The sequence below is a fragment of the Callospermophilus lateralis genome, unplaced genomic scaffold (assembly GCF_048772815.1).
Source record: "Callospermophilus lateralis isolate mCalLat2 unplaced genomic scaffold, mCalLat2.hap1 Scaffold_2713, whole genome shotgun sequence".
Classification (NCBI taxonomy): Eukaryota; Metazoa; Chordata; class Mammalia; order Rodentia; family Sciuridae; genus Callospermophilus; species Callospermophilus lateralis.
In genome coordinates, this window is record NW_027513448.1 from 21,750 (window position 1) to 93,838 (window position 72,089).

At 37.8% G+C, this 72,089-nt stretch overlaps 1 pseudogene; it reads right to left on the reverse strand.

Moving 5' to 3' along the window:
• Window positions 1–48,081: 48,081 nt before the first annotated feature.
• Window positions 48,082–48,674, reverse strand: LOC143387358 (biorientation of chromosomes in cell division protein 1 pseudogene; annotated as a pseudogene).
• Window positions 48,675–72,089: the final 23,415 nt, after the last annotated feature.

Sequence of the window (72,089 nt, forward strand, 5' to 3'; positions counted from 1 at the left end):
CAAGAAGGGACTCCTTTGGTCCTATGCCTGGATAAATTTCACTGTTACAGAAAGACTGGTTAGTTCTGTATGTCGGATTAAGAGATCATCTTTCCAGTGAGCGTACCAATGCAGTTTGAAATGTTCTATCTCAGACCTTGTTATGAAGACTTTTGGAAGCCCACATATGAATTTGTATAGTCTTTTTACTTATTTACTTACTTATTTACTTATTTCAGTGTTGGGGATTGAACCCAGTGTCTGCCAGGCAGCCATGCTACTACTGAGCTACATCCCCAGCCCTGATTTTGTATGGTCTTTATCTTCAATCTACCCTTTTGACTCATTACCCTAAACCCTGCATTTATTACCATCCCATATTTATTTGTAATTTTTCCCTTTACCACCAAAATAACTCTTTATTTTTTTAATCTACCCATCTAAATGGGAACCACATTTTAAAAGCTTCTTGATATCATATAATATACCAAACTGTCCCATCTCTGCTTACTTGGTCCACAACTGTGACACTATAAGCCATTTTATTTATTTATTTATTTTTATTAGCATAAGCCATTTTAATAATATTCATGGAAGTTTTTGTTTTCTTATCTATTTCCCATTATTATTACTAACCAATATAGTATCCAAAGCAATATACATACTCCTTACATCTGGGCCCACTACTGTGCATTCCTTGTATACTTAAGGTTACAGTGCTATTTGTTGCTATAATGAACTTAATTCTCTCCTCGACTTTACAACAACTCCATAGACTGTCACATTTTTCCAGACACTGATTTCTTAATTCTTAATTCTCCAACTTAAGTGTATTTCAATGTTGTCTAGATTGTTGGGGGGTGGGCAGGGGATAAATGTGTGTATGTATATATATATATATATTCCTCCCCCCCCCAATCCATTCATAAGGATTCAATTTATATAGGTATACACACACACACACACACACACACACACACACACACACAAATGCTTGGTGGCCTGAGAGAAATCAAAATTAAAAATTTGAACTATTGTTTCTACTAAATGCATACTGCTTTTGTAACCATCATTAAGGTGAAATTAAGTCAAATTGTTTGTTAGCAGCAATTATTTATTTGTAAGTACATGCCAATACTGAGTATTGCATAGGACTAATCTACATTCCAAGTTTTAAAAAATGCATGCCAGATGGGCTGGGGTTGTAGCACAGTGCTAGAGCACTTACCAGCATTCGTGAGGAACTGGGTTTGATCTTTAGAACCACATAAAAAATAAATAGAGGTATTGTGTTCATCTACAACTAAAAAAATTTTTAAAAATGCACACAAGAGAGGCAAGGTAAAATTAAATGCATTCAATATATAGACAGGTAATTTGGAACATAATTTGGTGTCCATGTGGGTAGGCAACATGTAGCTCCAGTCCTGTTATTCTTTGGGAATGAAGATATAAAATTGTAAGATCCTTCAATGTTTCCCCCTCCCTGGAGAAGTATGTGAAATCTTTCACTCCTAAATATCAGTGCAAAAAATGTATATAATAAATAGAAAAACAAGTTTGCTTGCTGCTAGCCTGAGTTCTATGCTTTATTTAATGTAGTTCTATTTAAATAGGTAGTCTTTGTATTAATAGATAAGATGAGACCACTTCATCCTCCAAGGTCTCTGATATCTTACCCCTAAAATGTATCTAAGATTATACCATATGATTTTTTAATTCATTCAATCCTACCAAGTTCTGAATCTCTTGATTCTCATATGAAATATCATAGTATTTTTATTTGTTCTTTTTTTAAAAAATTCAAAAACTACTTATTGAGCTATTCTTGAGCTAGATGTTATGGATAAGAAGAAGATGAAACAGATGACTCTTATGAGTCTTTCATCTAGTGAAATAAATGATAATACACCTCAACTAAAATGAAAAATCAAAGTCTTGATGTTGAGCAATTTATAGTATGATTAAGGACATGAAAACCACATAGATAGGAAAAAGACCTGAGATTCTTTTTCAAAAGCTCACAGACATGAACATATTGCCCATTAGAGGAAGGAGTAATTGGAATAAGGCATTATTTTTTTTTAATGAAAGAAAAGCCTTTAAACCATTAAAATAGGGCAATTGTCAGAGAACTATGAGGATCAGGCAGCTTGAACTCCAGCAGTGGGAAAGCATTTGGCTAAATTTAGTAAACACAAAGCTGGGACATTGGGACCAAGGCTTTGTCAGAATGCATCAGCATTCGTGAAAAACTGGGTTTGATCTTTAGAAAAGGTCATCTGAGAGAAAAGATGTAAGACGATAAGTCTTTTCATATACTGTATGTTTTTCAAATGGGAAAATGGGTTACATTTGTTCTTATTGCCCCAAGGGGTAGAATTAGCTTTAATAAATAGAAGATTCTGAGGATAGCTTTCGGGTGTGTAGAAGCAAGTGAGTCTCCCATCTGTCACACGTGGACAGGTCAGTTCCAAGAGACAGTTTCTCTCACAGAAGATACTAGAGGAGAAGACAGAGAAAGAATAGTGGGGCTGTGAAGAGAGGATCTGAGCATTAGAAGGTGAGGTGGATGGTGTGCTGGTCCACAAGTCTTACTGCTCATCAGAACCACCTGGGAAGATTTTTAAACATGAAAATATGAAAAGAGTCTGATTTACTTGGTCTAGGGGGAGCCAGAGAACTTCTGTTTGGGGCAAGTAATTCCCAGTTCTTCTTTTGCAGCCATCTGCCAGTGAAACCACTGGACTTAGTTCTGCAGAGTGCCCCTTTCACATTTAGGATTCTCTAAAATGGCTTTTAAAGCAGTCACCTGGTTTTGATCATGCATATTGTGTGATCAGCTGTGCTGTTTGCATTTTATTCTTTACCTTTTTTAATGCTTCTCTCTTCCATGGGGCTGGTTCTCATATAGATGAGTAAAATGATGCTTTGTGAGGTTCTATAACAATGGAGTCAAAACACCACTATCCATAGTGCTCAGTCTGTGTTTCTTTGTGCTTACGGAGAGTTGTTCCTGGAATCAGGAGGTATAGGAAAGCAGAAAGGAGGTGTCCTCAGGAATGTGGCAATAACTGAGCTAGTCTTGTGATCCTTCAATCAAGTAAAGTCTTCTACTACAAATATCAATTAATTACATTTCCCAACAAACCACTGGGTACTAATGTGCCTTTTATTATATATGGATAAAAATAATTCAAGAGATGGAGATAACGGGGAAGATAAAGTAAAAGGGAAAAGCTTGAGGGGAAAACACTTTTCAGATGGAATGATATTTATCTGATTAATGTATTGACTTCCTCCTCATATTTAATGAATAACTGCATTTAGAGCCACACAGAACTTTCTCAAAAGGAACTGTTGAAGCAAGAGAATGTAGCAACTATGTAAAGCAAACCCAATAATGCAAACATGCAATCAGTGTAACTGGTTCCAGAGAAAAAGCAAAGCCTGTGGTGTTGAAAAATTCAATTCCTGATTCCCCCTCAGCCACTGAAAGGCAGTGTGGGCACTCTGTAATGATCTTGCAACTCTATTCAACTTTTTAGTTTATTTTCCCCTCCAGGATAGGACAATAGAAATAACAAAGTCAATGTTTTCCCATGCAAAGAAGACCACATTTTTCTAAATTAAAATGATCTCTGTGTAAGCAAAGGTCAGTCGAGTCTGTAGTTTTCTTTCTTAATTAACAAATCATGGGCCTCTGTTACTTCCAGTTTTATTTTAATCAAAGAGAGGGCTGCAGATGCTATCAGCAAGGCCAGTGAGGCATGCATTACATTACCAGAATCAGAAACAGCTAGGAGGAGAGCCAGTTATTACCATATGTCTGTACGTGAGCTCACATAGAGATGTTGATAAAGATCTAGATACTCAGAGCATATGAAATAGCACTGTCAGTGTATTTTTTGATTTTAAAATAATACTATTCATCCTAGTGGTAAAGAACTTTCCAGAAATAATAATGGGGCCCTTATATTGTATAACATTTTCTGCCCACTCAGGTGTTTTATGTTCTTCTGCAGAAACACTAAGGTCAGTCAGATGGCCTCTGAGATACATACAGTAGTCATTATCTCTCTACCTATAAAAAGGTATCTGCAAGCTATCAGAAGAGAATAACTGAAAATATTGTCAGTAAAAATAATCTGAATGTGTAGAAATTAGTTAGATGGAAGAACTAGAAAAATCTCTTTATAATGGGACAGTAGGAGTAGATATCTATGAAACTTGCCTCAGAGACAAGTTTTACGCTTTTAACCACGCCAACAACAGCACATACTCAGTAAATGTCTGTTGAACTCATGGATTTGGCATTTGATTAGTCACAGAAGTTAAAATGATTACTGGATATAGAATCTTCATCGGGGTGCGCTACCTGCTTTTGTAAATAAAGTTTTGCTGAAATACAGCCTATCCTCTTGGTTTGCATTTGGCCAATGGCTACTTTCCTGCTAAGATGGCAAAGGCTGAGACCAGATGACCTTCAAGCTCATAACCTGGAATACTTTCTCATTGAACCCTTATAAAATGCTCACCGGTTGGACATGCTACATGAATGGAATGGTATTGGTACAAACAGAAGAGAAGGTATAGTTTAGGATATAGGTAGAAGGCAGTAGTTTGATTTGACAAGTTGGTTTGTAAATGGCTATTATTGCTATAGGAAAAAATAAAAAAAAGAAATAAGAAAATTATAAATTGTATGCTATTAGTATTACATTAAAACAAATTTCCAGGGAGCTGGAGTCATGGCTCAGTGGTGGAAAACTTGCATGGCATGTGTGAGGCCCTGGGCTTGATCCTCAGCACTGCATATAAATAAAGAAAAGATCCATTGACAACTTAAAAATTTAAAATTACATTTTTATGCAGAATGGATTTGGTTTTTATACTAGACTTATTTTGGAGGGGATTACTAGGGATTGAATTCAGGGACACTCAACCATTGAGCTACATTCCCCATTCCATTTTGTATTTCATTAAGAGACAGGGTCTCACTGAGTTGCTTAGCACTTTGCTGTTGCTGAGGCTAGATTTGAACTTGTGATCCTCCTGTTTCAGTCTCCTGAGCAGCTGGGAGTTCAGGCATGTGCCATAGTGCCCAGCTATACTATACTGGACTTTTTAGTAAATTTTAATGTCAAAATCCTAACATCAGATCTCTGATGAACTAAAGAAAGTTGATAAAATTTCATTATCTGGGTTTTGTTTATTTGTTTCTTTTCCCTAGGAATAAACATCGTGATCCAGGCCTGGTGGTATACTCCTATAATTTCAACAATTTGGGAGGCTGAGAGAGGAGGATCTCAAATTTGAGGTCAGCATGGGCAACTTAGTGAGACCCTACCTAAAAATAAAAAATCAAAAAGGATTGGGGATGTAGCTTGGTGGTATAGTGTCCCTGGCTTCAATCCCTAGTACTGAGGAAAGAAAGAAAGAAAGAAAGAAAGAAAGAAAGAAAGAAAGAAAGAAAGAAAGAAAGAAAGAAAGAAAGAAAGAAAGAAAGAAATAGATAGAAAGAAAGGAAGGAAGGAAGGAAGGAAGGAAGGAAGGAAGGAAGGAAGGAAGAAGGAGGGAGGGAAGGAAGGAAGGAAGGAAGAAAGAAAGGAGAAAAGAGAAATATGGTATTCTATCACTAAGCATGTCATTTTTTTTTTTTTGGTATTTGGGATTAAACCCAGAGGTGCTTAATTTCTAAGCCACATCCCTAGTTCTTTTTTATATTTTCTTTAGAGACAGGGTCTCACTCAGTTGCTTAGGGCCTCACTAAGTTGCTGAGGCTGGCTTTGAACTCATGATCCTTCTGCCTCAGCCTCCTGAGCTGTTGGGATTACAGGCATGTGCCACTGTGTCCAGTTGTCAAATAATTTTTGAGTATGAAACCTATTTTGAACTTGATATTTGATAATTCAATTTATTGTTCAAAACTGAATGCTATGAATCACTAGTATTCACTCTCACATTAGTAAAGAACAAAATTTCTGTGTTCAAAGACAACGTTATGATCATACCAATTCCAAAATCCTTCAATCTGATTATTTGTTCTCTAGAGCCAACTCTGGAATCAGTACAGTATACATCAGGTTTCAACACGATATAGGGAAATCAGATTAGGCAATTCATGGGTGAACACTTTGTGCATAGTATTGTTAAGCAAGGTACAAAATGATGAAAGGGAAGAAACAGAATATTAAGTAATGGCAGCATAAGAGTAATAAGTACAGAAAGCAACTATCAAAATAAATCTGGTGGAACAAAAAGATGAGGATAGAATTAATTAATCACAATCTTCACTTTTTTAGGAGTCATCCTGTAGAGGTGGAACTGAGACCAATGAGGTAGCATCACCCTCTGGTTGCAGCTGTTATCAAAAGAGCTTGGCCAGGTGCAGTGGCACATGCCTACAATCCCAGCAGCTCAGGAGGCTGAGACAGGGGGACTGTGAGTTCCATGCCAGTCTCAGCAACAGCGAGGCACTTATCAACTCAGTGAGACTCTGGGTCTAAATAAATACAAAATAATGCTGTGGATATGACTCAGTGGTTGTGTGCCCCTGAGCTCAATCCCTGGTACTCCCCCCAAAACACCCCCCCAAAAAAAGAAAGAAATTAGAGAGTTAGGGATATAGCTCGGTGGCAATGTGTTTGCCTAGCATACCTGAAGCCCTGGGTGTGATCTCCAGCATCACACACATGCACATGCTTGTGCACACGCTTGCATGCACACACACACACACACACACACACACACACACACACACACAAATACCAGAGCTTGGAGAAGGGACAGATCAGTACCAGGTTCAAGATCTCTCTGGAATAAGTATTGCTCAAATAGTCATCCTCAGGGGCTCACAAGAAGGGTCCCTTCCTATGCATCTGGTGCAGATTTCCTTTTGGAGGGTGAGGCTGAAAAAGGTAGCAGATACCAAAAGTGTCCCCTGGTGCCTCTAGAGCCTGCCTTCTATTGGTGGAATGTGAAAGTAAACTACCTGACAGAAAAGAAAAATATTTTCCTATTCAGCCCCAAAAACATAACAGAGTAAATAAAGATAGATGATTAACAGATAGCAAAGCATACCAATTCCCAGTATGCATGGCCTTGAAAGTAGGCTTACTGTCACATTTGGCCATATTTTATAGACAATTTAGGAAGAATATATAAATTCAAGCTCAAGGAAAAGAAGGAAGGAATCAATGGAGTATAGTTGTTTGTAGAAGAGGTGTGAGAATAACAATAGAGTGTGTATTTATATTTAGTATAAATGGACATAATATATGCGTCACTAATGGTCTGAGTCCTCTCTGATCCCAGTTAGGGGAAACCGGGTGTGTATGGGTGTGTGAAAGAGGCCAGGTGTTCTGTATATGTGCTTCCTCATTTGCACCACTCTCACAGTATTTGTGCTTAAACCAGGAGTGAAACATGGTCACACATGTGCCCCAAATTAACTCCTACCAGTTGTTTTGTAATTAAATCACCTTATTAAGTATAAGCCAAAGCAATGCGACAAATCATCACATAGAAAGAAATCAAAAACACGGTACATTAAATATGAGCTAGTGAGAGCTTATTGAAATTAATTTGTAAGAGGTCTTCCTTTTCTAAATGGTTTATCTTTCATAATAAAATAGTTTATGGGCACCAAGGTGAAGGAATCCATTTGCCTTTGCAGTAATAAAAGGGTAGGGCAATTTGTAAAGTTCATGTTATACCTCACTCTTCTCTCTGGATAGTACACAAAAATATCCCAGAGATGGGAAAATAGTATGCCCTTCACAGGAAATGAAAGGAATCAAAAGTGTATTGTGAAATCATTAAATCTTATATATAAACCATGTTCTCTGGAATAAAGGCAAATAGGGAAATGGATTTAACTGAAAAAGGTTTTAAGAGAGAGACATAGGAAGGCAATCAAAGGGCTATATTTTGAGAGACAGTCTGGAAATTGGCAGGCAGGAATTGTGGACTTCTCTCAAGACTCTGTGTCTACAAATAATTGCATCACTAATTGTCAGATAACCCAGAGCAATCAGGGGGAAGAGCCACAGAAATAATTTGGAATCAAAAGCAAAGATTTACGAAAATGAGACATGTGCTGAAAAATCTTGCTAGTCAGGTTGGAACATGGCTGTCTTTTTAAAATTCAGGTCTTTATTGCATTCCTCAACTGATGAACAAGATCAGAGGATTCAAATAAGAAAAAAAAAGACAGGGAGGAACAATCTTCTCTACAAATTGCAGGTCCTATCTTGAGGTTGAAGAGCTTATTCTTAATGCTTAGAATGGTGATCTGTCCAGAAGGAGCAAAGTGATCAAGATAATGAAGGACTGATTTGAAATCCCCCATGGTAATGGTGGACAAGGGTCTCACTCCCATGTTTGTTGCCTTGGAAATTTAGAAATTAAATGGGACCATTCCCTTTCCATCTGCTGTTGGTGATGGTAACTTCCCCAAATGTAGCCCTCTCCATGTTGCTGATGGTTTTCATGACAAATAAACCTATACAGGATTCCTTGACAGAGACTGGGTTTGAAATACATTTATAATGAAAAGCAGTTGATCTTTTCTTGAGCCAATGCTTGGCTTGTTTTAATCCAAAAGTTTTTTTTTAATTTTTAATATTTTATTTTTTTAGTTTTCGGCAGACACAACATCTTTGTTTGTATGTGGTGCTGAGGATCGAACCCAGGCCGCACGCATGACAGGCGAGCGCGCTACCGCATGAGCCACATCTCCAGCCCAATCCAAAAGTTTTTAATCCAAAATGTGAAGGATGCCTGAGTTACCAGCTCCTATGTTGGTAGCTTCCTAGCTGTCGGGATATAATGTGAATGCTGATTGAGTAAATAATATCCACTGGGCCAAGAAATTTAAATTCCCTAGTAATCTCCCCATCTTAGGCTACATATATGAATTTTTGCAAACTCTGGGTCCTGGTATTCTGTAAATTCATAATGAAAGCTCACATTCACTGTACCTCTGCAGTGGTCCAGAGAGAGATAAAGGAACTCAATGCTGAATTGAGTTCCCTTCCTTAGGATACTTACAGTCTCATGAGTGCAAAGAGACTTATATAATGGGGGGAGGGGGTTAAAGTTCCATAGTATGTAATAGATGCTGTAACAAAAGCACATCCAGGGTTTAATGGGAACCCGCTGGAGGAGTGAGACTGAGATAGCAGAATTCCCTTTCAAAATGGGTCCTCAAGGACGCATAAGTCTTGAAATATGGACAAGGCCTTAGAAGTAGGAAAATGAAGTAATGCCAATATTAATATCAATACTTCACCTTCTAGAGTGCTTATTTGTGTGAGTAACTATGCCAGGATTCTTGCATGCATTACATTCAACCCTATGAGGTTGTCATTGTTATTTTCAGTTTACCGATAGAAAAGAGCAGGTCAGCATGATCAAGTGGGAACTCAATATTCAGAAACATTTATTGAATTCTAACATTCATGCACTTGAGTGCAAGGCCCCTGCCTCCCCCCTGACAAGGGAGGGAAGAGCAATAGAGGCAAATGGAAGCACCTGTGCACAAATTGAGAGCTAAGAATTCTTAGCTGAGTAGGAAAATGAGAATACACTGGTGAGGCAGGAAGGGGTCATATTAGAAGACAATTCAAATGCCACAGTAAAGCGTCTGGGTTCTCAAGTGGAAAGCAAATGAAGATCACTGAGTGACAGTGAACTAGAAGTATGCCATAGTCAGGTTTGCATTTTAGTGAACTCACTTCACAGTGGAATTGTGAATAAGTGTATGAGAGACAGATGAGACCAGGGATAGAGTTCAAAGTCTAAAGGAGCCTCAAGTAAGGAAATGGCAGTAGAATGCAGAGGTGAATCAAGAGCTCAAAGCCATTCAACCATAGACTTGTAGGACTTGTTGAAGAATTGTGCAATGAAAGTATGAAATAGGAGTTTCAAATGCTTCCTCAGTATCGCCATTAGATGACAGTATATATAATGCATGTATCTTTGTATGGAATATAAAGAATCAGGACAGTTTGTGGAGGAAATACCAAGTTAAATTATTTGGTAATGTGGAATTAGAGGGGTTTTTAGGTCATCTATGTGATTATATGCACAGGAATATGTGGGTCTAGGATTCAGCTGAGAGGTGACCCAGAATACGCTAAGACACACCTATTTTACAAACAACAACCACAAAAGCCTTTAAATGTTTCATTTATCTTTGAAATTTGCTTTAGAATTTAAGAGGAAAAAATAAGAATAAACTATCTAAAATTATTTCAGGAACGTTAAATAGATGTTCAATTATATGAGAGTTTGTTCTTTAAGTTTCATCATCCATATAGATGTTTATGTATAATATAGTCCTATATTTTTGTAGTTATATTCAGATAGAACAAAAATACCACTGTTCAAAAGGGAGCTTTCCTCTGGAATATGTATCTCACATCACTTAACAAGGGTGATAACCATGCAGACGCTTGGAAGAGGCAGGTCCCAGGCTTAGCCCCATTCCACACACGCCAATCATCATAGTTCACAAAAGAGACCCTTTTGTTCTCTATTTTTTCACCATGATTTTTTAGTCTGCTTTACTTGTTTTGAAAGCTCAGGATGTTTTTCTTCATTCTAATGAGTATCATCTTACTTTTTAAAGAACAAATATGCTAAATAAACTCTCATCACAATAGCCATAAAGATTCTATTCTGCAAGCTCAGTCTACAGCCCCTTCAATACCCTTATTTTTTAAGGGATCATCATAAAAGATATTAGGTTCACCACACTGGGCTTTCCTGTTCAGGAGCCCATGGAAGCAAGGCGATGGGTGTAGCCCCTGAAGAGCTCTCATGTACTTTGTTTTATATCCATTTGGACACATCTGGCTCATTGGATAGAAAAAAAAGTTTCAGTAAAAGATTTTCAGACTTAAGTCTTTCTACCAGCCATCTATTATGTATTTGAACTGAACTGGACTTTAAGTATCACTGACGTTCTGTAGGACCTGTGCTATTTTCAGGCACTAGGCAGCCCAGGATTCACAGCTTTCTACCTCCACGGCAGGGGTTCCCATCTGAGGCAAGCTCTTATGGACCCCCCCCGTAAGTCTGGTCAGCCATCTTGAGTAAGGACATGGAGCAGACACTCTGCTCTCATGTCACCATCTCTCTGTTGGGCTCCCAAATGCTACTGCTCAATCCCCACATCCTCTTTCACAGTCCTAATGTCTGACTGACAGAATTCACAAAGATAAACAAAATATACCTGGTCTCTGCACCCAGGCCACTTCTTCTTCTTGGGTTCTGCTTATTCCCAAAAGGGAATCCACTTTCCCCTTTGGGTCCAAAAAGGAATGGAAACATCCCAGACACCAATCTTAAATGTGTGCCTTTAAATAAACATGTGATCATGAATCAGAACACTTCCCTTTTACTCCACCCTTATCAGTGGGCACACTTATTTGATGAACATCCTCACTCTGCTATGGAAATCTAAACTTGAACAGCCAGATCTAAATGTTTTTAAAGCCATTGCTCTTCAATGGACAAAATGATGAAAAACACAGAAAATAAACAAGTATTGATGAGTGAATGGAAAAATTAGTAAAATTGTACGCTATTGTGAAAATGTAAAATAGCGAGTCCCCTTTGGGAAATAATTTAGATGTTCCTCAAATAGTAAAATACAGAGTACTATATGATCTAGCATTTCTTCCCCCAAGTATATATACTCAAGAAAAAGGAAATCTAATATCCACACAAAAACCTGTATATGAATGTTTACAATAGCATTATTCATCTATATGAATGGATAAAGAAAATGTAGCATATCCATACAATAGAATATTATTTGGCAAATAAATAAATAAACCCTTATGACATGCTGATACATCCTACAATTTGGACAGACCTGAAAAACATTATGCTAAGTCAAAGAGGATTGTCATAAATGGCCACATATTCTATCATTGCATTTATATGAAATGTCTAGAAGAGATAAATCTATAGACACAGAAATATATTACTGGGAAGTCCTGGGGGAAATGGAGAGATTTGGTCAATGGCCACGGAATGCAGCATTTTCTGCATTTAACTTCACAATTAAAATCTAATTGTGATGGATGCTCCATTGTGTGCATATACTAAAAGCTGTTGAGTTATTCACTTTAAAAGAGTGAATTGTAATATGTGTGAATTATGCCTTAATAAAGCTGTTCAAAAAATAAAGAAAACAAAAGGGAGTCTTTAAATTTTCAGAATATTCACTGCAGGTTTCCCTTGAATATTGAATTGCCCTAGTGAATTACACTGATAGATATAATGAAATTAAGTTTATAAAACCTATTACTCTAGGGTAAGGCAAGGCCCTGCAGTGTGAGAATTGTGTGGATTATATTGCCACCTGTGGTCCAGTGGGTCTCTCTCCTAAGAGAAATTCCATAAACCTGTCAGCCTTATTTTCCCCCACAGGACTTTGATGTGAGGCTAATGCGTAGCCCCAAAAAGTTTTCTTACAATTACCTCCCTGGAACTCAGCCTTCAATGTCTGCTGATCTTCCCTTAATGGATTTTGACACAGGTGAAATTAGAGAACACAGAAAATACAATCAAGGATGGCCCTGAGACTTAGTGGCCCCACCACCAACAGGGCTTTGTTGTCTGAGTGCCTTGTGATTTAAATATATATATATTGTTGCTGTAACAAAGAGTTAGTCCTTTCTCATCAAATTTGCAGAGTTTTATAATCAGACTATTAACCTTTAAGAAAGACTGTGTGGCTATGCTTGGGTGCCAAAGTGAGGAGACAGTTGGGAGATAAGGGGGGATCTCTTACAAGTTAAGTGTCACACTTAAATTACAGAGTGTTAAGCCTATGCAACTGAAAGTCCATCATTTTTTAACCTATTAGAATGAACAGATCTTTGTGTGTGTGTTCGCAAGGGAAGTTTGGCTTCAGTTAATACTGGTTTTTTAAATAGCAAATCTTGGCTTTAATGTCTTATTGGCAATACCTCCACTTACTTCCATACCATGTTTATTTTGGGCTGCCAAGTGCTAGTACTGTGAAGAATACAGAACATAAGGACCCTTGGTGTTCCAGGAAACTCTGTCTTTATCACAGTTACAGATCAATCTGTGGACCCAGATCCACACTACCAACTGTAAGTAGACCAACCCTGCCCTAGAATCAAAGTTAATTTAACTCTGATTAAGGTTTGATCAGAGTCCACTGTGGCATCCACATGCCTGTAATCTCAGCTATTGGGAAGGTTAAGGCAGGATCACATCAGCCTCAGCAACTTAGAGAGGACCTGTCTCAAAATGAAATAAAAAGGGCTTAGGATGTAGCTCAGTGGTAAAGTACCCCCCAGGTTTGGATTCATTGTCCTTACTCTCTAGTGCAAGACCACCAGTGCACACTGCAGTCAGATCTCTGTGTGCAGGGAGAGGGAGGGTGTGTGTATGTGTATGTGCGTGTGAAGAAGCCGGCAGAGGGCAGTTTGCCCCTAGTCCTGCATTTAGGAAAAATAAAATTATTAGAAGTATAATAATATAATTCATTGATTTTAGAGTAAAAAAATCTGAAATTCAAACTTAGTAGAGGGATGATATAGAAAAAGCAGCTTATTCCTCTAATTCTGACTTTCCAAAGCTGAAAATGGCCACAAAGACTGAACCAATTATAGCCTCATGGTAAAGATGAAGAAATGGAATAAGGTATAGGAAATTGTTGTATATATAGGGCAGCCTTTGCTAATAATAATTCATGTGTTCTCTGGGTCCTACCTAGAGGGTTACTCTCTTCCCTGTAGGTGTGGTCTCCTACCTATGGACTTATTTTCTATCTCTTTCCAGCTGTCTCAAGCCATAGAGTAATTATGGAAAGTTCTGAGTATCCCAAAGTGTGAATTGGGCTCTCACTTTCTGTTCTCTCTGAATTTTCAATGAGATTCAAGCAGCTGACCATCTCAGCTTCAACTCAAAAGCTCAGTTACCTGAAATATGCACCCTTGAGCATTTGCAGCTGCCAATGGAGGGAATTTGGGAAATTAGACTGGGAAATTAGACTGGGAAATTAGATTGAAGTAGCTAAATGCTGCCAATTCCTATTTTCCAAGCTTCTAGAGACTAAGACCACCATTTAAAGGATTAATATGTAAATGATAAGCATATTGATTCTTCCAAAAGGCTTGTGCAATCATAAATAAATTTAAAGACCAGACTTTTCCATGTAAATAGCATTTGGTAGGCCTGGCTTCATGAAAACAAATCATAGTCTTGTTTCATCAAGATGGACAAAAGATGGCACTTGGTAAAGCACAGAAACCTATCTCACTCTCTAAAGTTTAGCTACTTTAATATATCTGTCCCTGTCCATTGCCCAAGGTAGAATGTGCTGCAAAGGTGCACCCTAATCCAGGATGGCTATTTCTGAACCCAACCTTAAGATGCAAATGCAGCTTCCTCCTACAGATAGCATGGCATATCATAAAATCAGCTGGTGCTGTCTTTGTGACTCAGAGGCACATCTCTCAGATTTGTTCTCCTTCATTACCAGTAATGTTTTTTCCATAGATTATACAACTATTTCCATCAGCTATTTCCTCTTTCCACTATAACACTTTCCTATCACTGACCCCACCCCCACCACTAATCAAAATAATATCCTAGGAAAGATTTTTTGGCATAATCCATTTATCTTTTACAGTAACCTTCAGTGACCTAGGTGAAATCATTGTGAAAACATAAGATTTTCATTATGGTGTCAACTCAGGTAGCAAGGGTCTGAGGCAATTCATTAAGAGAGATTCAGAAACAGCATCTAGGCTTAAAGTGGGGTTGTGATGGAGAGGAAGGGTAGTGAGGATGATGTAATCACCAATTGCTAATGTATAGAATTTAGGTCACATTTGAAGCAGACTTCTAGATGTTCCTGTCTCTACTTGGGGAGAGTTAGGGCATAAGTCAGCATGCCTGCCTCAAATGGGACAAGATAAGGAGTTGTTTGCATGTAGCAAGACAAAAGAATGCTACTTGTAAAAAAGAGACCAGTCCTTAGTTTTGAAGTAAATTCAGAGTGCAAATTTTTCTCTCAAGTAGAAAATTTTATTTTGCACTTCTTTTCTATCATCTTATATACAGTTAACATCTATACAGATTGTAGTATGAGGAATCTCCATATCATTGTGAATTAGAGAGGGAAATGTATGACATTTAGAGTAGGTAATAGCATTCAGTGTGAGTCAACGCTTCTTAGGGCAATGTAGGCAGGTGGGTCTGAGACTCTCCTGCCTCAGTTGATTGATCACAAACATCTGCCTTGGGCATAAGAGTACAGGAGTAGAAAAGTTGACATCTTGCATTGGGGATTACTGCTTAGTAAGAAGAGTACCATAGAGTTCTACATCCAGTTCTGACAGATTGTCTGATCTTAGTCAAATCATGTTACCATTTGGGCTTTGACTGATTATAAAAGACTAGAAATACAAATGGATCGAAACATGAAATCTCTTCACTTTTTTTAGACTTTAGTCTAAAAAAATTTGGTCATAATTTCAGACTTTAAAAAGCTGTATGATTTGTACAAATAATTTTCCCAAGTGCTCACCCAGATTCCCTAAATGTTAACAAGTTTCTCTGTCCTATGAACATGCCTAATGGGTTCTCTCACTCCCACTTCCTGTTTCTCTCCTCCCAACCTTCTTTCTGTATCCTATGTGTCCATCTATACATATCTGTATACACACACACACACACACACACACACACACACACACACACATTTTTAAACACTTAGGAATAAGTTGCAGGGGCTGGGGTTGTGGCTCAGAGGTACAGCACTTGCTTGGTGTGTGTGAGGCACTGGGTTCCAATTTCAGCACCACATAAAAATAAAAATATTGTGTCCACCTATAACTAAAAAATAAATATTAAAAAAAATAATTTGCAGATGTCATGCTCCATTCATGTCAAAGGAAAGGATCTGTTGCACTCAACTGTCATTTATCTTTAATTTCCTGTAATTTATAAGACTTTTTAATTTTTTGCTTCCTGACTTTGTCATTTTTGAAGAGCAAAAGTTAGCTATTTTTCAGGCTCTGTCCATCTAAGTTGGGGATGTCTTATATTTTTTTTTAATTTTTTTGTCCTTGCAGATGGACTGCATGCCTTTATTTTATTTGTTTATTCTATGTGGTGCAGGGCCTCACTTGTGCTAGGCAAGGTCTCTACCACTGAGCCACAGAAAAGCTCTGTCTTATATTTTTCATGTCTAGATTGACATCATTGTTGACTGGAATCCTACATAAGGTCTATTAAGTTCTATTCTGCTCTAGATTGTGTGCATGACAATCGTAGGCACATGATGTAGATTTGTTGCATTCCTGATGTTAACCACAATTACTTGGTTTTAATAATTTGTTTCTTCTTAATTAGTAACTTGCAAATAGATGTTTTGAAACTAGGCAATTATCCTCCTCCTACATGCTAATATTTCACCCATGAATCGCAGCACCTATTGACAATTTTTCCTGTAACAATGATTATGGCAACTGCCAGTTGGTAATTTTCTAATTCCATTAGTCTTCTACATTTATGACTTTGATTTGAACTGTAAGAAGGAGTTCTATTTTTATTTAAGGATTTATATCCATGTGGTCTCATGAATTATTATTTTATTAAGTGGATTAAAATCCTTTACTATCATTATTTATTTAGATGTGCTCAAATGATTCCAGATATAGTAAGTGGTTCCTTGCAGACTTGGCATTCTGTTTGTACTTCTTTGCTTTATGGCACAGAATAATATTTTGGGCATATATTGTTTCTGTTCTATCTGTCTCCAAATTCTGCCACTTCTTCAAAATATTTTCATTCCTTTTAAGTGAAAAGTATGGTTAGAAGCCAAAATCTAATTACTGGATGTATTCATTGATAGGTTCTCTCAGTGGCCAGAGTTAGAAACCCTGGTTATGGTTAATACACTCATACTCCTATATTTATATTTATATGCATTTGTCAATAGATCTATATTCATAGATGCACCTATACACATATATCTCTATACATACAATAAATGTAACTATGTACACACATACATATGAACATACATGAGAACCAGAAATATCCATCATAGCTATTGATCTACCTGACAATCTTAAGTTTTACTCCAAATTCCAGTCAAATACTAGAGGCATAGAGTCCTTTCAGCTCTCCATAGTTTAGCTTCCTTCTCTGACAATGGAAAACATAGCTCTTAATATCCACACTATCTTTGCTTATTTGCCCAGACCTAGAATGCACAGAAAATGTTTTCTTTCTTTTGAAAATAATATTTATCATATATTTTCTTCATTTCTGTTAATATGTAATTGGGGTTTGTCTTTTTTTTTTTAATTTATTTTTTACATACATGACATGGAATGTATTACATTCATTAATACCCATTTACAGCATACATTTTCGTAACTCTGTATATAAAGTTTGTTAACACCAAATTATGCCAATATACATGTACTTTTCATCATTATACAAAATATATGTAAGAAGATTTGGAGTTAGTGTCAGCATACCTTATATACAAATAGAGATATGAAAAATTTTGGTATATATGTGTATTAAGAATTGTAATGCAAAAAAGTACAGAAAATGGTTTTAAGTTGCCAACCCATGATGCTAGTTTTATGTCAAACTTCTTAATATTTTATCCCATCACATCTAGACATAGAAAAATAACTTAGCTATTATGATTTGCTGATATTAAATAGATGAGAAAATTGAGCAGCTGAGTCTCAACTGTCCCATGTCAAGATATATATAAAAGACATATATATGTACACATAAATAGTCACATAGATGTTACAAATTATATTAAGTGATATCTACTTATTATATCTATTATATGTGTGTCATTCCTGGGTATGCAATTGTGACAATAATAAGACTTTCCTACCCTAATGAAATTATGATTTGGAAAATGTATTTTAAACTGTATATATTAATAAAAATGTTAATGAGTTATAATTTAACTTTTTGCACTTTTAGAGTTTACTTGAGGTGAATAGCCTTGTCAGAGAGGTTATTATAAGTATATGTAAGGAAAGGAGCTGAGATGATCTGGAATTAAAGGCCAAGTCAGCACTACTTAGGAGCCATTTGAGGTAGAGGCAAAGAGTGGCCCAGAAAGAAGATACTGTTTCTGAAAGGGAATGGTGAGCATGAGGGGCCTGAGGAGATGTGCATGTGGTCACACTGAGTGAAAGACAGAGTGGGAGGAGTGGTGGCCCTTAGAGGAACAACTTGGCTAATGGAGGTGGCACTCCCAGTTCAAAAATTTAAATTATCAATCTAGGAAAAAGAGAAAGACAACCATACTTAGTTTTTTAAAGCATACAGTTTCGCAGGAATTTGGAGAATCATCAAAGCAGGACAAATGTCCATTGAGTAGGCCAATTCAGAAGCTCTTGCAGTAGGCTGGTCTTTTACTATAAAAGTGTGGATGATTGAGAATCTTTAAATATTGAGAATTTAATCATTGAGTTCCCTGCATTAGGGGATGGAGATGAAAAGAGTTGGATAGACATGAGCAATATTCAAGAGGAAAATAGCTGATACGTGTAGATCTTTGGGGCATGGAGTGTAAAGGGTCTGTTTTAAGGATAGCACTCAAGTTTGTGGCTTGCAGAGAAAACAATGTATGGTGATTTTGGATGGAGCCCATGTTTGGGGTAGACATTCAGGTATTTGGACTGAACATTTCAAGAACTTGTGAGACTTTTGGGCTGTCTTCTATGAGAAATAGAAAGTGTGACTTATCAAGTGAGACCAGGAGTTATAGGAGAGGTCTGAGTCAGAAAGACAGGCCTGAGTGTGAGTCACCTGCAAAGGGGTGGCATTCAGAGATGTAGGTGGAAGTGAGATGGAAAAGAATAGAGAGTAGGAGGAAAGAGAAGCTCATCCTGAGGCATGAGGGATACCAGAGTTTAATAACTAGGTCGAGAGAAGTGAACTTGGCAAGTGAGAGAAGGACAAAACAGAATAGTGTGAGTCATGGAAATTGGCTATAGATTTTTAAAAAATGGTGTCAAGTAGTTATAATGGATGAGAGGAGAAAACTAAAACTGTTAGTTCGGTTTAGTGACATGGAGCCCTTTCTTAACTTTAGTGAAATCTCTGGAAAAGGTGGTCAGCATTGGAGTCAAAGGAGAGTGGGCCAGGCAGTAAGAAAGGGGTGAGGCGGTGAGGAGGCCTTCTGAGCAGGTTTGGCTACAAAGAAGAAAGAGGGATACTAGAAGTTGGAAAACATTTCAAAGAAAACATGGAAGTTTGTTCTGGGTTTGAGATTCTAAATCTTCTTCTTCTTCTCCTTCTTCTCTTCCTTTAGATTCTGTGCTTCAGCAAACCAGACAGTTGCAAATACCAAGCTGTCACAGGACCAAGTTAAGAGAACCCACCTAGGTTCTCTAAACCCATCATCTCAGGGAGGAAGTGCCTAGGTTGCTGCTGGAAATGTTCCCAAGCTGTGAAGGTGACATTTAATGATCACTAAATGATCAATGTAAGGGTCTATATTGACCAAAGTGCAGTGCTGGAGAACATCTCAATATTAATAAGTAATGTTCTTGCGAATACAGTCAGCATTCAAAAGTAACAAACCCACTACTTTATGTGGCCAGTGACTGTGACATTTCTGTTTCCCTAAGTAATCTGTCTCATTTACTGAAGCTGTCTACTTACTTGTCCTTAACTCACTTAATGCTACCACTTGGATAGACACAGACTGCCTGAAACATCTATATTTTTTAAGATCTCCCAAGCCCTTCTTCTCTATGGCTCCTTTTTTTTTATTGAGTGAGTTTTATGGTGGTAAAAAGGTTGCAAACTGAAATTTGTCACTTTCTGGTTAGCAATAATTTAGCATCTAAGGAGAAAAACTGCTAGGTCATGGATAAGTGCAGTAGCTCAGGAGCTGATGTTCGAGGCACAAATAGGTTGACTTAAAAGGGACTGATTGTGACTCAGACGTGGAAATTGGGCTGAGAAAGCACTCTGCACTGTGAATGTGAGAAGGAACAAAAAGGGAATGTGGACATCAGGCTGCTGGAAAATGTTAGAGCAGAGAGAAAGGAGCACACCCTGCTAATACTGTGAACAAAACACTTATCCAATGTTATCAGCCTTCCTGCTAAACACTGCTCAGAGGGCTTTGGAAGTGAAACTCATTTCACAATACCTTATGATTTGTGAAAACATTTTAATTTTTACAAACTTCAGTTTATGAATCTAAAGTCTAAATGAAAATAAGTTAAAAAACCAACTTCACACTGTGGAGTTCCAAAGTGCTTTGAAGAAAAACGAAGTAAGGTAAGGCAAAAGCCAGTGGGAGGGCAAGAAAGAAAAATCTGTATTTAGGTTGCTCAGTAATGGTTTCCTTGATAGGGTGATTTCAGAGCTGAGATCTGAAGAAAGTGGGGACATGAGTGTTAGAAGTAACAAAGTGCCACAAGATATTAAACACGTGCTTGGAAGTGGGTCAGTGAGGCACAATTGTACCTCTGCAGAAGGGTGCGCTCCCAAAGACAGTCCAACAAGCAATCACCCCTAGATCCTGATACAAAGAAATTAGAGGTACAATCTAGGCCATTAGCTAATTTACAATTGGAGGAAGTGGACATTGAAAATGGCTACAGTTGTGATTGGATACTTGTTAAGAAATTTAAAATGTCGCCACCCTGGTCATTTGATTCCCTAATGAAGATGGCTCCATTCTGACCACTTGGTTCCCTAAGGCAGATGGATCCATTATACATCTGAAATAAGTTATGGTAATCATGCCTGTGTTGCATTACAGGGTCAACTTTGATAGAAAACATAAATCTTACAAAGAGCCAGTCTAATATTCAGGAGAAAAGTGTTCTGGGCAAAGGACAACAATTACAAAGACACTAAGACAAGAATATAACTGGTGAGATTGAGAATGTACAGAGGTAATATAACTAGTGGGGAAGCCATGGTGGAGAGAGGCAGGAGTCTCAAGTCACCATGAAGGTTTGGGATTCCATTAGCAGCTGATGATGTGATGTCATCATAATCAAATGGGATCCTGGGAGGCAAACACTGGTGATGGGTGAGTGGCAGGTCAATGAGGCAGTAGCACAGTGCACCTGGCAAGAGAGGGTGCTTTAACCCAGAAGAACAGAGGCAGAGGAACTATGAAGTGATTGTCTTTTGAGGTTAGTCTCTGAAATAGATATGGCTTTACATGTGGTATAAAAATGGGAGGAAAATTAAGAGGAACTTTAAAGATTTTAGCTTGAGAAAACAAAGAATGGTATGCTGAAACTGCCATTCATTGAGAAAGACAACCAGCAAAGGTGATTTAGGATGAATAATCAAATTTTCAATTTTGAAACTCTAAAGTTTAAGATACCAATAATATATCTAGGTGGAGACGCTTAGTTGCTCAGAATTCAATAGTCCCCTAGCAAATATTATTATATAACAAAGAAACAACTGGGACAAAGTATGTCTCCCCATGACTCTCAGACCTTGTGGTCTTGTCCAGAAGTTTCCAAACCTGCCTGCTGCTAAGACTCAGCAGAAGATATTTTTATAGTTCTGTGGTAACACTTCCACCAAGCCACTTTGGACACAGTCTGTCGTTGCTGCCCTATGACCAGGCACAAGTTCCGTGCTTCCTCAGAAGCACTCCAGGGATTCCACAAATAGTTCTACTCAATGGTCAAGATGTAGTGCACTGGCAGGGCAAGAATAACAGCCAGAGAGATTAGCGCCAGCAGAGCAGCTCAAGTGGGGTTTGGTATTTAACTCCATGTGTGGGCTTCCCATGCTCTCCCTTCTGACAGGGGCCACCCCTGCCTTGAGTGCAGGCACCTGCATGTGGTTTTCTGCCCAGGGAAGTCCATTGGAATCAGTCTAGAATTTTTATCAGGGGCTGGTTACACAGGCACAAATGATCAGCCATGACTATCAAACCTCGAGATGCCTTGAAGGAAATCAGGTCATCAGGGCCCCAGAGAAGCAAATGTTCTTATCACTTGGAATAAAAAAAATCCATGTGCCCAGATGCCAGTCAGGGGCCAGTCATGCAAGCAGATCCAGTTTCCCACACTAACTCTTCTTCATTTAATTACAGAATTGGGGACAGGGTCATAGCACATATTCAGATGCCACAGTGATAGAATAGGACTAGGCAATCTCTAGCTTTGTTATATGGCTGGGAACACTAACAGAAGAAGCCACATGCAACTCAGGATAGCCTACCTGAAGCAAATTTCCCCATACATAACCCAGCAGGGTATGGCAGAGGGGCTGGAGACCCTGGTATCAAAACTCAGTTACTGGGCAAATCACCTTACCACTCTCTTGTTTCATGTGTAAAAGAATGAGAGGTAGATTGCTGACACCCAGGAGATGGTTCACCTCTAAAACTCCAGGTTGGAGAAAGCAGAAGTAGGTGAAAAGACAAAGGCATGTTGGCCAAGCTCTTCCTGCTCCCTCCCTGACTCTCCCTGGGAACCAGAAAGCGACACCCACCTCTGCCCTGCATCTTCAGACTGGAGGTGCCTTGCCTGGAGCATGCTGCAAGATCAAGAGAGGCAAAGACTGCTTTGACCAGACTTCCTCTCCACAGGAATGGCACCAGCAACAAGGTGGTTTTATAGGGGAAGGAAATGTGCTTGGTTTGTGGGAATAAAAGACAGAGATTAAAACTTGAAGAGCCACCGGTGCCTTTGGGGGAATTTGTAAGTGAGGTGCACTTTAAGAGAACCGTACTGATAAATCTTAGATTTCCAGAGGGAGCTTTTTATCCTATTTTGTGTCCATAATCTTAAATGGCAGTTATGAGAAAACTGTGGCTGTCTGTTTCAAAACAGAAGTAACCAAGACAAAACAAGATACTAGAGTCTGTAATAGTATTAGGAGATCTCAATTCCACGCCTCTCTGTAATAGGGTAAAGGAAGTTGGCAGGGTCAAGGAGACCCCAGACTCCAAGGGGTAGATCAGGACCCATAAAATGGCAAAACCTAATGTGTTGAATCCCAACTCATGGAGCAGGTAACTGGTACTTCCCCTTGTTCTGTGTCCTCCCACCCTTTGTGCTCTCAAACCTGCCTTACCTCCTAGATCTTTCTTATAAATACACCAGCACACATTGGTGTCCCTCAAGTTCAAACGCACTGACCTGAATTAGCTCATCACCTGTCCATTTCTCTGTTCTTCCCAACAAAGTCTTCATGCAGGTTGTTCAGATAGGATACCATTTCAAATCACCCATGCACTGTTGGTCCTCCTCCAGAGTGAGATTTATCCCCAACTATTCCCAAGAAAACTGCTCTCACCAAGGACATCAACAACCTCGATGCTGCTCCATCCAGTATAAACACGCCATTTTCATGGGATAAGTCTTTCAGCCATTGCTGGCCATTGGACCCATGGCCACTACAATCCCACAATTTTCCTTGTAACTTACATGTTACATGTATGTGCACATGCCTATGGACACGCAGATTCATACATCCTTTGTCAGCTGGACGAATTTTTACATATTACACCAAAATAAAGACTATGTTCAGGAGGATCCCTTTGGTCACTTCCAAGTCAGTGCATCCTGCCCTGAGAAATAAACACCCTTCTTTTGTGAGCATATCCTGCAGGGATCCCTGTGCTAGCAAGGGATAGCAAGGCCCACAGACAAGCAGTCCTCAGGCCTTCACATGGGACAGAGGAACATTTCTCTCACTTTGCACTGGCCACATAGAGGGTCATGGGTAGGTCTGCACTGAGGAGGAAAGACTCTTCTTCTTTAAAGGCATTGCAAAGTTGCACTAAAAAAGGGACGTTCCCCCTCTTGAGAATGAGGAAGAGGGACAGATTCAAATGGATGAGATGACAATCTGCTCCCCAAACTCTGTGATTACAACCCAAGGAAGGATCTGTATCTCTTTGTTCTCCCCAAAACAGCTGCTACATTTTTTTGTTAGTTTTATACTAGAAAAAAAAAGTTTGATGTTTTTTCTGCTTTTAATTGCATCCATTAAAAGTGATAATGATAATAGCCCTTACTCAATGAGTGGCAGGCCCCACGCTACACAATGTTTTTACATTTAATTCTTTTAAAAAATTTTACATTTAATTATTAAGTACTTCTCCATAATAATACTCTTATTATTCTCATTTTAGAGGTGAGGTATTGAGACTCAGCAAAATTAAGTAACTTTTTTGAAGGAGACAAAAAACATTTGTAGTAGAATTGGAACTCAAACACAAGCATATGTGACCCCAAACTCGCCATCTCCAGTCCTCATCCATCCCAGCTCTTATGAAATATTTGTTTAAAATTTGAGGGCTGAAGATTTGGTGGAAGTCACCTACAGAAACACTCTTCACATTGAACACAATTTTCAACGTCCTCTAGGTCAACACCTGGTTAGGCCCGCAGTCCCTCCAGGAATGAGGGAGACAGCAAGTTCCCTAGAAAGTCAAGGCCATTTCTAGGGGAGAAAAGGCACCTTGTAATCATGAGTGACTGGAGGAGACAGTGGGGCAGAGAACAAGCCAGACACATGGGCCCTGGCCCTTGTACCTAGGTGGAGTGCCTGTGCCCTCCTGATTGATAGTCCTGTCCAAGCCAGATCCGCCCCCCCGCAATCTCTCTTATCAAATAGCATTCACTTTTCAGAAGGGGAAAAGAGTGGAGAAAATTGGCAAAACAGGATAACTGCTGGCTCTGAGAAACCAGATTTAGAGTGTGTGTATGTCAGAGCACTTTGATATTGAGAGGACAGATCTTAACCAATGTGGTAATATTACAATGAAAACGAAGTGCAGACTAATTTAACATCAATCCTCCTTTTCCTCACATGAAACTTCTGAATAGTCTACGGGGCCAGTGACTGAGTAAATACAGACTAACTTCAGAAGGATCCCTTAAGTCACTTCCAATGACAGTTGTTCAAGTTGTACAGTGAATAAGTGAAGGCTGCCTTTCATCTTGCTGTTTCCATAGACGTGTTTGCTTGTTATTCCATCTTCCTGGCAGATGACGGTTAGTTTCCTAAAGAAGGGATTTTTTTTTCCTAATTCCGCCAAGTTCACCCTTAACAGATAGTAGGAAAACATGCATCCCAGAAGCCATGCCCTTCCCTGGCACTTGGAGCAATTCTTCAAACCAAGACCGACTTCTTTTAAGCTAACAAGCTGAGCTGTATTACTTCAGGTTTTTTTAAAGTCACGAAATTGATGTACCAGAAAAAATTAAATTCAATTGCCCTTGGATAGCCCAATACCTTCAACTGGAGGCACATTATTTTTCTTTCTTCAGAACTTAATAAAACCAGTGAGCAGACACATAGGTGTCATCCCTGACCCGGGGCATTGAGCCACACTGGGTCCCAGAGGCCGTTCCCTAAGGTAGTGAGATTCATGGACTTCACTCATGTCAGGGGTCCAGTTACCTATGAACTCACAGAAGGAGCCACTGCAGTGCCCAGACACTGGCTGGCGGACAGTGTTACAGCTGTCATTCCGACATTGTGACACTGGTGACATTGGCCTATCAGTGGCCTTTCAGCTATCCCAAATCTTCTCTCATGGGAAACTGTGGTGACCCTATCCACCATTACCACCTTCTATAGGTGTGGAGCTTATAATGCACTAAATTGACTGAAAATATCTATGACAGAATGTTCTAGACCACAACGTAGGACATGAACCTAAGAGTTTCTTAAATATCACTTTGATTTTGTCCTTAAGGAAGACATCAAAAGATCCAGTCTGTGGAGGACTAGTGAGTGGGACCCGCTCTTAGGCTTTCATTGTCACTACTACATGATGCAGGCACCTGAACTCTGCCAACAACATTTCCTCAGCCAAGGACAGTAGCTCTGCCCACGAGGGCACTCCAGGGAGGCTGGAAGCTCCGGGAGGAGGGAGTTTGCTTCTCTTTGCTTCCTGCTCCAGTTTTACTTTGGTCCCGGTTTCCCATCTGTTCCCATCAGTGTTGGTGTAGCAACATTTCTCTTTCCCCGTAACAATCCAGAACTAGCAACTGATTTTGCAGTTGGTCCAGGCTCACCCAGCCCCATGGAGTACCTCCACATGGCCCTGTGCTTTTTTGTGCAAAAGTCTAGGTTACAGCCTCCAGGTTCCTTGGTCAGAGGTTGATTTCAGCCCTTTCCAGGACTTCAGATTTTAACCAATACAACCCTTTTCCTGTTTGTCTCCCAGCCCAAAGGTGGCGGCTGCTTCTTGATGTTCCTATCTCCTTTTTTCTTAGTATCCCTCTGTGTATCTTTTTTACTCCTTCCACATCCAGTTTATGGTGTTTGTCCTAAATGCACTCTGCTCAACTGATTGCTGTAGGCCCCCTCTTCTCACTTACTACTCACTAGTGCAGATATATACATTAGTCAGACTCACTATTTCTTACACATCTTGGTTTCTCTGACACATGGGTACTTTTATTTACTTTACACAGTTGTTTTTTTTATGCAGCTTAGTTTCTCATACACGTTTATGCTTTGTTGTATTGTGAACATGCAACCTCTTTCCACAATTTTGTGGGTTCTTCCTCTTTTGCTCTTCTTCCTGAAATGCTCTGCTCTCCTGTACTACCTTCATTTACCCACTTCTACTAAACATGTGCATCCAAAGAACATTTCACTTTTCCTTTATTTTTAGTGGAAAACATAAGCACAATCCCAACGAGACAGAAAGACTGAGTTCTCAGTGGAACTCAGGATTAAGAAGAAAGGGGGAGAAGTGGAGAAACTGACCAACTGCAGGGTGTGTGCTGAAACTAAAGCCTGACTCACTTTGGCTGATTGTTTCAGGGAAGGCGTGGGAGCTCCGAGGTGGTGGAGCCCCACGTTTTTCACAAGGAAACAGAAATCCAGATTTTGGTATCTTGAATTGAAATGTTCATAACTAATTGGGAAAGAATATTAAATATTATGCTGGCTGAGATGTTGTGTAGACCAAACAATAGCCATCTGTGGCATCCAAGTAGCTGCCAAGGTTGTTATTGCCATCCAAATCCTGTTTCTATCAGCCAAGGCTTCATGCACACCTTCAAACCCTCATGCCACAGCAGCAGGGGAGCAAATGAGGTACAACCAAGGAGAAAATCCCAGCTATAAATAGAAGTCATTGGTCACAGTATCATGATTCGAAAAAGATCTATATGCGGGGTGTTCTCTATGACTGGGACCATTTAGGAGAAGATGGCCATTGAAAGGTTTTGAGGAAGTAAGGCTAGATTAGAAGAAAATCCTCTAATTTATTATTTCAAAATCACTTCAATATAATTGGATTCTCTTTTCAAATATAGACCTCAGAATAGTAACAGCAAGTTCCAGACCATGAGCAGTACAGCTGCTGTCTGCAGAGTCACTGCTGGTTATTGGGGGAACTCCGGCAAGTTCTGGAACATACATATGGCAGAATTATCATTTTTCAGTAGCATATAATTTCAAAATTTTTTTTGGTACTGAGTCAAGCCAAATTTGGATCTAGGGATATTCTTCGATATTAGAGCAAAGTGTGAACCCAGTGTTTACATTGAAAATATTCCAATTTTTGTTTACAAGCAGCTAATTGATCAACAACTCATTCATCTGATAGAATTTCATTCATTCCTAGTTAATTAAGAAGGTTTGTTATCTGACCTGGGGTTGACTGTACAGCTGTTATCTGTATTTCTCTGTGGGGCCTTTCCTTTCATGTAGGATCATTGCCATTTCCACCAAATCTGCCAGTATCTTTGTTAACTTCTCAGAAAGCTATTCCTGACTTCTTTCTCCTTGTCTTGCTATAGATTAAGTTCTCTCTTCTGTCCTTCCTTTGCTTTCTTCTCAGTGTTGATATTATACGTTTTCCGGTTTCTTCCCTTGAACAATGCACAGTACAAAAATCTAAGCTACCTGCCAACTTCAGTGAGTTGATAGATGTGGTTCAAAGCTCTGTGGAGAGAAGATCCCTGGTTTGACTGGGGTTCCTGGGGAAAAACAAGGTTGATTATTCACGCCTACTCAGAACTGGAGAGCCACACACACACGGCTACATTGTGGGTACTGTTTGGCTTTTTCAACCGTTCTTTCTGCAGAATAATCCTGATTTGCCAAACGAGAAGAATAAAGCTGCCCCATTACCTTCCTGTCAAGGGGCATGCCACAAAGGGCAAGGCAGGATTAGCTTTCTGCTCTTTAACCTGAAAGTCTGCATTTTTTTTAGGAACAAATGCTGCATCCAGTTTAATTCACAGAATGAAATATACTGGTGGTAGAGACTGATATACCTCTAGCCCAGCGCCAAACCCTGTGAAAATAAGGACATAAAAGGAGACACTGGCCCCGTCCTCAAGAAACTCCCTTGAAGGTGGCAAGCTCTTGAGATTCGAAGGCTGTGATAGTGATGGTGTCACTGAAGACCCTGTGCAATCTCCCATGGAGCGGTGATGACTCTTCATTTAGTCAAATCTCATTCTTTTTCATAAAACAGATCACCTTATGTCTATTAAGCTTTGCTGTGTCTAGCATCTTTTAACTTTCTTGAGGAACGATAGATTGGACGGTGACACTAGTGAGAATTGCCTCTGAACCCTTTCACAAAAGGCCTTGTAAGTTAAGAGGAAGAAACTGATTTGGAGCAGCCAGGTACTGATTCAAATTACTGCGTGACCACATATTAGCTTAATTCCGCGAAATGGTGATACCTACTTCTAAGTGTTTTCCAAGTGCCTACCTCATGCCAGGCACTTTGTAGGCCCTGATTCAAAGGTCCACTGTGTCCAAGCCACAACTAGCAACCCACGTCAATGTCAGAAATAGGAGTTAGCAAGTTGCTTCAAGCTTTCATGTACAAATAAAATTGTACATAAAAGAACTGATGGTATAAAATGCTTGAGAGTGTTGCTTACAGTCGCAAGGTCTTGAGTAGCCACTGACCTTTCAAATGTCCTCAAATGACATTAATTTACTTGTTTTTGTTACTTTTAAGGGAAGTCTGAAAGGGGCTGGCTGGCGATCAGTACCGTACTTAGAGAGCTGGACGAAAGGAGACAATGCCCAGTCCTTGGTGGAGGCAGGACGGATGGAGCTGCTCTCTGTGATCCTCTTCTGATGAGGGTCAGTTGCTGCACAGACTCTGGTCTTCTCTGTTGTAAGTTGTGGTAGAGAGAAGCAGAGACCTGGCAGCCAACAGCTGTGCTTACTCACAGAAACACCTGACATGAAAACATGTTTAATTCAGGCCAAGAAAAATATATATATTCCTTATTAACCTGATCCAAATGGTGGGAACCATTCGGAACTCTCAACCTGGGCCAGGCTTTGCAATGGGGCTGGGGGTGCCGTGACTGTACTACACAGAAAACTGACCAGGCTCCACTTTTTATTTACAACAATGTCTATCACTCAGTGGGATGAATGTGTAATAATAATTTAGGATGATCACTGGTGAAGGAATACACAGGATATTCCTTGTACCATGATCACAATTCTTCTATAATATAAAACTATTCAAAAATTAAGTTTGTTTTTAAATGTCTGACACATTTTCTATATTAGTATAACATGAAGTTCAGAGGTGACTGAGGAAGCTTGGACATATTTTCAGGAAACAATGACAATTAAGCTTAAAGCTTAAAATATGAGTAGTAAGTAAGGTGTATTAATAATGGTAGGGAACCATGTTTGGAGCCTAGTCTTTTCAAATAATATCTCATAGGCATCTTTCTATGACAGTCACTAAAGATCTACTTTATTTTTGTTGGGCTCATAGTTCCTGGAATAAATGCACAATAAGTCAATAATTTCTTCAATTATGGACATTTACGGTATTATCATTTTCTGCAGAAAACATACAATAATGTTTCCACTCATATTTAAAGTGCCTGTTTAATTTTCTCCTGTTGAACTATAATCTTCCCATGGACAAGAACTGTGAGTTATCTTGCTCCCTCCTTAGTCATCAGTATATAGTATGACTATAAAATTTTAAAGTAGCATATGTAAAGATATGGACAGAAAAAATAGCAAGAATTAAGAGATTTCCTTAAAATAGGTTTTTAAGATGTTGATGAAACTTTATTTATTTATATGTGATGCTGAAAATCAAACCTAGTGCCTCATACATGCCAGGCAAGCACTCTACCACAGAGCTACAATCCCAACCCAAAAGTGTAAGATTTGCAAGTAATTTTCTATAGTGGGGTTAAAGGCTGCCTATTGTGGAATTTTGAGAAATAAGGAAGGAATTGAAGGGGTTGACAATCACTAAAAATAAAAAAAAATATGTTAATTTTGGATTCATTTATGCTTAACACTGTTACCACAAATATAAGGAGACAGAACTGCTCACCCAGAGAGGGAGTTTATGAGCATGTAGAGCCCATAATATAAAGGAATGTTCTTTTTTTCTTCCATTTAAAGACTACAGAAAGATTTGTAGAAACGTTAGAAGGACTTTTCAAATCAGCTCCCTTCTCTGCAGAAGGAAACAGAGAGGTAATGTTAGGAAACAGACACTAAGCTTTAAGTTTATGCAATAACCTAGAAAGAAACAATTAATGATTCTACTAAATTACTGTGGAGACTGAGAGAGCATGGTTGGAGGGGTAGCCATGACATGCAGGAAGCTGTGAGGAGAGATGCAAGAGGAAGACGGGTGTCTATCAGGGTACAGTGTCAGGGCTGCTGTAGGTCTGCCTGGGTGTGGAGATAATGTGCACAGCCTTGAAATCCAAGTTTCTTATCAATGGCTGGTATCACTGCGCTGACAGAAATGGCACCTGCCAAATGAGATCATCCAGAAAGTTAGCACAGTTTGGTGTATGATCAGAATGGGATGCCCCAACCTGTCATGGTGAAGGAAACTAGAAGGCTCCTCAGTGGGGGTGCCCAGCAGGCAGGCAGGTACGCTGGATTACAGGAAGACAGCTCTGGGCTGAAGACCAGGGTCTCTGAATTACACAGGAGCAAATACCACAAGGTGAGTCATTGTAAATGAAAACCTACAATAGGTTTAACCAGAAGAGATTCCAGAATTGGCTCTTAAAAGGACCAGCATTTAAAATGGAAGAAGAAATTAGAAACCCATTTTAAAATCATGGTCAGAATGATGGGAAGGAGAACTCACTGAATTTGATTACAGAAGAAGGGACCACTTTTAGCACTACAGGGTGTCAAAAAGGGGTTGCATTACAAAGCCCCATAAGTGTCAGGAGTTCTCCTTTGGACATTATCCATAGCCTTCCTTTGAGCAGGCCTGGACCCTGTCAATTGTTTCACATGGAGTATCACATTTAATGTACACAATAGCTGATGAGATAGTTCATATAGTCTTAGTTTTACAGATCAAGAATAAGTAGCTGATTCAAATATATGATAAGTCAAGGTCATTGTACTGTCATGCATAAAAAATTAAAACAAATTTAAAAAGTGAAAAAAAGCAAAAAAAAAAAAAGAAAGAAAGAAAGAAAAAGTAGCTTTACTAACTGACTCACACACATGCAACTAGTTATCAGTAAAACTCTGATTCAGACCCAGGAAAGCAGGTGCTGGAAGCTGCACTCTCAACAACCAAGCTCTACTGTGCCACCCACTGACACATCTAATTATATTCAATTCCCTATTTCACAACAGTTTGGAGTTTTGTTTTGTCCTCTAATTTTTCATAACAATAAATGGTAATTCTCTCATGCTATTCTAAAGTATCATCAGGATTGAGACATGTCATATGTGTTGCCCCAAGTTTTTAGCCCAAATGGGGATACCCAGTGTAAAATCCATTCAGTAAATGATATTGAGCAGAAATAGGCATTGAGGGTACTAAAGCCTGGCAGACCATCCAGGTTGTCCTCCACTGAAACAAATAACAGATCAAAAGAACTATTTGATCATGGCCTGTGTTCCTTAGTTCTAAACTCTTCTTCACAGTACTTCTCCAATGACTTACGTGCAAAATCTCCAAGGTTATAAGACTAGGCAATACGCAGACCTTGATACCTCCATAATCAGTTAATAATGTATACTCCATACTTAATGTATGAGGAAGCAAACCACAGAAATTGAACAAAAGAGGTCAAACACACATCTCTGGTGGGCAGTTCCTTTGAGCTTTGAGTCTAAAATAAACTATTGTGGAAAGAAACTGCTTTTCATCTTCCTTCTAATAAATAAATCACCAGTTGTTTTATATTTTAAAGCCTCTGAACAGCACCCCAGGGCTCCACAAAGGCTCCATCCTCTTGTCAAATTGGCATACAAGCCATTCTCTTAGATGTGTTCATAATCACCTGCAGAAGCCACGTCATGGGATAGGCACCCTTCTGAAAGGTGGGCATCACAGCGACCTTTCGCATAGAACTGGCTGCCATGGTACAATTAGAGGAGAAGCCAATCTTACAATCTTGATGTCAGCCCATGCAACCAAAGCCAGGAAACGTAGATGGCTTTGAGAAAATGGGATCTTGTATTCTCTGACAGTGTAATTATTACACTCTGTCAGCTTATTCGATTTATTTTATAAAAATCACTTAACACTTCACGAAGATATTACTTTGGCCAACAAATATCACTTTTAGGAAACATTAATAATTTAGGAACTTCAATATTAAAAATGGCTAATTCACTAAGTGCATGAGAAGCTCCAAGTTTTGAGTCCTCCCATTCTGTAAGACTCCCCAACCCCCGTTTTGTTGGTATATAATTGACATAAAAAAAAATCCCCATAATGTATAAAATTGGGTAAATTTGGGTATATGCTGACACACCATTATCACAATCCAGGTGACAAGTATACTTCTTATTTCATTCTCATTGGAAGTCTGGAGGAATAAGGAGGGCTGAGGTTAGGAGCTGCTGTCTGGTGTTTAGAGGCCAAGTAGCTGACAAGACAATTCAAATGATTGGGAGAGTGTTGAGCTGTTTTTACATGCATTTTCCTCTGGAGCAACAGATGTGTGTGTTCTTAAATGCTATTTTTAACTTAAATCTAAAGCCTTGTCTTATAAAGACTCTTCTCTTTGAACTGAAGTACACGAGCAATGGAAAATGCATAGTTCACTCACTTCAGTTGACTTTTTAAAGTGTATTTACAAAAAATAAAAGTAAAATTTGATCATTTTGGTGAATTTTGACTCACAAACTCAATCTTGTGAACACCATAGCAATCAAAATACCGAATAATGCTGTCTCCCCACGAGAACATGTGCTGCCCCACCGTGACTGGCCTCTCTTTCAACCCCTCTCTGCTGGCAACCCACTCATCAGTTTTCTGTCTCTGCAGTTTTGGTTTCCACACTGTTGTGTAATAGATTTTTTTTTGATGAGCACTATTTCATTGTATAGAATTCCATAGTTTCACCCTGTTTATCCTGAGCAAAGCACGCATTCATCATGCTCTGATGGCAAGGACACCAATAACCCCTGACACTGTGAAAATTCTTTCTGTGTTACTGTCAATACACCCACTACCTCATTTAATTTCCTCATCATATAAGTTAGGTGATAACACGACACCTCCTCTTTAGAGAACAGAATAGAAAAATAATTTTTGAAATGTTCTTTTCAAAAAATACTAAGTAAACCTCTCTAGGGCCACATAATTTATGAATGTCATAGCCTGAATTTGCATCGGGGCAGTCTGACTCTAGAGCCTAGCATAGTATCCACTATCACATGAAAGATAGGTTGAAGAAAATGAGGATTACAGAGATAATGTAATTTGCCATAAGTCACTCTGACAATATTACCTTATTTTTAACCAAATCATGAAAACAGTTTCAGTACCTAAAAGGGTGCTTAGCTTTGATCAGTTTCTGGATTTCATTTTTTAAAATTATTTGCTCCTGTGGCATTGCATTTTCAATTCATATCTGCATACATGGAGACTTCTAGAATTGGAATAACTTGTTGGGCATTGGTACAAATCATCTTCCAGCCTTTAAGATTAGATAATAAAATATATTTGATCTAAAAGAGACTTTGTCTCTATCTTGATTTATCTCTGCCTGTGGGAAATTGAAGGGATGAAAAAAGTCTGCTCTCCTGAATTGAACTATATAGAGTTGATGTGTAGCAAAAATATTAAAATATTTATATTCATTTTAACTTTGGATTGTTCCTCAAGAGGTTAAATCTTTTCTCCAGAATGAAGATAAAAATAAATTTTGATTCTAGATTGCTTATGTTATCACCTTATCATGAGCCCTGTAGAATTGGAAGCAACAGTCTCCAACAGAGATGTCTAAGGGGAGAATATGACTGTATTTTTCAATTGTATTTATGGTAATAATAATGTACTCAATTCACATCTTTAAGAAAAAGGTCTTGAAGTACTTTATGTATTTTAATTAACCCTTACTATTCTCAGGACATAGACAGTATATCAATTTTATGGAGGCATGTAAAACAAATTTAAGTTCTTAAGGTCAAAGTCAAGGCATGCCGGTAATAACAACATTTCACAATGAAAACAAATCTGTGAAAAGAAAAACTAGGCAACAACCCAAAAAACTCTACCGTCTGACATTTCAACAACATTGCATCCTTGCACATTCCACTAGTCCTTTGGATTATTAATTTCTCAGTAAATTTTCATTAAAAAAACACCCTGAGTGCTCTTTCCCATGTCCCTCCCATATGCATTAGCAGAGCATAACTATGGAATTTGCTTAGATGCAAAGCAGCACTTCCTTCAACTCTAAGAAACCAGCAAGAGCCTGGGCAAGCTTTCACTTAGCAGCTTTGAGGTATAAGCAACAGACAGTACGCTATACATATCCATTACATTTTAAATGCTGCCCACGTTTATTATCTTAATTTTTAAGTGTTCAGTTTAGTAGTATTAAGTATACTCATTTTGTTGTACAACAAATCTCTGAACTTTCTCATCCTGAAAAACTGAAGCTTGATTCTAGTTAAATGACTGATCATTTCCCTTTCCTCCCAGACCTTGCAACCGCTATTCTACCTTAGTTTTCAATGAATTGGACTACTTCAAGTAACTTATATGGGATAACATGGTGTTTGTCTTTTTGTGACTGACTTTAACTGGCATAATGTCTTCACGGTTCATATACGTTGTACATATAACAATTCCCTTACTAAAGCTGAATGATGTTTCATTGCATGTATATATCATTTATCCATTCATCTCTAGATGAACATCTGGGATCCTTTCATCTTTTGACTGTTGTGTGTATTGCTGCTATGAACATAAGTATGCAAATATTTGTTTGAGATCCTGTTTTTATTTTTTTTTTTGGGGGGGGGGGCTATACCAGAAGTGGAATTGTTATGTTAACTGCTAATTCCATTTTTAGTTACTTAAGGAACCATTTATATTAGTCAGCTTTCAATTATGGTAGCAAAATACTTGAGGTATCAACATAAAAAGAAAAAAGATTTATTTTGGCTCCCAATTTGGGAGGCTTTGTCTATGGTCAGTTGGCCGAGTTGCTTTTTGGGTCCCTGGCAAGGCAACATACCCTAGCAAGACTGGATGATGGAGCAGGATGCTCACCTCATGATGGCGAAGAGATGAGTGAGACAAAGAAAAAGGGACTAGGGTCCTATTATCCCATTCAAGTGCAGGCTTCCAATGACCTAAAACCTCCTACCAGTCCTGACCTTTCACAGGTTTTTATTGCTGCTTAATCACACTGAGCTGGGGACTCAGGGCCTTTGGAGGACCTTCCAGATCTAAACCGGTACAGTTTGTAATTTTCACAGTGTCTGCATCATTTTTCACTTCTGGTAGTAGCGTACCCGGGTTCCCTCTGCACCACGTCCTCACTAGCATCTTTACTTGGTATTTCTTGTTTTTTGAGTAGCCCCCTTAATGAGTGTGAGGTGTAACTTCAACTTTCTTTTTTTTGGTTATTAAAATATTTTAATGTCTATTTGTTTTAAGCAAATATATGTTCTTTTTTTTTCTTTTTTTTATTATTAGTTGTTCAAAACATTAAATAGTTCTTGACATATCATATCATTTCATACATTTGATTCAAGTGGGTTATGAACTCCCATTTTTACCCCATATACAGATTGCAGAATCACATTGGTTACACATCCACGTTTTTACATACTGCCATACTAGTGTCTGTTGTGTTCTGTTGCCTTTCCTATTCTCTACTATAACCCCTCCCCTCCCCTCCCCTTCCATCTTCTCTCTCCCCCCCATCTACTGTAACTCATTTCTCTCCCTTGTTTTTTCCCCTTTCCCCTCACTTCCTCTTATATGTAATTTTGTATAACAATGAGGGTCTCCTTCCATTTCCATGAAATTTTCCTTCTCTCTTCCTTTTCCTCCCACCTCTTGTCCCTGTTTAATTTTAATCTTCTTTTCATGCTTTCCTCCCTGCTCTGTTCTTAGATGCTCTCCTTATATCAAAGAAGACATTTCGCATTTGTTTTTTAAGGGATTGGCTAGCTTCACTTAGCATAATCTGCTCTAATGTCATCCATTTTCCTGCAAATGCCATGGTTTTGTCATTTTTTAGTGCAGAGTAATACCAACAAATAAATGATCTCACAATTCATCTCAAAACCCTAGAAAAAGAAGAGCAAAACAACATCAAAAATAGTAGAAGGCAAGCAATAATTAAAATCAGAGCTGAAATCAGTGAAATTGAAACAAAAGAAACAATTGAAAAAAATTGACAAAACTAAAAGTTGGTTCTTTGAAAAAATAAATAAGATCGACAGACACTTAGCCATGCTAACGAATAGAAGAACAGAGAGAACTCAAATTACTAGCATACAGGATGAAAAAGGCAATATCACAACAGACACTACAGAAATACAGAATATAGTTAGAAATTATTTTGAATCTTTATACTCCAATAAAATAGAAGATAGTGAAGGCATCGATAAATTTCTTAAGTTATATAATCTGCCCAGATTGAGTCAGGAGGATATACACAACCTAAACAGACCAATATCAATTGAGGAAATAGAAGAAGCCATCAAATGACTACCAACTAAGAAAATCCCAGGACTGGATGGGTATACAGCAGAATTTTACAAAATCTTTAAAGAAGAACTAATACCAATACTTTTCAAGCTATTTCAGGAAATAGAAAATGAGGGAGAACTTCCAAATTTATTCTACAAGGCCAACATCACCCTGATTTCTAAACCAGACAAAGACACTTCAAAGAAAAAAACTACAAACCAATATCTCTAATGAACATAGATGCAAAAGTCCTCAATAGAATTCTGGCAAATTGGATACAGAAACATATCAAAAAGATCATGCATCATGATCAAGTAGGATTCATCCCAAAAATGCAAGGATGGTTCAATATACAGAAATCAATAAATGTTATTCACCACATCAATAGACTTAAAGATAAGAACCATATGATCATCTTGATAGATGAATAAAAGGACCTGACAAAGTACAGCATCCCTTTATGTTCAAAACACTAGAAAAACTAGGGATAACAGGAACATACCTCAATATTGTAAAAGTTATCTATGCTAAGCCTCAGGCTAGCATCATTCTGAACGGAGAAAAATTGAAGGCATTCCCTCTAAAATCTGGAACAAGACAGGGATGCCCTCTCTCACCACTTCTATTCAATATAGTTCTCGAAACACTGACCAGAGCAATTAGACAGACGAAAAAAATTAAAGACATAAAAATAGGAAAAGAAGAACTTAACTTATCACTATTTGTGGTTGACATGATTCTATACCTAGCAGACCCAAAAGGGTCAAAAAAGAAACTACTAGAGCTATTAAATGAATTCAGCAAAGTGTCAGGATATCAAATCAACACACATAAATCAAAGGCATTCCTGTACATCAGCGACAAATCTTCTGAAATGGAAATGAGGACAACCATCCCATTCACAATATCCTCAAAAAAAATAAAATACTTGGGAATCAACCTAACAAAATAGGTGAAATATTTATACAATGAAAACTACAGAACCCTAAAGAGAGAAATAGAAGAAGATCTTAGAAGATGGAAAAATATACCCTGTTCATGGATAGGCAGAACTAACATCATCAAAATGGCGATATTACCAAAAAATCTCTATAGGTTTATTGCAATGCCAATCAAAATCCCAATGGCATTTCTTGTAGAAATAGAGAAAGCAATCATGAAATTCATATGGAAAAATAAAAGACCCAGAATAGCAGCAACTCTAAGCAGGAAGAGTGAATCAGGCAGTATAGCGATACCAGACTTCAAACAATACTACAGAGCAATTGTAACAAAAACAGCATGGTACTGGTACCAAAACAGATGGGTGGACCAATGGTACAGAATAGAGGACACAGAGACCAATTCACAAAATTACAACTACCTTATATTTGACAAAGGGGCTAAAAGCATGCAATGAAGGAAGGATAGCATCTTCAACAAATGGTGCTGGGAAAACTGAAAATTCATATGCAACAAAATGAAACTGAGTCCCTTTCTCCGATCATGCACAAAAGTTAACTCAAAATGGATCAAGGAGCTTGAAATAAAATCAGCGACTCTGTGTCTGATAGAAGAAAAAGTTGGCTCCAATATACATATTGTGGGGTTGGGCTCCAAATTCCTTAATAGGACACCTATAGCACAAGAGTTAAAAATAAGAATCAACAAATGGGACTTACTCTAACTAAAAATTTTTTCTCAGCAAGAGAAACAATAAGAGAGGTAAATAGGGAGCCTACATCCTGGGAACAAAGTTTTACTTCTCACACTACAGATAGAGCCCTAATATCCAGAGTATACAAAGAACTCAAAAAATTAAACAATAAGAAAACAAATAACCCAATAAGCAAATGGGCCAAGGACCTGAACAGACACTTCTCAGAGGAGGACATACAATCAATCAACAAGTACATGAAAAAATGCTCACCATCTCTAGCAGTCAGAGAAATGCAAATCAAAACCACCCTAAGATACCATCTCACTCCAGTAAAATTGGCAGCCATTATGAAATTAAACAACAAGTGCTGGCGGCAAGGATGTGGAGAAAAGGGTACACTTGTACATTGCTGGTGGGACTGCAAATTGGTGTGGCCAATTTGGAAAGCAGTATGGTGATTCCTTTGAAAGCTGGGAATGGAACCACCATTTGACCCAGCTATTCCCCTTCTCAGACTATTCCCTAAAGACCGTAACTTCAACTTTTAAAATGAGAAAATTGATGAATTGAAAGCTATGCAATCTTCCAGGCTTAGATTATTTACATTCTGTTTTTAATTATAGATTTGAACTTTTCCAAACAACTTTTTCTCTTCTTGCAAGTTTTCTAAAATGTTTTGTATTGATGATGATGACGATGGTGATAATGCATATTCTAAAATATGTTTGGTGTGTGTGATTATGTGTTATCTCTACATATTATATTTAACTACATAGATATAAGATATATATCTACACTTATAGATACATAGAGAGATAAAGTTATAAATATAGATGATTATATGTGATAGTTGACTATGCGTGACTGTATCTATATATACATAATACTAAGTAGTTCCTTAGTAACTACTCCTGAAAATGTCCCTTCCTTATTTCACTTTCCCACTTCACTGGGATCACTTCTAAACCAAGTCCTCGCTTGAAGTCATTACCTTAGGGTCTGCCCAGGGTAAACTAGGCAAGGAAAAGTATCTAGTTACTCTTATTAACTCAGGGAAAATACTTCTGATTGCAATTGAGGGAGCATATTTGATGGATCTAGCACAGTTCTTTGAAGATAACTTTAATTGTAGTGTTACTGTTCTTGTTCTTGCATTCATCATAGAGCAAGAAGAATGATTTATAATCCTTTATCAGTGCTCCCATGTCTTCCCCCAGAAAAAGAGTGACAGACACATAGAGCACTACCCAACCAGAGGTGGAGAATCTCGGGCCTGAGCCAAACCATCTTGGAGCTAAGTATGGCTCATATATTGTATCTTATGTTTTTCACAAAGCTGTAGGTGGTAGGAATCCAAGAAGAAACCAAGGCTGACAGAAAAATTTCCAATAACTACTTACCAAGCAAGTGTCATGACCTTGAACAAGTTCATTGGCAATGGTTACTTAATGAGATGGCACTCATAAGAAGAGAGGAAAGAGAGCATGTTTTAGCTCTTAATGAGTAAGGAAACTTGATATCTTCCTGTGATTCTGATGTGTCTCAGTAATAGGAATGCAGTTATTTGAACTTAACTTTATTTATGGTGTTACTGTTTTTTTAAAGAGAGAGTGAGAAAAGAAGAGAGAGACAGAATTTTTTAATATTTATTTTTTAGTTATTGGCGGGCACAACATCTTTGCTTTGTATGTGGTGCTGAGGATCGAACCCGGGCTGCACGCATGCCAAGCAAGCGCGCTACCACTTGAGCCACATCCCCAGCCCGGTGTTACTGTTTTTATTCTTGCCTTCATCATAGAGCCTGAAGAATGATTCATGAGGGGCCCTTTTATTCATGTCTATTAGCAAATAGAAAGCTGGTGTTGGACTGTACCTTTTTTTCCCTAAGCATTTTCTCTTCTAGTCATTAGAACATAAATAGTGATAAAATAATTATAACAACAGTACTAGTATCTGAACTAACATCATGCAGGCTTAAAGCATGCTTGGCCTTACTGAGGCTGATTCCTGGAAAGCAGCGTGAGAAAGGGAGGTGTTTCTGCTGACAAAACTTGCTTTGATTATCTGTTCTCCTGAGAATAAGTGGGAAACAAATGATCACCAGTCAAAAGGCACTTTGGGCATGAGGGTGCAACCACCAACATTCTTACAAAATCCTTCTTTGCATTGATTTATGCCTATTCTTGCCTATCTCAATGGTCATTTAGATACCAGGCCTAAGCAATTAAAAATGTGGAAAAAGAAAGAAATACATTGAACCTCTGACTGACAGCAACCTCTCCATCAAGTTCTCCCTACAACCCACCTTCTCCAGGCAGAAGTCATTCTTCTTTCCTGTATGTTTTCATTGCATCCTACGCACCTCTGCCACAATAACTGGCATTTGTGTTAATTCCACTTGCTGTCACTCAGGTTTGAATGTGAGTTTGTAGAGTGCAGGAACCGAGTTGGTTTCTTCTTTCTTTCTCCAGGAAGGAAACACATGGAGTATTTCCCTTCTCCTTGCCCCCTCCACTGCCTTCCTATTACTGAGACACATCAGAATCACAGGAAGATATCAAGTTTCCTTACTCATTAAGAGTCAAAACATGCTCTCCTTCCTCTCTTCCTATGAGTGCCACCTCATTAAGCAACCATTGCCAATGAACTTGTTCAAGGTCATGACACTTGCTTGGTAAGTAGTAATTGGAAAATTTTCTGTCAGCCTTGGTTTCTTCTTGGATTCCTACTACAGACAGCTTTGGGAAAAAACATAAGATAAAATATATGAGCCATACTTAGCTCTAAGATTGGCTTTATATAATAAGGGCCTGATAAACAATATTTATTGTTGCTATTGTTAGGATGGTTTTTATTTTATCCAGGTGCTATAGGGCTACAGAAAGCTCCTCACAGACGATCTGGTCCAGCTTCCTTGGTTTAAAAGTTAAGAATGCAAGGATGATGAACCACCTCTCAATGGTCAAACAGTTGATTAACAACAGCACCAGGGCTGAATATCAGATCTGCTAATCCCCAGTTCTTCTACAAGGAACTGCTAAATGGCACAGAGGAAATGTCAATCTCAACCACGCTTCATGTTGATATACACAGTGGGATCATCACTATAGGAAACCTCAGATCTCATCCAAGTGCCGTGAGAGTCTGGGCATTAAATCTCTTTGAGTCTCAGGCTGCTGTTTTCTCCATAAATGAAAAATTTTGAGGATAGTTCCTTAGGATCCTCATAACCATGTATACATACATATCATTATTTAACATTTAAAAAAATTTAATAGTTCCTATGTTCCCATGATACAGATAGAGTTGTTATAAAATAAGAAAGGATATGCTATGGTTTAGATATGAGGTGTCCCCCAATAGCTTATGTGTGAGACAATGCAAGAAGGTTCAGATGTGAAGTGATTTGGTTATGAGACCCTTAATCCCATCAGGGAAAGAATTCCCTGAAAGTGATTCACTAAGTAGTAACTATAGACTGGTGGGGTGTGGCTGGAGGAAATAGGGAAGGAAGTACACCATTGGGTTTATATTTTGTCTCAGTGAGGAAAGCACTCTCTCTCTCTCTCTCTCTCTCTCTCTCTCTCTCTCTCTCTCTCTCACATACATACATACACACACACACACACACCCTCTCCTTCCTGGACCATATCCCTATATGCTTTCCTTGCAACACACTTCCACTATGATGTTCTGCCTTATCTTGCACCCTGAGGAATGGAGCCAGCCATCTATGAACAGAGACCTCTGAAACAATGAACCCTAAAATAAACTTTTTCTCTTCTACTTGTTTTTGTCAGGTCTTTTGGTCGTAGCAGAACAACAACAACAACAACAACTGACTATAACAGGGTACAAATAATTAGCAGAAAGTTTAGAAAAGTTTTGTTTCCTTTTAGAACATGGAACAAATCTTCAAAGGACAATTCACAGAGATTCATGTTCACACAAGAAGAAAATAAGCATAAAAATTAAAAGGATTTTTTTGTACTTTTTTTGAGGAGTATTCTGGTGAATCATTGCACAGTGACAGAACAGCGGATCGAAGAATTTAACAGTAAAGTTAGAAGGGATCCATAAGATGCCCTTATTCACATTGGTAAACAGTTCCTGGAGTGTGCGACGTGTAAGAATGGACACTGAAGATGAATCTGACGAGTAAGTGGGTAATAACTGTGAAGCCCAAAGAATGTGAAGCTCTCCCTAAATGTCAGGATCACAGTCAATACTCTCAACCAATTGTATGGTAAAGAATGATAACCTTTGGCATCTCAAAGGTTTCTTTTCTTTTCTTTTCTTTTTTAAAGGAGAGAGAGAGAGAGAGAGAGAGAGAGAGAGAGAGAGAGAGAGAGAGAGAGAGAGAGATTTTTAATATTTATTTTTTAGTTTTCGGCAGACACAACATCTCTGTTTGTATGTGGTGCTGAGTATCGAACCCGGGCCGCACGCATGCCAGGCGAGCGCGCTACCACTTGAGCCACATCCCCAGCCCGAAAAGGTTTATTTTCACTATTCCTGTGAAGTGTACTCATGGAGCACAAGGTTCCTGGGTAAGTAACAAAACTTAGACCCACAGAATTCACATTCAAGTAGAAAAAATGTATACCTATGACACAAATTAAGAGTACATTTAAGGGCTCAGAATGTGGCTCAAGTGGTAGTGTGCTTGCCTGGCATGCGTGAGGCACTGGGTTCGATCCTCAGCACCCCATAAAAATTAAAAAATAAATAAAAAAAGATATTGTGTCCACCCAAAGCTAAAAAATAAACATTTTTTTTAAAAAGAGTGCATTTGAGAATCTTTATTCCCACTAATATTTGGATTTCTTGAAAACAGATACTGTTCAAGTTTATCTCTGACCTCCCATGAAAAATCATAATTGTTGGTATATATTAGGTGCTCAAAAAAATTTAAGAGTGTCTTTTCACACTATTTAGAGATAAAACTACGAATGGGAAAGGCATGCTAGATAATTGGATGAAATTGAAGTTTCACTATTAATGAATTTTAAGAAAGTACTCAAAACCATGGACACATTCTTAGACAAGAAGCCAGGATGCTACAGAACTAAACTGCAGAATTTGAACTCAAAACAGACTTGGGAATGTGCAATTTTGACAGGTCATTAAAATCACTCAGGAACAGAAGCAGCAATTTTCATTCAAGAGTTATAGTATAACTCACTCCAAATGGACTTTACTAAGCAAGGTATGAGGTAAACGTTCACTTTACCTGTCTTCTTTGTTAAGGGTAGAATAGAAATAGAATAGAAAATTCCTTATGTAATAAAAGTCAGATTTGGTTCAAAAGACAAATATACATGTAATTTAAAATTTTATTTTGCAAACCTCATAGAATCAGTATGATAAGTCATATTACAAACTAACTTCTATACAGACCATCTCTCTTTGGTATTCCCTTCATGCACCCTATTCTACTAAGTTACCACCTACACACATGCTCTACCATTTCTTTCCTTATTTCACTAATGAGGTGGTTTTTTTCAGAGTTGTACAATTAGGGATTTTGAGACAATGGTCACCCTCGATGGAGTTTGCTATATGCCTGCCCAGGCTTCCCATTACTCTTCATCACAGTGTCTTAATTTCTTCCTTTTTAATACTATAACAAGTAATCATGTTATTTGTCAGTTACTTATATCTATCACTAGACTGTAAACTCCATGAAAGAGTGATATTTGGTAAACTATTTAATACCATTTCCCAGGGCCTCGAACAAGGTTTGGGTCAGAGACAGTACTTAAAATATTTTGGGTGAATAAATTTTTAAAATGTACAAATAAATATGTAGACAGAGGAAAAAATACCATAAGGAGTATTTCCATTAGGGTCATCAAGACATGACTCATTTAATTATGTCCAGAAAACTAAGAAGGATCACATATTATCTGTTTGGTCTTTCTTCTGCTCTTCCTCCTCCTCTACCATCATTTCATTCTTAAGTTAGGAATTACTTGCTGTTATCATATACTGCCTTTCAGGAGGCAAGTAAGCTACCCAGCACTTCAAAATTAAGAAGGAATAAGGCTTAATGAATATGAAATATTTCAAGGAATTTCTGTAGATAATTGTATTGAGGGATATAGCTCAGCGGTAGAGCATTTGCCCAACATGCATCTGGTCCTGAGGTTTTTAATCCCCAGCACTATAAAACAGAAAATGAAATTTGCATATATGAATGTGTGTGTGTGTGTGTGTGTGTGTGTGTGTGTGTGTGTGTGTGTTTTAAAAGATTTTGGAGGTTTTCATCAGGACAGGAAGACAGTATCATGGTAGCTATTTTAAAGTACCACAAAATTGTATTATTTTATTCAGTTGGCTGCTAAATATATTTGTGTAACAGTGGAAGATGCATAATTTTATCCCTGAGTATGAGACCTAATCAAAACCCCTGAGTTTTTTATTATTAATATTTATTTAGGTTTTTCTTCCTCCAAAACCTGCTACTAATTTAGTTCAGGTGATACATATTAGAGCAGAAGAAGCTGGGAAATCATCTAAGGAACCACTTTAAAGTCCCCAGAACTGAAGAAACCATTGATGGAATCTCATAGGATAAGTCCAGAGATGGCAGAAGGTTGTTTGGGCTCCAATAATCAACATTAGGTCATATGTCAAATGAAAAATTTCTGGGACTGATCAATGGCTATCCTTTTAAAAGAAAAATGTAGCCCTTGTCCTCAGTAAGAATGTTTGTGTCTTGTTATTCATTGAAGGTTTACTATGTGCCAGGTACTCTTCTACACAATTCACCTGTTTTACCTCTTTTAATTCTTATATTAAGCCTGAAGAATAATCACTATTATCAACCCCTCCCCCCCAAAATTAGAGGGCTTTCAAGAAAAAGAGCTGGGTTTGAACCCAGAGTCCATGGCTTTAATCACAGCACTTTGTTACCCATAGATAGAAGGGATATGATACACACATATGTACACATGTTATGATGATATGCTGTCATCGTAAGGAAATGGTTAAAAATATGTACATCATAGAAAGGAGATGGTGTTTTCACCATGGAAGGACTTGAGTTGGACCATGTAAGATAAAATGAAGCTGTTTTGCTTTATTAATGTGTGTGTGTGTGTGTGTGTGTGTGTGTGTGTGTGTGTGTGAGAGAGAGAGAGAGAGAGAGAGAGAGAGAGAGAGAGAGAGAGAGGCGGGGGCAGAATTTTAACAATCAAAATTAGGCATGAAGCCAGGTGCCACGCCACATGCCTATAATCAAAGAGGCTTGGGAGACTCGGGTAGGAGGATGGCAAGTTCAATGCCTGCCTCAGCAATTCATCGAGGCCCTAAGCAACTCAACAAGACCCTATCTCTAAATAAAATACAAAAAAGGACTGGAGATATGGCTCGGTGGTTAAGTGCTTATAAGTTTAATACCTGGTACCAAAAAAAAAAAAAAAAAAAAAAAAAAAAAAAGCAGGAATCATTGGCAGTTAAACAAATCACATGAGCAAAAGTAGCACATTGGAAGAAAATAATAGTGTTACAGTGGGTTTCAATTTTTAGCTTTTAAATCCTTTCATATTTTCCTCATGATAACTTTTAAGAGAGGTATTTTTATTTCCATCCTCACCTTCCAACAAGAAAATCAAATTACAGCAATCATCTAGTATGTACAAGGTATATGCTGAGCAACTTAACTGGAAAAGAAAATTTGTGTAAGAAAGGAAACTAAGACAATAATGAAGGGAATGTTTCCCAGCATGAACACTCAGCTGAGGCGTTTACTGACTCCCTGGCTTGCCAACTGTATTTTCATCATTTTTAGAATACACTTCTAGCCCTTCCCCTAGTAATAATGCTGAAGACCTCATGTCACATGCAGTGCAGTAAAGGGGTTTACGAGGAGCAAGCTGGTGACTGAGGAGACCACAGGTGAACTGGTCAGGTCATACAGCCCCAGGAGTGATGATTAACCCAGGGCTTGTTAGTGCCAGTGTCCAGGCCCTTCGCCTTCCACTCTGATGCCCAGTGTATTTTGGCTTGTTTTCTGGGCAGATTTTTGGTTCCTTGAACACATGAGATGCAGTGTTTTTTTCTTGTTTTCTATCACTAGTGCCCAGTGAAGTTCTTGGAAAGTAGTGAGTTACCAGTAACTTGTCAATATAAGTAAATAATCAATGAAAAAATGAATAATTGAATTCTATAATCTGGAAGTAACAGTCATACTACTGATACATGAAAGGACACAGATGAAGTCATCTAGACTGGAGATAAACAGGGTTCCAAGTGTGTTCACCTGAACAGCATAAACTCCTTGATGCTAGACGCGTCTATTACCTTGACTTGGTGATATTATCACATTTTGCATTATGTCCAAATTTATCAAATCGTACACATTAAATATGTGCACGTCTTTGTATATCAATTAGCCCACTAAAACACCCGTGACTGTTCAGTTCCTTGATTTCAATTCTTTTGGATAAACATACAGAAGTGGGATCAGCAGATCATATCGTAGTTCTATTTTCACGGTTTTGAGGAAGCTCCATACTGTTTTCCACAGAGGCTGCCCAATTATGCATTCTCACCAACAGCACAGGAACATCAGGGAAATGCAAATCAAAGCCACAAAGAGAGCACTCTTCACATCTGTTAGGATGGCTATTATTAAAACTGTACACAAAAATACAAGTATTGGAAATGGAGAAACTGAAATCCTTAAAAGTCCTTCTTTATGTGTTATGAACTCTGTTAATGCCTTTGTAATTTCAACTGGCTTTAAACAGTCACACATTTCTTTTTTTTTTTCAGAGTATCAAATGATTTTATTACAAAACTTAACGCCATTTACTGATAATTTACTTTTCTAAAAAACAAACACGAGAAAAGAACAAACGCATCCAAGGCTCACCAGCCTTGGAGGACAGGAAGCAGCCCTGCACAGGAAACCTGCAAACGTTTTTCTTATGCCTGATGTCTCGGCCTCCTTGTTCACTGTTTCCACCTTCTGTCACCTCTGACACGGGGAGGAAACTGGCTAGAAGAGTCACAGACAAGAAGGTCACAACCAACTTTAAGGCTATCTGATGCTAAGGGCTTGTACAGATAGTCTGGAACTTTGAGAAAGGTATTGGACGAGCGCTGTCAGATGCCTACTCCCCACTAAGCATTACTGTCCCTATTCTCTGAATTACCTCTGGGACTGGTTAGGGTCTTCCGTGGTAGCCTCTAGTCATCCCAGAGCACAAACCCTAAAGTCCATGTGCAGTCTCCATGTTCAAGTATAAAGCTGTCTGGGAACCACCCCAGCAGCTGTAGTGTTCATACTCTGTAGTGTGTACTGGGTGGCACACCCCTGAACAAGCAGGCCAGTGGCAGCCCAAGGCAGGGGCACCCACAGACAGAGTTCCCACTGCCAAGCTTGCTCCTGTCCTATCAGGACACTGTCCCACAGTCAGGGTAGAAATATTGAGTTCAGAAGCCCCCAGCCAGATGAAGTCATGCTCTCTAGGAACAGGGATCCATTTCTTCACCATTAATTAAATGGAGTTTTCAAAAGGTGCCAGGAATATTCTTGGGAAGTGTCCTGGGATGGGGCAGGCAGGTCCTGGCTCTCTGGGTCAGGAGGGGGTGCTGGCACAGCTTCTTTTTTCTGGGCCGCCAGAAATTCATGAATTGCTCCTTCAATCTGTGGCCTGAAGATGTGGTTGGGTTTTGGATCCACCACCTGAGAAATAATCCTGTCTACTCCTGCTTCCAGCATCCCCGACTGAACCACACTCTGCCTCAGCCCATTTCGTAACTGGTTCTTGTTCATCCTAGGATTCCACTCCTGCTTGTCCAGATGTGTCGACACAAAATTATCCACTTTTTGCCTCAGGTTTTGGTAAGCTGGCTTGGTGTCCACGTCCGCCAGGCGGTCCCGGCGGAAGCTGTCAAAGAGGCCGCGGCTCTTGAGCTGCTCTATGATGAGTGCGATAAGCTGCTGGTCGCCTGGCGGCAGCGAGGCGGGGTTGCTGGGGCCGCCGCTCCCGCCTGCCCCGGCCGCCGCAGCGGCCCCTGCCGAGGCCTGGCCCGCGCCCCGCCGCCGCCCCCACCCCCAGCGCCCGCGCCGCCACCGTCTGCCATGCCTGCGCCCCGAGCCCGAGTGCGGCTCCTGCTCTGGGTCTGGGGGCCTGCGTTGTGCATGGGAGGTGGAGAACCCCACGGAGGCAGCTGTGGTGGCGACGGAGGTGGGGACGGTGGCAGAGATGGCGGCGGTGGCAGTGGTGGCGGAGGCGGCGGCCAGTCACACATTTCTTTAAGCATAAATTTTATAAAAACTATTTTACCACATATTTTTTCACTCAAGTCCCCTTCATTATTCAAGATATTTGGCTTCCGTAAATGAGTTATTTTCAGGTAACCTAGAGAATTTCATTTTGCATTTCTTACAATATAGGTCTACTGGTATCTAACTCTTTAGGCTATTATTTTATCTTTATTTCAGCTTCCTTTTTTTCACCACAAAATACAGAATTCCAGATTGTGAGGTTTTCCAATCACCATAAAGAAGCAATCTCAATTCTTTCTGTTCTCATTCCTAAGAAAATGTCAAACGTCTTTCTTATTTTTGTTCCTTAAAATGTAATATGCCTGTTTTTCCTGTGGCTACTTTTGTGACTTTTTTCTTTACTTTTGATTTACCTTGTGCTTATCTTGCTGAGCTGCTAAGATCTTTGGGCTGACATCATCATTCATTTTGGAATGCTTTTCCCTTATATCTTCAAAATATCTCCACGTGCCACTCCAATACATGGAGCGCAATCATTTGATTTCGTCTGACAGGTATCTAACAATATATTTTTATTTTCTTTCAGTTTTTCTCAGATTTTTAGTTTAGACAATTTTGATTGACCTAAACTGCATTTCAACTATCATTCAACTTCTGACTCATTTTGTTGCTACACCTAATGATTTTTTAATTTCAGATATTGTTTTTTCTCCAATTGAAAAATGCCTATGTGTTTGTTTCTGGGGTTTTTTGTTTGTTTGTTTTTCTATTCCCTATAGGCATACTTAGGTCTGCTTTTTGCTCCAAGTTCTTTAACACCTAATAATATGTGCAAAATCTTGGCCTGCTTGTTTTCATATGCAGGTCATTTGTGAGCCTGTTTGTTTTGAATTTTTCTCTTTAATAGCAAAGTTATCTTAATTGTGGTTTCTATTTGTACTCCATTGCTTATACTATATATTACCTTTTCTCCTACAGCAGACATTAAACATTGCTATAAAACATGAGAGACTGAAGATGATATTGTTTTTCCAGAGACCTCACACCCTTCCCTCTGTAAGTGAGCCTGGGAAGAGCTCGTCATTCAGTTCTAATAGAGTACTGATCTAAATAGGGCTACTTGAAGCCTTACTTGACTTAAGTTCGACTTTGGTTTTGAAAGTTTTTAGGGTGAACTCCATTCTTCTCTTCAGCAGGGTTTTGAGATTTGATCTCACAAGACTAGAAAGAGGGATAATTTTATGTTTGAGAATCTTTACTAATGTTATCCTTGTGGACACTTGTCATTAAAAGTCATCTGATTTAAGTTTGTTTCAGCAAAGTTCAGTTTTAGGCTTGCTCCTCCACATCTCCATAACCATGAGGCAATTGGTTCCAAGCACAAGATGCAGCGGCTGGTCCTTGTTCACCTAGGAAAGGCTTGATCCTTTATTAAATTTGGTTTGCTTGAGTTTCTGCTTCTGAAGTTCTTCAAGGGTCCTATGAAAAGATGTTATTTCATTTTATTTTATCCAGGCTTTTTTTTACTGCTAAACAAGGCACAATGGCTTTCTAGAATTTTCTGCAGCCTAACTGCAAAGCCAAAAGTGTTGTTATTTGTTAAGCTCAGCATTGTGCTATTATTTCAACATAAACTGCAAAAGAGTACGTAGGAAGATGAGATAACAAATGACATAAACTGCATACTGAAGGAAGGGAATAGATTTATTCTCTATGAACAGAATGGATACAAACATATTTTGGGTTAATAGGAGAGCCAATTCTCCAAATTCAGGGCTGTGCAACAACAGAAGTCTTTTACTCATAAAGTCTACAAGTTTCTTGTCACTAGAGATATCAATGCCAAAGTACAATGGCTATCTGCACTCTATAGAAGAGTAAGGCAATTCAGGGATTGGGTTTAGACTGGGTGATTTTTAAAGTCCTTGATAGAATACAAACAGTATTGACAAATAGGACTAGATATGCTTTTCCACTGAATTCCCATCTCTGGGTGGGGGATAAAAAGCTGATTCCTTTGGAGACAAGATTTTTCAAATAAAAGGAAATCTTATTTTGGGTTAACAATCCTTTTCTGGGTTTTTTGTTGTTGTTGTTTTTGTTTTTGTTTTGTTTTTCCCAAGGAACTACTGCATCCTGTAAATATTGCTGGCAAGTAAATTGTGAATCTAATGTGTGTTAGGACCTGGAAGAGGCAGGAAACATGGACCATTTCTGAAAGTTTTTAACAAATTCTGAAGTAACATTACATGGAAATTGCTTATTAATTTACATGTCTTTCTTCTCAGACTAATCTATAGGAAGTCATTGAGTTAGACTTTTCTGTTGCAATTTATAGATCCTATTCCTGCCTAATTTGAGCGGAAAATAAATTCACTAAAATATATATTGAATAATGTATAATGCACTACATTTCTTAGAGGAGTTAAAAAAACAATACTTTCACATGACACAATCAGGTTAAAAAAAGGCAGGGGTGGGGAGCAAAGTATGCCACACGTCTGGTGACAATACTTAAGTATTCAGATATTTAAGATTGAGTTGGATTATCACCACTGTCACTGGTTCTGCTTCTCTACTTTGATGTGGCTCTTCCTGCTACTGCCTTCACCAAACAGCTTCCACAGTCTCCCCCCCCCCCGCCCCCCACTAGCTTTAGAATCAAAATCAAGTGTGGACGCCTGGGGAGTCTATATCACATCCCTTCAACCCTAAAGGAGAAGTTGAAAAGGTGAGTGTCTGGCATTTTCCCCTCTTAAAGGGAAGTGAATTCCACTTTCTTTCAATACTTAATGAGATGGGGCACTGCCCACCCGCAGAGAGTACAGGTATTTGTTATACATGTCCTTGGAAAGATAAGTTAAATGGATGATTAGAAACAGGCTTGGTTACTAAGAGATGCTGGGCTATACTTTACTGTCATTGTGGATTTCCCTTTGTTCTCTGTAGAGGATAAAGAACAGGATCACACTGTGCCCATTCTCATGGGAAGCTGAAGAGAGGATCAACTTGAGTTTTGTTTTTCCATGACTCTTGAGTTCCCTCCCCAGTGTCAGCCACTGGAATAATAAATGGGCTTCAATGGTGAGGACAGACAGACATGGCTGGCACTGATGTTGACTAAAGGCCAAGAAAGCTCAGAATTTCCTTCAGTCAGCATCAGACATTAGAAGTCTTACCCTCTACACTTAGATGTTAACTAAAATGATCCAACAAATCATTTTACCACAAGAGGGAGGCTGGGGCCTGCTGCCAAGATAAGTAATTTCTCTACCTTCAACTTTCTGATTTCCTTCCCTGGATTATATGCTACCTGAAATCAAGGACTATGACCTCACGACTAACATTTCAATTCCAAACAATGCATCTGGCATGGTGTTGTGAGAATAATTTTTGGAGAAGTAGATGAATAAATGCAAAGTTAATGATTAAATTAGGGAAATGCCATCCACTTCTGGAATTAATCAGATCCTGCATCTTTGAAAAAAATCTTTGTCAATAAACTCAGGAGATGGTAAGCCCTGTAGGTAAAAGATCCATCCAGGTCATGAGGAGAAAAAGAGCATACTGTCTCTGTAAGACAGAAAAAGGTCATCAGTCCATGGATGGTAATATGCCTGTTATGGAAACCTGAGATTCCAGAATCAATAAGTTACAATTTGGGTTGCAGACTCTCATGTACAAAGACAGATGGTGAAGGAACTGTAATTAACGCAGATCCACTACAGGCTCTGGAGCAGAAGAGTGGCATGATATTAATTCTGGCTAAATTTTATGACATACCTCCAATATGGCAGATGTATCGTATACATAATTCATACCTCCCAGAATAACCTTACGGGTAGGAGCTTTCCCTGTTTCAGAAATATGAGTACAGAGACTCAGAGAAACTGAGTAACTTCCCAAGGTCATACAACAGGGGAGAGGAAGACATACTTCCCAGACCCTCCAACTACCACACCAGTGCCCATTAAAGAAAGATTAAGGCAGCAGTATGTTAGAGGGCACAGTTTTCAGAAAAGAGGGCAGTTGTGCCCAAAGGCAGTTCTTCATTGGTGCTGGGGACTGAACCAGACAGGAGCTCTACCATGAGCCACACCCCAGCCCTCTCTCTTCTGAAGGGTAGGAGACAGCAACATTGGGTAGAAGGTGAAAACCCCATGTAAAAAATACCCAGAAATATTCAAGGCTCACAGTCTACTCTGAATTGAGCTCCAAGAGGCAGTCAAGGAGCCTGAGGAGGAGAGTTACTGTGGGTCTTTATGCACTCTCAAAATCGACTCTCCCTTGCATGGGCTTAAAACTGTTTCTCACAATAAGTGTAGGCAGGCTGGGAAATGAGTATTTCATCCTCAAATAAGAGCAACTGCTGCCTGTCACTCCAGTCAGTCCTAAATGTGTTTTTTGTTTGTTTGCTTGTTTACTGAATTCATGTCCACTTTTGGTTTTCCTGATTTCCTGCTGGATCTTTGAGTAGATTGCAAAACCCAGAATGCAACTTTGGAGGCAGGGAAAAGTAAGTGTAGGGGCTGAAGTAAAGAAAAGGTGGAGGTAAGCAGAGAGAGGGCCAGGTACAAAGCCTCTGGCTGCCACCAGTGACTGGTTCAGTGACTCTGAGGACTCCTACAAAGGGAGGCACCTGTGGAGGTCAGACCTTTCTGTGGGGCCACCCAGGGAGGAAGCTGGATCCTGCCCTGGGTTCTCTTTCTTCAAGCCTCGGTTGACAATTCCAGGCAGGAGCTCCCCTTGGTGTTTCCAGAGGCACTGCACATCCGGTGCTTCTTGTTTACATGGAATGTATCTTTCTTTCTGTCAGCTGAATCCATTTTCTGAAGATGAGAAATGGTCTTTGCCACTAATACTGCCATGCATGAGCTCAGTGCGAAGAATAGAAAATATTGGCTCCTACTTGAGTTTCAAGGACAGAATCAGGATATTCAGAGACTCAAAAAAAATTAGTTATATTCACAAGGTTAGTTTTATATGCATTTTTTAATCAATGCATTTTTTATGAGCCAGAGTTTAGGCAAAATTATTTTTAGGTACTATCATTAATCCTAAACCCATGCACTTTCAAACTTTTAAGTAAATGTTATGTTTTCCTGCTTTTCAGCTCATACATGGTGAAATTAGGGTTTAGATTCTGGTATGTCTCACCCAAAATTTTAAGTCTACCTACTAGAGTACTCTACATTTAAAGCTCAACTAGTGACTATTCAGAGGTTGGGGCCACAGTCGGGCTTTACTTGAAGTCAAGGAAACCGAGTGTACTTTAGTGATCTGTTTCTGGTCATAAACTGTTGAAGGAATATTTTTTTTGTTGTTCCACAATTGATATGTCTGATTTTTTTTTCCTTAGAAAAAGGCATATATAGCAAAATGTGAGATAAGGTTTTTCCATCATGAGTAAATGAAAATTGTGAATAGGGTTTTCTTATGTTTTAATTTTTAAATCCTTAAAGTAATAAGAGGTGTATCTGCACCCATGTGTTTCTGTCTCCTGAGAGGGGATACAATACAGAGCCTATGGAGCAGAGAGTTTCCAAGCAAGAACAGAGTCCAACGTGAGTGGACACAGGATAGTCTTAGGGTGGGCCCCCACAGTATAGAAGGGAAACAATGTAACTCCACATCACAGCACTTCTTGTTATATTTCAGTGGAAGAAAAGTTCACAAGAGTGGCTATAAGACACTACAAACTAGTCACAGACAAGTCACCAGAAATGGACAGACCTAGTCCACATCTTCTGCTGCCGAGTGGCATGTGGAGAGAGGATTCCATGTCCTGGGTCTCACAAAGTCATGAAGTCACATATAAAAAGAAAAGTTTGCTTAATTCACATTTACACCTATTTAAGTTTTAGACAATTGCTAGCAAACTTAAATCCTTATTTGAAAACTTCTAGGAAATGCATATTAATATAAACATAAAGGAAAAATTACTTAAACACTCCATTATCTCCCACTATTTTTTTCTTTGTAGGGATTACAGATTCGTATAGGACATATGGAGGCAAAAATGAACTGTTAGTAAAGAAAAAAATTCAAAAAAATATCAGCTCTCAGACAGGGCTATTTCAGTTAGCAAATATATAAATGATCAGTTAACATGTGTCTTTTGCAGAGTTTTATTCATTGTGTCCTTTCTGTATACCCACCCACCCATATACTTCTTTTCCAGAACCTTTTTATTATTGATTATTTAATCATAGTCCTTTAATTTCTCTTAGCAAACATGTGAGTCATTTGTCACTCTCCAGGATTCCTTGGGCTATCCTCTTTCCCCTGACAAACTGCATTGCCTAGACTTGACCCACTGAGAGAACTTCTTCTCTTATGATATTTCAAGGCTATCTATCCATGGTAGGATGCTGGGCACTATTAATCTACTGTTGCCTGAGAATAACTTACCTAGACAGACCATTTCCTCCACTGTTGAATCTCTACCATACAGAATCTCCCAGGAGCTGTGGCTGTGAGGAAAAACCATAGTGAGGATGGTGGGTCACATGGGTGAGCAAACCTCTATTCTTGTAGCTTCTTTATACCATTTTGTTTTGCTCAGGGCCAATTTTCAAAATACCACTTAAATTCTAAAATAGGTTGATACTGGCCCTGCCTGATCTTAAGATTTGGGGTATGAAAGCTCTCAGCCATGATGGAGAGCACTGGTTGCATATTCACTTCATCTACCATGGTCAGTAAATTGATTGCTATCATGGTCTAGTAGCCCTCAGGAGCTGGTATTAAATGATGACTGATTTTCTGAAGGAAAACATGACTTTTCCCCAGGTCCCTAAGGGTATGACTTCCTTTTTGTGTCTCCATTCCTGCACACTGTCTTTATCTACCCAATGTAGATCAACTACTATGGTATCTTTTAGGTCATATTATTCAAGAGATAAGGCTGATTCTATTACAGTTTGGACCTAATGCAGAGCTTTCTTTCTCTAGCCTTCAGCAAAATGGAAGCTATCAGTTTCACCTTGTAAATAAAACAGCAGTATTTCTAAATGCAGGGTTTGCAACTTCAATTGTTATAACAAGTTCTGTGTTCCTTTTTAGTGATGAGATGCCAAATGCAATAACTTGTTGCTTACTTAGGAGAGATGGTCTTCATGTCCCAAATGACTTGAGCCCTAAAACCTTACATAATATGGAAGGCCTTAAATGAGGAGTATATGTGTCTTACTAGGGCCTCTAAAGAACTTGATACTTAAGGTTCAGTAGGTTTAAGATTTTTAATATAGTTGATCACCATAAGGTCTTTGGAAAAGCCAGGCCTTTTTGAGCTACCATATAACAGAGAAGAATAGAGTGAAGGTTTATCATTTTATATCCCAGATGAGTGTGATCCTCTTCTGATAATACGCTGTTATGATGAGTGTTGTATATAGTAAATACATTAATCAATAGACAAATTTTAAGTATCAAAGGTTGAGCTGATTAGTTCTCATTTAAAAAAAATCACATCTAGTTCAGCAGCTACATTTGAAGCTGTTAATTAATTAAGTTTGCAGTTGTCTAGCAGTACTAACTATTTCCTGGTTTGGGGGGCAGTTATACAGATGATTTTAAAAAGAGAAATAATGGGGACCACCATTCCTGTACGTTTTAGGTTATTTAGAAAATGACATTAATCTCTGTCATTTGATTTAATTAGCTAAAATATATTTTCACAACATTTCACCTTTCCTATAACAATAGCTATTACTTCAACATGTCAATGAACCAATGTGAGGTTTCTGCCAATTTTTAATTATGTCCAATGCAATTAAGTATTGTGTTACTATCTGAGCCAGAAATCCATTAATTATTTGACTTCTATGTGCTGTTTATCAGGGATTCCTAATGGTACTATGGTTTTCCCAAACATCTGAGTTTGTGTAACAACCTAAAATAGTGTCATATGACATCAATTTCCCAGCATTGAAAGTAAATATTTGTAAACCAGTGAAATGGCTAAGATGGAGTTGAGGCCTGAATTCTATTTATTACATAAACCCCATTTGCTTTGCTAGATTAAAAGGAGCCTGTATTAGACAGGCTCTCTAAAAACACAGAATCAATAGGATATCCAAAATATGCAGGGTGAGCCAACAGACTCAGTCCCAGGCTAGAGCCCCAGAAAGAGATGATGTTGCCATTCAAGTCTGAAAACTATCACTGGAAGATTCCTTCTTGCTCCAGGGAGGTAATTTATTTGTTCTATTCAGGTCTTAACCTATCTGGATGAAGCCTATGCACATTATGGAGGGCAATATGCTTTATTAAGTTTACTAATTTAAGTATTAATCTCACCCAAAACACCCTCATAGAAACATCCAGAATAATGCCAACATATTTGGATACTGTGTCCCAGCAAATTTGACATATAATGTTGACAAACACTGAGCCTTATGCCATTTTATTTTCATATGTATTTGTGAAGCCAACCATTGTGTCTAGTATTCTTGAACGAGATTTGGGTAATTGAAGGGATATCTCTTTTTAGAGAGAATAACTTCTGTTACATTTGCTGCACCATTTGATTTTCATCTTTTGTTGTTTTTCTTATGTTGGCTTTGCCTCTCTTTCAAACGGTGTGTTCCGTATCTGAGAATTGGCTTAGATCAAGAATCTAGGCATGGTGTTGTGATCGTTATTGGTGTGGCTGATAGAGCCTGTAGTTTTTCTTGAGTTCAATATAGGCAGCTGGGTTGCTGACAAGGAATTCCATATATACTGCACATATAATAAAAGAGATAAAGAATAGATTAACAGAAGCACAATGCTTCTCCAGGTCCATAGGCTTCAGAAGAATTGAAAAGATGAATGTTCACAAGGAAGTTTCACCAAATATTCCCATCCCAATTCTAAATATTCCACTTATTCCTTATTATGGCCCTGACATTGGTTTGAAGGACTGACCAAGTCTGCAAATTCAGCCTTCTCTCGTATGCTGCTACTTCTACAAGCAAGTGGAGTCCTGGTAGTCACTATGTTTTGCTCTCTGGTTGCTGATGGAAAACACTTTAAATGCTTCCATGTAAACCACCAGGATTTGATAGATTGCTTTAAATCGAAAACTGATCACATTGCCATTTTCCCTCTTTAGTGCTTTAGCAATAATAATCACTTTACTCCAGTGCCCTTATAATTGCTATTTTCTTTGCACCTCATACATTCCATAGAAACTGTACAACCTCTTCCATCATTATCTCACCCCACTTCAACATAAATAACCTCTGCAATACAAAGGCTATAGCCTGCCAGGGGCTATTAGCACTCAGTCTCCCCTGCAGTTCCATCTTCACCAGCCGTGAGTGATCCAACTCCAGAATCTGACTCTTAGAGTGTCTTGGGTCACATTTTCTAAAGGACCCTCCAGAGTTACAGGACATATTTAAGTGGTTCATGGTCTCTGGTGAAACTATTAAGTGAGGAGCATACAGCAAAGGAAGAAAACAAACAAAAAGACTAGAACCCTCTTTTCCCTGAAGCTCTTTCCTCAATCTAATCACATGAAAATTTCCAGGGTCTAAGCTCCTGAGAGCTTGCCCCATCTTGATAAAAGAAAACTAGGATTTTTGTATTTCCTTACCTTGAATTTACCGATGATGAACTGCCTTAGAACAGAGTGAGTGGTATGACCCAAAATAATTTCAGGATCTTCATAAAAGCAAAGTGCATCCAGCACCAAAGGGCATACTCTGAAGAAAATCATGGATGGAAGCCATTAAGAAGAAAGATCATAGAAGATGAAATATGGCTGGGGAAGACAAGGAAAGGGAATCCAAGGGAATCTGTGAGGAGAACCAACCATCTACTCTTCCTCCATAGATTTCCCAAGACTCTAGAAAGCACCAGATGATCAGACTAATTCTGATGTCTAGTAATTTGCATGCCATCAAACAATTTTTACATTCATTGTATCTGTGCTATTCACAATATCCAAGTCAGGTAGGCAGAATAGACATTATCTCTAATAAGGAGGAAACATTGTTAAAAGGTCTTTGAATTAGTTAATTTCCACAGTTGGGACCCAGATTGTGCAAGATGCTGATTTTCTAATCAGTTAGTAATTCTTAATATATACTTGAGCATTCCTAACACTGGTTATTCACCTGCCCAAAGAAGCTTCCTAATCTATGATACTTTTTACCTGTCATGTCAATATTCTATCACAAGCATTGAAAATTCATGTGATCAAGAATATGCCAGAAGACACAAGTGACTCCCAAGAGGACTAGAGCACTTTCTTCTTCTGTAGAGGGTTTATATCCATTATGAGTTAGGTTATGTCCTCAAAAAGAGGTATTGAAGACCTAAATTCAAATACCTGTGACTGTGACTTTAATCAGAGATAGGGTCTTTGCAAATTAATCAAATTAAGATATAGTTCCATATAATTTTATTAAAAATTATTTTTTTTAAAAAATCCAAAGATTTGAAAAGATATCTGGAATTGGGTTGTGTTTTAGTCAATACTCTTCAGGGTGGACCTTAATCCAGTCTGACTGGGGTTCTCATTACTATAGCTGGGTAAAGAGAGAACACAGGAGAATTCCATGTGAAGACAGAACACAGATGCTTCTGCAAGCCAAGGCAAACTAGAATTGATGGCGTCCACCAGAAGAGATGCAGAGAGAGTCTTAATCTCAGACTTCAGAGGAATTATAGCTCTGCCAAAACCCTGATTTCAGACTGTTAGCCTCCAGAATTGTCAGATGATAAATATCTATTACATTCGTGGTACTTTGTTATGGCAGTCCTGGAAACTAATATATGTCCTACGTGGAAATTCAAAATCAATGCTCATGACATAAGGTGATTGCAAGTTTGAATTTTGTGTAAAGAAGGAACATTAGAAGGCCTGTTTTGGGATCTTGAGTCCACAGGCTCTAGGTTGTAACTTTGCATTAATCTTTTGTTCTCCTTGAATCGTAAGTTCTTCATAGAAGATATTTCATACATTCCTCAAGCTGAAAGCTAAATCAAGCAGAGGGAGCAGTCAATAAAGATAAACAGTATTACCCATTTAAGTTTTGTTTTAACTTTAGGAGAGAGGCTAACATGATTCTTTTGAATGCGAATTTCTCCATATAATTTTGTTAAAAAATATTTTTTAAAAAAATTTAAAGGTTTGAAAAGCTATCTGAAATTGGGTTGTGTTTTAGTCAATAATCTTTAGTGTTTTAGTAAATACTCTTTCATTGCTGTTACTAAAAGACCTGACAAGAACAATTTTAAGAAGTAAAAGTTTATTTGGGGGCTCAGAGGTCTCAGTCCACAGACACCAGTTTCCATTCCTCCAGGCTTGAGGTGAGGTTGAATATCATGGTGAAAGATTGTAGCAAAGGGAAGTTTCACATTATGATCAGAGAGCAGAGAGAAAAATTTTACTTTTCAGATAAAAAATATATCCAGATAAAAAATATACACCCAAAGGTACATTACCAATGACCCACCTCCTCCAGCCACACCCTACCAGCCTTCAGTTACCACCCAGTTAATCTCATCATCCCATCAAGAGGATTAATCCCAGATTAAGTTAAGGCTTTCCTAACCCGATCATTTGTCCTCTAAACCTTCTTGCACTGTCTCACACATGAGCTTTTTGGGGACTTCACATCCAAACTCTAACAGGTGGTTTTTAATGTCTCCTTGCAAGTCCCCAGAGTCTGATGTTTGGTTGGTTAAGAGCTCTTGTTTAACCGACATGCACAGGTAGACCTGGGCGGTATTAAAGAGCAGACAGATATAAAATGAGAGGGGAATATTGCTAAGACATTTGCACCTGGCAACCCATCAGGAAAAAGCCAATCACTTTAAGGAGAATGAAACCTAAGCAGATTTGTTGGAAATTCCTTATGTCGTTGGAATATTTCACCAAGTTTCAGTGTACAAAAGAGAAACATTTGGATCCCAAGAGCTCCTAGAAAGTGGAGAATTCTAAATATATCCCCAGCCAGCTCAGGGTGTAAGTTTTGTTCCATAGCCAGTTTGAGAGTCTTATTTCAAATAAAAGCTTTTACTCAATCTATAATGAATTGAGATTCCAGCAGGTAGAACTCATAGAGGGAAATTGCTTCTGCAATGATATATGATTCATTCATTCACATCTCTGAGCTATTTAGAGGAAATAATCAATGGGATTTTATCATTAGTTTAAAAGCTATTGCAATATTTTTTGTCGGCATAATTTTAATACATGTTAGAGCATTAGTAAGAAAAACATGTTTGAAAAAGCATCTAACTCTCTCCATCTTGCTAAAATTAGGATTTCAGAGACTTTTTTAAAAAATATTTTCATTTGCAACCAGTTGCATGGATAAGCTTAAGAAGAGTCAGTCCTCTCCTATGTATGTGATAAGATTTTATTCCTCGTGCTAAGTCCTCTATCATAAAGACAAGTCTGATCTGGGGATAGTGGTGGAGGATAATGGCCAGGTTTTTTCTTGAAAGTTACTCTGTAATTGGCCACCTGGATAGGAAAGCTTTGTTTCTAGTTTCATATGATATCTGAGCTACTCATTTAAGTTCAGTATGAAATTCAAGTTATTTCTCTAATTGTTTTTATAATAGAACAAGAAATCATATTTATGAATAAAATATTAAAACACTTGGGAAATAAGTGAGGGAAAAGTTCTGCCTACTTGACCTATCTGCCTACTTGACGTATCTCATAGGTTTTCCTATGAGATGAGATGGTTGAAATGCTTAAAAGGAGCACAGAAATCAATATCGAAACAAATAAATATTGAAAGAAGAAAATGAATAAATATTGAAAGAAAATTAATCAAAGCTTAATATGGCAGCAATTGCTTTAGATAAACAAAAGCATATTCAACTTGTATTGTACATTTTCTTTATTCTGCTTTGCCTTTCCTGAATACTATATTGATTAGCCTACATGGAGTGAAGTGGGCAGTTTTTTTTCATCTCTAAACTGTTGCAATACTATTTTAAGTTTGTATTTTAAAGAATTTTACACTTGAATTTTGCTTTTATGTATTCTAAATATCTTAAATTTACACTTGGAATACTTTGTCCAGTTACAATTAATGCAATTAAGATAGTAGGTTTGAAACTCCCAATTTTCTGTTTATTGTGGTCAGAATATTAATATGAGACTCATCTTCCTAGCAGACTTTTAAGTGTACAAAAGTATTGCTGAACAATGGCAATGATGTTGGGGTGCAGATCAAAAGAACCTACTTTTCTTGTACAACTGTAACTTCATATAGCAGTTTCTCATTTTTACCTATCCCCAGGTCTCAGCAAACACTATTCTACTGTCTTTTTCCATGAGTTTGACTCTTTCATTTTTTAAAATTTTATAGAATTTACTAATTAGAGTCAAACATAAAAGTTTTACATATTAATGGGGTACCATGTAATGTTTCAATACATGTTTACATGGTGTAATATTTAAATCAGATTAAACATTTGTCTCCTCGAACATTAATAATTTATTTTTAAATGTTTTTAATAGTACCTTATAGTTCTATATCATATTGGGGTTCATTTTGCATAATCATACATTCATGGAATAAAATCTGCTGCACTTCAATCTCCAGTACTTCCTCTTTCCCTCCCTCCCTCTCTCCTCTTATTCCCCTTCCTCTACTATAAGGGCCATTCTTATTTATTTACTTTTTATAATTGGTGCTTTATAGATGTACATTAAGGTGAGATTCACTGTGGCATATTCATTATTATTATATATCATTATTCATAGATGTTTGTAGCATAATTTGGTCAATTTCATTCTGTAATTCCTCCATTTTCAAGTCCCTCTCATCTCCCTTAATTCCTTTCCCCTATTTCACTCATTTCCCTGCAATTTTCAAGGGCTCCCCACACATTGTTTTCCCTTATTTTGCTTTTTGTTCCCTTTCTTTTTGCATATGATGGAAAACATTTGATCCTTGACTTTCTGAGCCTGGCTTATTTCATAATATTCTCCAGTTCCATCCATGTACCAGCAAATGCCATAATTTCATTCTTTATAGCTAAATAAAACTCCATTGTGTCACATTTTCTTTAACCATTTATCTGTTGATGTGCCCCCTAGGTGGGTTTCACAACTTGGCTCTTGTGAATTGTGCTGCTATAAGAATCAATGTACTTATATCACTGCAGTATGATGATTTTAGTTATTTTGAATAAATACAAAGGAGTGAAATGGCTTTGGTTTTTTACAATGTTGAGATATGTTCCTGTTATCCCTAGTTTTTCTAGTGTTTTGAACATGAAGGTGTGCTGTATTTTGTCAAATGGTCTTCTGCATCTATTTTGATGATCATATGGTTCTTATCTTTAAGTCTATTAATGTGACGAATTATATTTATTGATTTCTGTATGCTGAACCAAACTTGCATCCCTGGGGTAAACCCTATTTGATCTTGGTGCTCCATCTTTTGATATGTTTTTGTATTCGATTTACCAGAATTTTATTGAGAATTTTTGCATCTATATTCATTAGGGACACTGGTCTGAAGTTTTATTTCTTGATGTGTCTGGTTTTGGAATCAGGGTGATATTGGCTTCATAGAATGATTTTAAAAGTGTTCCCTCTTCTTCTATTTTATGAAATAATTTGAGGTTGTGGGAAGCCACCCCTGAGCTATTTGAGCATCTTCACTTGGCCTTGGAATCATGGAGATTTTGGTTTGGTATTGCAAGCTTTTGTGGCTCCTCCCACTTAATGGATTGTGCAATGCATGTGACCTCTATCTTCACTTATCTAGGAAGACTGATCTCATAGCTCTGGGGTTGGGCATGACTGGACAGCTCACTTGCTGGGAGCCATTAGCCAAGTAGGTATGACAATTTCCTTGCCAGCGTACCCCATGTTGCTTAGAGGAAGGACTCGTGGAAATGGACTTGCCTTGGACATTTTGCAGTGACATTGCATGTAAGGTGACCTTGCTCAAGGACCAGGGTGAATCCGGGTTTAGAGCGGATCAGGGTTTAGGGCTCTCCTTGGGTTTAGGGCGGTTCCAGGTTTAAGGTGTACCCTGCTGGGAATAGGGCGTATCATGCTCCCTCAGGCGTGCAGCTCCTGGAGTTCCCGTTGAGTTCTCCAGGGATTCAGAGAGTATTTGGGATCCAGAACGTGGAACTTGGCAGAGAACGTGGATTGCCCCAGAACGCAATTGTAGAGTGTCGGTGTGAGTTCGGGAATAAAGAATTGCTGTTTGAATATACAAAGCTGTGAGTGGCTAGTAATTTTGTGCCCAGCCAGACTGCGGCACTCACTTCCTACCTTAATTGACTAAGAACATTCTGTAGAAAGCCTCTGAAGTTCCCCCACATAAATAAAGCCAATGGGGCTCTCACTCTCTTTCCAGTGTGGAAGCTCAACCCTTAAGGTTGAAGAGCTGTCCTGCTCTTTGCTCTTTAAAGCTATTTTTCTGTGTCATGTGATTTTTTAACCATGTTTCTCAGCCAGGCCACACCATGCAGGGGAACCCAGCAAGGTTAAGGAGTATTGGTATTAGTTCTTTAAAGGTCTTGTAGACCTCAGCTATGTACCAATCTGGTCCTGGCCTTTTCTTGGTTGGTAGGCTTCTGATGGTGTCTTCTATTTCATGGCTTGAAATTGATCACTTTAACTGTGCATATCATCCTGATTCAGTTTCAGCAAAACATATGATTCTAGAAATTTGTTGATGCCTTCAATATTTTTTATTTTATTGGAGTACAGATTTTCAAAATAAAATTATCTTTTTTTAAATGTCTTTTTTTAGTTGTAGATGGACAATATACCTTTATTTAATTAATTTATTTTTATGTGGTGCTGAGGATTGAACCCAGGGCTTCATACATGCAAGGCAAGGCCTCTACCACTGAATCAGAGCCCCAACACTCTAATTATCCTCTGAATTTCTGTAGTGTCTGTTGTGATATTCCCTTTTTCATCACATGTGTTAGTAATTTGAGTTTTCTCTCTTTTTCTCTTTGTTAGCATGGCTAAGGGTTTGTCAATTTTATTTATTTTTTCAAAGAACTAACTTTTTGTTTTGTCAATTTTTTCTTTTGTTTCACTTTCATTGATTTCAGCTCTGATTTTAAATATTTTCTGTCTTTTATTGCTTTTAGTATTGATTTGTTCTTTTTTATCTAGGGCTTTGAGATGTAATGTTAAGTCATTTATGTGTTGACTTTTTCTTTTAAGGAATAAAGTCCATGAAATGAACTTTCTTCTTAGTATTGCCTTCATAGTGTTCCAGAGATATTTATGTGCTGTATCAGTGTTCTCATTTATTTCTAAGAACTTTTTAATCTCCTTTTTGATGTCTTTTGCAACCCATTGTTCATTCAATAGCATATTATTTAGTCTCCAGGTGTTGGAGTAGCTTGTATTTTTTATTTTATCATTGATTTCTAATTTTATTCCATTATGATCTGATAGAATGCAGGGTAGTATCTCTACTATTTTGTATTTTCCAAGAGTTGCTTTGTGGCATAATATATGGTCTATTTTAGAGAAGAATCCATGTGCTACTGAGAAGAAAATGTATTCACTTGTTGATAGATGAAATATTCTTTACATGTCTGTTAAATCTAAGTTATTGATTATATTATTAAGTTCTATAGTTTCTTTGTTTAGCTTTAGTTTGAAAGATCTATCCAGTGGTGAAAGAGGTGTGTTAAAAGCGCCCAGAATTATTTTGTTGTGGTATATTTGACCCTTGAACTTGAGAAGAGTTTGATGAACTTAGATGTTTCCTTGTTTGGGGGATATATACTTATAATTATTATGTCTTGTTAATGTATGGTTCCCTTGAGCAGTATGAAATGTCCTTCTTTATCTCTTTTGATTAAATTTTGCTTGATGTCCACTTTATTTGATATGAGGATGGAAACTCCTGCTTGTTTCCGAAGTCTGAATGAGTGGTATGATTTTCCCAACCTTTCAACTTCAGTCTGTGGAAGTATTTTCCTATGAGATGAGTCTCTTGAAAGCAGCATATTGTTGGGTCCTTTATAAAAATCCAATCTGCAGGTCTATATCATTTGTTTGGTATGTTTAGAGCATTAACATTCAGGGTTATTATTTGGCATGATTTGTTTTTCCAGTCATTTTTGTGTATTTTTGGTATTTAACTTGACTTGATTTCTCCTTTGATTGGTTTTTCCTTTAGTGTAATACCTCCCTTTGCTGATTTTAATTGTTTTTCATTTCCTCCTCATGGAATATTTTGCCAAGGATGTTTATAATACAAGATTTCTAGTTGTAAATTATTTTAACTTTTGTTTATCATAGAAGGTTTTTATTTTGTCACCTAATCTAAAGCTTAATTTTGCTAGATATAAGATTCTTGGGTGGCATCAATTTTCTTTCAGTGTTTGGTATGTGTTTTCCTAGGATCATGTAGATTTCAGAGTCTGGGTTGAAAAATCTGCAGATATCCTAATTGGTTACCCCCTATATGTAATCTGATTCCTTTCTCTTGTGGCTTTTAAAATTTTCTCCTTATTCTGTATGCTAGGCATTTTCATTATAATGTTATGATTTTTTACATTTGGTATCATATAAGCCTCTTGTATATTTTATTTTCCAATTCCATCTTCATGTTTGAATTTTTTTTGATTATTTTTTTATTGAATAGATTGTTTATTCCTTTGGTTTGAAACTCTGTGTCTTTCTCTATCCTAATAATTCTTATATTTGGTCTTTTTATATTATCCCATAATTCTTGAATGTTCTGCTCATGGTTTCTTACCATCTTCACTGTGTGTTCAACATTCTTTTCAATATTATATATTTTGTCTTAATTGTCTGAGGCCCTGTCTTCTAAGTGATCTAATCTGTTGGTGGTGCTTTCTGTTGAATACTAAATTTGACTTTTTGTTTCTTTCATTTCTAGGATTTCAGGTTTTTTTTTTTTTAAGAACCTCTAGCTCCTTATTAAAATGTTCTTTTGCTTCCTGTATTTGCTTATGTAGCTCTTTATCAAAGTGGTCTTTTGCTGCCTGTATTTGCTCTGTCATCCTTTAATTCACAGAAGTTTTTAACTATATACGTCCTGAACTCCTTCTCTGTCATTTCTTCTGTTTTGCTAACCCCAGATTCTAATAATGTAGAATCTTAGTTTGTTGAGAAACTTTCTTCCCTTGTTTCTCCATGTTGTTCATGTGTCTTCCCTTCTAGGACTGTGGATCTGAGGCATTACAGTTTTTACCCTATAGGCTTATAGTGTCCCTGCAGGGTTCCAATACTTCTCCTTGATATTTCTTCTAAGCCCAGCTGGTGTTCCAAGCTGGGACTTGCTCCAACTAAAGATGGCAGCAAATGTGTCCCAAGATGGAGGTGGCTGCTTTAGCAATGGGGTATTGGGTCAGGTCCAGGGAAAGCAGCAGTGGGCCTCATCTTCAGACATGCAGCTCTGTGGTGTGCAGTGTTGTAGTTGGCAGCTGTCTCCAGAACCTGTGCCATGTCCCCAGGTGCAGGCTACTGTGTGTAGGGGACTATGGCAGTGGTGGCCGTGTCCCAAGATGGAGGCAGCCAGGGGAGCACCATGTTGGTAGATGAGGGTCCACACAGGTGTGGAGGCTGTAGTTTTTGTGTGTAGACAACTGCCAGGTGTCTGTTTAGGAGAGGTGGCTGGGGTTCCTGTGTGGGTGGGCAGCCAGGAGTCCTATGCAGGAGCTGATGCCTGTGGTCATGCTCAGCCACCTGGAGGGCATGCATAGATGAATGGTCGGGAATCCTGCACTGACTCTGAGACCTGGAGATTTGTGGGGCATGGTGACTACTTAAATCTCAGGTCCCAGAGCAACACAGAATGCAGCCTTTCTCTAGCCCACCATCTTGGATCCACCCTTTTATCAGTTTTAGTAACTTTTCAAATATTAGATCTTCAAACATTTATCCCTACCCTCTCTTTTTTCCTTCTATGATTCTATTATTTATTTATTTATTTATTATTGATCTTACTATTAATGTTTTATCTAAGAATTTTTGCCTGACATACATTTATCTGTATGTTTTCATCTAGTATTTGTATAATTTTAAAATGTTTCATATGTATCTATTTTCCATCTAGAGTTAATTTTTATATGGTATGAGGTATGGGCTATACATTCTCTTTTTAAACACAAACATAACCATGCAACCATCTGTTGCATACTATTCTCTCATTGACATTGTACATTTACTAAAAATCAATTGACAAATAAGTATGAATCAATTTCAAAACTCATGAATCAATTTCAAAACTCTGCTTTTTTTCTATTTTGCTTTATTTCTCTTTTTAACGTTAGGCTAACAAAAAACTATCTTAATTGTTATGGTTTGTATGGAGAATGTCCCCCAAAAGCTCAATTTTTACACTTTTGGTGCAGCAATGTTCAGTGGGTTTGGGAGAGATGATTAGATTATGAATACTCTGACTCTACTGACTGATTAATCCATTGAGAAATTCAAGCTTAATGGACTATTGGAAAGTAGTGGGAACTGTAGGTGGTAGAACCTAGTTGAAGGGTGTGGGTCTTTGGGAGTGTGAACTTGGAGACTACATCTTGTTCCTATTTCTCTTTCTTTCTCTGTTCTCTCTTTTCTGGTAGCCATGAGGTAGGCAGCTTACCACCACCATGCCCTCTCTACCATAGTGTTCTGCCTCCCCACAGGCCCATAGCATGGAGCCTGTGAAATGCAGATGAAAAATTTCTACAACTATGAACCAAAATGAATATTTCTCCCTTCTAATTGTTGTTCTCAGGTATTTTGTCAGAGACAAAAAGCTAACACATTGATTATTTAACTATGTTAAAAATGTCTTCATGCCAGGTGATATAAAGTCACCAAAAAGAAAACAAAACAAAAAAGTCTCCCCTTTTCAAAGTGCACAGGCTATTCTAGACCCTTTGCATTTTTTCCTGAATTTCAGAAAAAAAAAAAAAACTTTTAAATTTCATGCAACCCTTGCTTTCTTGGATTTTTATTGGAATTGTGTTGAACAGATAAATTTGCAGAGACTTGACAACATCATCATCAACTATACCAATTCATTTATGTGGTATATCTCTTCATTTATTTTTTAGTATTATTTCAATCACCTATATTTTATTGTTTGCATTGTATAGATTTTGCACATCTTTTATCATATTTAAGCATTTCATACTTATAGTCATTCTGAATAGAATTTTGAATGTCAAAATTTAATTTTCCATTCTATTATATAAAACACAATTAGATATTTTTGTATATTGATTTAGTATTAAGCAGTCTTACTAAGCTCATCTTTTAGATCAGTAGCCCTTTTTTTAGATTTAATAAATGTTTCAATATAGGAATTCATATGTTCTCTTAATAAAGTCAGTTTTAATTCTTAAGTTTCCAACCCAGATTTCTCTCTTTCATTTCATTGCTTTATAATACTAGTTCAAACCTCTAGTAATAAAAGTAAAGAGATCATTAAGTTTCACCACTAAATATAATAAGAGCTCAAAGGTTGGTCAAAGATGCTCACCACCAGGTTGAGGAACTTTCTTTCTATCACCACTTGAATAAGAGATTTTATCAGGATTAGATTCATTTTTTTCTCCACTGATGTGATTTTTAAAATTAAAATAGTAAATTATCTGTATTATTTTAATCTTAATGCAATCTTGGATAATGACTATACATGGTCATGATGTGAGCTTATTTTAAAATTGTTGTTGAATTACATTTGTTAATATCTTGCTAAGAAACTTTTCATTTGTGCCCATGAGGAAAATTGTAGTTTTATTTTCTAACATTATGTAGTTTTAGTATCAGAATAATGCTGAATGCTTGCCTCATTTAATGATTTGGGGAATATGACGTACTTTCTCTTTTCTTTTTAACTAGATTCTATTTCTTTTTCAATAAATTGACATTATTTTTCCCTAAATATTTGATAGTATTCAACAGTGAAGCCTATGTTCCTGGAATTTCCTTTTGGGAAATTTTTTAAACTAAATATTAAATTTTAATAAGTATCAGGCTAATCAAATGATGAGTGTGTCATTGAATTAAGCTTTGCTACTTTGTGTATTGTTTATTAATCCATATTCCCATCTGATAGAATTTTTTTCTGTCTGATGAATTTCCTATAATACATTTATGTTTAACTAGTTGGCAATTCTCTCAACTTTGGACATATAAAAAAATTTCCCCTTATTTCCTGAAATATTTTAATTGTAGAGAATTCGATTTGGCCAGACTTTTTTCAGTGTTTTAAAATGTTGCTCCACTATTTTCTGGCATGCATGGTTTCCAAAGAGAAGTCTCCTACTTTGACCTTAGTTCCTGTGTGTGTGAGTGTGTGTGTGTATATGTGTGTGTACACAGGTGTGTATGTGTGTGTGTGTGTATGTGTATTTTATACTCATATATGTATAAAAGTATATGCATATATAAAACACAAAGTTTAATATAATAAACATATATGCATTATATGTGTATGTATGCTGTGTGTGTGTGTTTATGTGTCTGTCTGTCTGTGTTTGTGTTTCTCTGTCTTAAGGTTTTCTCTTGATTATTGGTTTCGAGTAATTATGTGGTAATTTTGTGTAGTTTTCTTCATATTTATGCATTTTGTTCTACTGAGGTTAGTGGGGATGCACAGCTATAGTTTTCACCAAATCTGAAAAAAAATTCACGTGTAATTTTGTTTGGAAATTTCATCTGTTATTTTGTTCGTCCCTCTTCTGTTTTTTACTGACATCAATTACTTGTATATTAGATTGCTTAAGATTGTCTTACAGCACAAAGTGACGAGGTGCTTTTTTGCTGTGTTTTATTTCAGAGAGTTTTTATTTCTATGCCTTTTAATTTACCAGTCATAGTATACCATTAATAACTCAGGGACTGTGGTTATAGCTAGTGGAATACTTGCCTCACACATGTGAGGCACTAGTTCAATCCTCAGCACCACATAGAAAGAAAGAAAGAAAGAAAGAAAGAAAGAAAGAAAGAAAGAAAGAAAGAAAGAAAGAAAGACATTAAAGAAAAAACAAACCTCCAGTATAATTTTCCATCTCAGATATTGTAGTTTCCATCTCTAGAATTATCATTTGTATCTTTTTATAAAATGTCTTCCATGCCTCTAGTTGATACATGCTAACTTTGCCTTAGTTTTTGAAAGTATAAAGTATACTTTTAATAGAAGTATTATTAGTAATAACTGTTGCAATGTCATTGTGTATCAAGTATACAATCTTTTTTCATTTCTGGGTATATTAATACTAATTTTATGTCTTATTATGGATCTTTTTATTGCCTCTTTCCATGCCTGTTAATTTTCAAATTTGATGTCATACTCTATAAATTTTACTTCTGAGCTAGTTGTTTACAGAGACTGCAAAAAAATAACATATTCTATTATCCTTTGTTGAAGTTATTGGAGCCTATATGACCCAGTTCAATAATAAAGATCAATCTGATATGAGAGATTCTAGAAAATACTCCCTGATAGAATTTGAAAACATTTTGGGGGCAATGTTTTGATGTAAAAAGTGTTATTTTATGGGGTGGTGTTTAGACTTACTTAGCAGTGATCTTCGATATGGAAAGAAAGCATTGAGTTTTCGTAGGAAGGAAGTTTGATTTATTATAAAAACCTTTAACCTTTAATTTGCTAATTCACTCACAGGATTATGATGAGTTTTTTGATACATCCTATTATTGAAGATGGGATGTTAAAATGCATATTATCCTAAGAAAAGATAACTGGGTCTCTTATACTTAAAACCTCTCAATATCAATCTGTAATAATTTATACACTTAAAGAAATCCAGAAAGTTTGAAGATGTTTCTAGTAGTTAAGTACATAACTTGAAAATATCCCTCAAAGTATCTGCTATGATTATAAAATAAAATTTCTGCATCACTTGAAAATTCTTCCAAAAGACATCCTAAAGCCTCATTACAAATGCTGCTTGACCTACAATAGGTTTACCTCCTAAAATGACCATCATACATTCAAAATATAATATATCAAAATGCATTTAATATGCCTACTGACCAAACATCTCAGCTTACCTTAGCCTGCTGTGAACATGCTCAGAACACTTCTGCCTACAGTTGGGCAAAAATTGTTCAACGCAAAGCCTATTTTATAATAGTTTTGAATATTGCATGTGATTTACTATATGTTAGAGTGAAGGTAAAAAACAAAATGGTTACATGGGTGTACTTTGGCACCATCATATAGTAAAAAAAATTAATTGAAATTATCAGAAGTTGGGGACCATATGTATATTATATACTGTTGGATAGTGAGAGGTTAATTTTCTCTATGTAGTGGCAT